The sequence below is a fragment of the Lathyrus oleraceus genome, chromosome 5, assembly GCF_024323335.1.
Source record: "Lathyrus oleraceus cultivar Zhongwan6 chromosome 5, CAAS_Psat_ZW6_1.0, whole genome shotgun sequence".
Classification (NCBI taxonomy): Eukaryota; Viridiplantae; Streptophyta; class Magnoliopsida; order Fabales; family Fabaceae; genus Lathyrus; species Lathyrus oleraceus.
Window position 1 is genome coordinate 378,433,306 of NC_066583.1, and position 72,089 is coordinate 378,505,394.

Sequence of the window (72,089 nt, forward strand, 5' to 3'; positions counted from 1 at the left end):
AGCTCCCTGGTAGTGTGTCTTTCCCTGGTTTCTGACTAGTAATTCAGTCCCTTTCAGGGGAACTACATCGCCCTGATCCTTGTTCCAGACGAGGTATGTAGGCAGGTGGTCGTGCGAGACCACTCCGGGCACCCTTTTCTTTTTTGCGTGTGTTTTGTTTGCCAGCTATCAGGCTCGAGTTCCCGACTCCCTGTTAGTCTGTGTGTTCAGTTTCTTCTGACGTCTCGGCGTCTCTTCTTGCTTGCTTGATGACTTGTAGGCTCGAGTTCCCGACTCCCTACTAGTTTGCGTGTTCTTTCTTTCCCTTTCAGGGGAACTACATCGCCCTGATCCTCGTTCCAGACGAGGTATGTAGGCAGGTGGTCGTGCGAGACCACTCCGGGCAACCTTTTTCTTTTTTGCGTGTGTTTACTTGTTATCTGACTGTGTGTTTGGTTCGGATGCCGACGTAAGTCCAATGATTGGCTGTCGGGCTCCACGTTTGCCGTTTTTGTGTTTTGGTTCGGATGCCGACGTAATTCCATCCAGTGGTTGTCGGGCTCCATGTTTGCCACCCTTGCTTGTTTGTATGTTTTGTGTTGTTTGGCGTGCGTAAGCCGAACTACAGTGGCTCTGATTCTCATGTCCAGATGAGATATGTAGGCATAGGACGCGATGTCCTATCGAGCTCCCTTCTCTTAACCCCACCTGCGTTCCCCGTGTGTGTGTGATGTTTAGCAACCTATTCTTTTCTTAGAACGTGGATCCCGTCGAGTACGACGGACGTGAGGGGTGCTAATACCTTCCCCTTGCGTAACCGACTCCCTTACCCTTTCTCTTTGGTCGCGAGACCATGTTCTTTCCAGGTTTTTCTGAGCGTTTCCTTTCCCTATCTTGGGATAAATAACGCGCAGTGGCGGCTCTGTGTTGTGTTTTTATTTGAGTCTCGCCGGTTGTTTTTTCGCGGATGCGACAGGTGTATAAGAATAAGTCTGATGAATAAGGGGTGGTTACTAAAAATAAAGCAAGATTAGTAGCACAAGGATACACTCAAGTTGAAGGAGTTGACTTTGATGAAACATTTGCCCTTGTAGCTCGCCTTGAGTCCATTAGACTATTGCTTGGAGTGGCATGTATTCTGAAGTTTAAACTGTTCCAAATGGATGTAAAAAGTGCCTTCTTGAATGGCTACTTAAATGAGGAAGTATATGTTGAACAACCTAAAGGGTTCAAAAATTCAAATCTTCCAAAGCATGTGTACAAGTTGAGGAAAGCCCTCTATGGTTTGAAACAAACTCCTAGGGCTTGGTATGATAGACTCACAGTGTTCCTCACTAACAATGGATACATGAAGGGAGGTATTGACAAGACCCTATTTGTTAAGAATGAAGGAGGAAAACTCATGGTGGCTCAAATATATGTGGATGATATTGTGTTTGGTGGGATGTCAGATCAGATGGTCGAACATTTTGTTAAACAAATGCAGTCTGAATTTGAAATGAGCCTTGTTGGAGAGCTGACCTATTTTCTTGGGCTACAAGTCAAGTAGATGGAAGATTATATCTTTCTATCTCAAAGCAAATATGCCAAAAACATTGTTAAGAAGTTTGGCATGGAGAATGTAAGTCATAAATGGACACCTGCTCCTACACATCTGAAAGTCTCTAAAGATGAAAATGGTGTTAGTGTAGATCAAAGTCTCTACATAAGCATGATAGGGAGTCTGTTATATCTAACAGCAAGCAGACCTAACATTGCTTTTGTTGTAGGTGTTTGTGCTAGATATCAAGCTGAACCAAAAGTCAGTCACATAAACCAAGTGAAAAGGATACTGAAATATGTCAATGGCACCAGTGACTATGGGATGTTGTATACTCATGGGTCTAGATCTATGCTGACTGGATATTGTGATGCTGACTGGGCTGGAAGTGTTGATGATAGGAAAAGCATATCAGGAGGATGTTTCTTCTTGGGGAACAACTTAATATCATGGTTTAGTAAGAAACAAAATTGTGTGTCCCTGTCCACTGCTGAAGTTGAATACATAGCAGCTGGAAGTAGTTGTTCTCAACTGGTTTGGATGAAACAGATGCTGACTGAATACAATGTTACACAAGATGTCATGACATTGTACTATGACAACCTGAGTGCTATAAATATTTCTAAGAATCCTATTCAGCACAGCAGGACAAAACACATTGATATTCATCATCATTTCATTAGAAAACTAGTGGAAGAGAAAATCATAGCCCTGGAGCATGTTACTACTGAAATGCAATTAGCTGACATATTTACAAAGGCTTTGGATGCTAATCAATTTGAATGTCTAAGAGGTAAATTAGGGATTTGTATCTATGAGAATTTATAGTAATTAATTTGGAGTGGAAAAGGTAATAAAAATATTGTCTGCCTACTTAAAAGAAAGTGCCCCATTTATGGTAAATCATTACCTAGTATTGGAACTTCCATCTATAGCATTTTCACACGCAACCTCAGCTCAACCATTTTCACCTTCCTCAAACTTCATTGACCTTCTCTACTAGGGCAACAAAAATCCTTTCACAAGCTCAACAAGATGTCACAACATCCTTCATCTTCTAGTTCTAAAAACACCAAACCTGCGCACAAAGCTAGAACACCCTCCATGGATTTTCTTAATGAAGACATTTTGGAAGTGATTCCCCTATCAGTCATCCCAGGTGACGCTCCTGGTCCATCCTCCACTACAGGACATACTTAAGGTAATAGTTCTGATAACCCTACCTCTAAAGATGACATGCATCAAACTGATCGTGTCATTAGAAATCTTGTCACGAGGATCCTAAATGAAGGACACTCTGTAAAGGGAGTTTCTACTCCTCTATCTAGAAGGGACCCTTCTCCTAAGGTTGGACCTCACAATGAGAAAGATGATGATTCATCTAGGTCTGAGAAAGATATTGCTGCAGAAGGACTGTGTTATTTAGGGCAAACCTTGCCTTGTAAGAAATCTGTAGATGCTTCTTAGTCTAAGAAGAAGGTGATCGACTTCGAATATGAGAACTCAGATGATGAAGATGATAGCTTGCTTCATCACTTGAAGCCAAGTGTTGCTAAGAGAATGAAGACCATGAAGGGTAGGTCTGTGGCTGAGATGATGACAGCCAAAACTGGTAAGAAGACTACTACTGTAGGCCCTTCAAAGTCTTGGAGTAAAGTGGAGGTAAAGAAGAGAAAGGTAAGAGAAAGTTCTGATTCAAAGGAAGATGTTGAAGACGATGTCCCTGACATCTCTCCTGTCAAAAGGTCAAATGTTAGAAAATCCCCTGCAAAGGTTGTTGTTGTACATTTGGATAACATTTCCTTCCATCTGGAAGATGGTGCAGCAAAGTGGAAATTTGTAATCCAAAGGAGAGTGGCTGTGGAAAGAGAATTGGGAAAGGATGTTGTGGAAGTTAAGGAGGTAATGGACCTGATTAAGTCTGTTGGATTAATGAAAACAGTTAGTGGGTTATCTCAGTGTTTTGAAGGTCTTGTTAAAGAATTTATGGTGAACATCCCTGAGGACATTGCTGGCAAGAACAGTAAAGAGTTTTGTAAGGTGTTTGTTAGAGGAAAGTGTGTGAAGTTTTCTCCAATCGTGATTAATAAGTTCCTAGGAAGAGGAACAAAAGGTGTTGGTGAACTAGAGGCCACAGACAATGAGGTCTGTAGGAAAATAACTGCTGGACAGGTCAAGGAGTGGCCAAGCAAGAAGCATCTCTCTGCTGGAAAATTAACTGTGAAATATGCTATCTTGCATAAGATAGGGTCAGCAAACTGGGTACCAACAAATCACATATCTGCAATCACAAATGCTCTTGGAAGGCTCATATTTGCTATTGGAGCCAAGCTTAATTTTGATTATGGAAGATTCATGTTTGAACAAATTGTCAAACATGCTTCTACAAATGCAGTGAAGTTGCCCATAGCTTTTCCCTCAATAATTTGTGGGATAATCCTAAGCCAGCAACCTGGTATTCTGAGCACAAGTGATATCCCTAGTAGAAGGAAACCTCCTTTATCAGTTCATTACAAATCATTTGAAGGCAGTCATGTCAATGACATTGTCATGACATCTGCTGTAAAGAAGCCAGCCTCTCAAGGTGGTCTGATTGCTTAACTGAAAGAGACTTGTAAGGAATTGGAGACTGGGATAAGGGTGGCTAAAGCTAGGAAATAAGCTTTGGAGGTTCTGATTAATAGCTTGGAGCAAGGAGATATGGATAATGTTGGTCAAGCCAAGGAAACAGAAGCCCACATCTCTAGTGAGAGGTCTGAATCTCAAGATAAATCAAGTGGCAGTTCTGGGTCTGAAGCTGATGAAGATGCTAGCTCCTCTGACTGAGTGTTGGTGAAGATTGTTCCCCTGTTATGGTGAGGTGCTGTTCTGGAAGCCTTGATGTTTGATGTTTTTTTTGGCAGTCTTGTTTTGATGCCTTGATGTAATTTTTGGGTTCTCTTTGTGATTTCTCTGGATTTCTTTTATCTCAGCTTATATAGCTGTGTATATTTATGGTTCTGTAACACCTGACAATATGTTTTAACATTTTATGTGACATTCTCTGTTGGACTAATAGACATTTGTTTTGTATCATTGGTCTCTTTGGTCTATTTTGACTAAAAAGGGGGAGAAGTAGCTAAAGGAGAGCTGCAGTTCATATGTGTTATGAAGTAGCTAGGCTATAAACAGATGACAAATGATGTTTTGTGTAGTACATGTGATGTTGAAGGTGATGTCAAATGGGTGATGGATGTTGTAGGTGTTGTTGAAGGAGATGTCTGTGTTGAACAGACTAAGGGGGAGAAGAAGCACATATGTGTTTAATGTGTGTTTACTAGTTGCTATGATAGCTAGTAAATGTGTGATTTATTACTTCTGGTGCTAAACTGCTTATATGTGTTTTTTATTGTACTCTTGTGAACAAATGGACTGATGTATGTTTTAGCCAAAATTTGCCAAAGGGGGAGTTTGTTGGTTCTATGTGTTGGCAGCAATTTTCGTAAAACCTAGAGTGTTCACAAGTTGTCACAAGGGTTGTCTTGATATAAGATAACTTGTATCTACAAGATGTTTAAAATGAGAATATGCAGGATTTTACTGAGATGTCAGACCCGATGTTATGAGATCTGTATACAGAACATTCAGTCTAAATGTTATGTATTGTGTGATTGCGTTTTTTATGCTAATCTATGTATGATTGATGAGATGATTGAACGCGCTCTCAATCAGTAATTACAACTAGATTGACTTATTTTCCAACGAGATATAATCAGCTGTCATGAGAAGATATGAATGGAAAATAGTTTTAGGGTTTTATGATGTCCAAGCCCAGCCAAATGCTTCTATATAAAGGACATGGAAAACCTAGTTTTAGACACAAGAAATAACGAACGAAATATTGAGAGAGAATAAGGGTTTGAGTCTTGTGTGGTCGTATGAATTGTAAGCCATTCATTCATCCATAGATGATTGAATTGGACTGATTTTTGAGTTGTAATTTGTCCACTCTAAGCTTTGAAGCCTGAGTGTGTGTTTACTTGATTGAAGCTTTTAAGCAAGATCAAGTATGTGTCTTTGAAGAGTGTCTTTTTTTCATTGTAATTCTTGTTTTATATCACTGATGTGATTGAGGGGGAATGAGTAGGATCTCATATCTAAGAGTTCTTAGGTAGAAGTCACACGGGTAGAGATTATGTGAAAAGACTGTAACTTGAAGTTGTTTACTGAGAGTCTTTGAACTGATTCTGTTTAGTGGATTTCCTTCCTGGCTTGGTAGCCCCCAGACGTAGGTGAGTTTGCACCGAACTGGGTTAACAATTGCTTATGTCTCTTGCATTATTGTTCTTTATCTTTTATCATGTTTGTATTGTTCAGATATTAGTGTCGTGACATTACCTTCGACATCTCATATCTGATACCAGAATTTCAGAACCCATTCTCCTTGAAATATGTGTCTATACCTGTATTCCATGCCCGCGGTGCTTACTTCAGCCCATAAAGCGCTTTCTTCAATTTCAACACCTTCTTCTCTTCTCCAACTTTCATATATCCGGGTGGTTGTTCAATGTAGACTTCTTCTTCGAGCACACCATTCAGAAATTCCGACTTGACATCCATTTCAAATATTGGCCGTTTGAATTGAGCATATTGTGAGATGAGTAATTGAATTGTCTTCATTCTTGCAATATGAGCAAATATCTCGTCATAGTCAATTCTTGCCTTTTGCTTGTATCCCTTCGCAACAAGTTGCGCCTTATACCGTTCTATTCCGCCTTAAGCATTCATCTTTTTCTTGAATACCCATTTCACACCAATGGGTTGACTTCCTTTCAGCAATTCGACTAACTCCCATGTGTTGTTTCAGCCACACCATTTTGTTGAGGAGAATATGGTGTTGTTAGAAATCTTCTTATGCCTTTCTTCTCACAATACTTCATGAAATTTGTCGAAGTATACTCATCGCCTCTGTCGGATCGAACGACTTTGATATGTCTATCAGTTGCCTTCTCCACCATTACTTTGAATTTTTTGAACACTTCAAATGCTTCAGATTTTTCTTTCAAAAAATAAACCCAAGTTTTTCGTGAGAAATCGTCAATAAAGGAAATGAAGTACCTTTTACCACTGAAAGATTCCAGAGTATTGACCCACATATGTCGGTATGAATCAGTTCGAGAATGTGTTTAGCTTGATACTCTGCCTTCTTTTGAAATGAGGTTCTCGTTTGTTTGCTAAGAACACATTCTTCACAAAATGTGCCCTCATATTACAAGTCTGGCAGCCCGTGCACCATGTTCCTCTTCGCTAACCTTCTCAAACCAGTATGATGTAGATGACCAAAACGTAGATGTCACATCGACGCTTTGTCTTTGACATTGACTTGCAAACGTTTTTCTCGAACGCTTCTTAAATTCAGTTTGTACATTCAATTTCTTTGCATTTCGACTCGAGCAATCATATACCCTAGCTTGTCCTTCAAGTGTAGTACCCGGTCTTTTTTAAGCATCGAATAACCTTTTTTCGTGAGTTGCCCCAAACTCAAAATGTTGGTCTTGAGATCTGGTACATAATAAACATCTTGGATTGACCCAACCAGACCATCCTTTTGTAAGTAACAAATTGTACCTTTGCCTTCGACCTTCACCTTCGATGCATCTCCAAATGACACATGACTAACCTCAATCTTTTGCATCTCTTTGAATAGATATTTGTGACCACACATATGGTTGCTTGCCCCTGAGTCGAGGTACCACAGAGTGTCATTATTTTTTGTTGACTTCATTTTGAGCCATCAAGAGAAAACCTTCATTCGCTTCGGCTTTCAAAACTAGATTGGTTGTTTCTTCTACCTTCTTTTCGACTCGACAATCTTTTGCAAGGTGTCCCATTTTATCACAGTTATAACATTTGTAGGAGTTGCAATCCTTCGCGTAATGACCATAATTCCAACACTTGTAGCATTCGATGTTGGAGTAGTTCGACCGACCACCTCTTCCTCGACCGCGTCCTCTTCCACGCCAATTTGGTTGATTCGACTGTCCCTTATCTTTATTATATCCTTCAAGATTGTTGCCTTAATCACTTCAACCATTTTCACGACCTCCGCGACCACGTCATTTACCTCAAAAAAAATTAGAATAGAGTACCTTTTCGTCTTTGATTGACTCCTTGGTTTGAAGTGCTTCCTCAAGTGTCTCCTCCTTCTTTTTCATCTTACGTTGTTCGTGTGCTTCGAGAGAACCAGCGAGCTCTTCGACTGCGGGCGTTGAAAGGTCCTTCGACTCTTCTATCGCACAAACAAAATTCTCAAAATGATCAGTTAATGATCTCAGAATCTTTTCGACAATTCGTGCATCAGTTACAGTTTTGTCATTTCGAGTGAGTTGGTTCACCACTGCTTGTACACGCGTGATGTAGTCAGATACAATTTCTGACTCTTTCATCTTCATCCCCTCCAATTCACCACGAAGAGTTTAGAGACGCACTTGCTTGACTCGGTATGCTCTTTTGAACACTTTTTCTAACGTGTCTCATGCTTCTTTCGACGTAGTCGAACCGACAATTTTTTCTAAGCCTGATTCGTCAAAGACTCAGAACAACATGTATAGTATCGTCTCATCCTTCGATCGCGTCTCTTTCAACGCCTTGTTTTGAGTCGTCGTATATGTCAGAGTGTATGTTGGTTCTTCGAAACCGTCTTTGATCACCTCCCACGCATCCAAAGATCCAGGAAGAACTTTCATTTGAATACTCCAATTTTCATAGTTCGACTTGGTTAGTCGTGATAGCGGCATTTGACTCATCACGTTTGCCATTAGCTCTGATACCAATTTGTTGACACAAATACTACTTTATATATTTCTCTCTTGATTGATAAAATGAGAATACAACCAAATCTTTATATAGACCCAAGATAATGTTATTCTAGGAATTAAAATGCAACTAAGTTCTATTAATAGACCACTAATCTCTTAGGCTTTTTCACTACAATAACTCTTCGCCTTTTCACTAACTTCTAAATTAAAACTCACTTAAAATAGCATTTAAAATTTATTCAACAATTTATTGACACAAATACTACTTTGTATATTTCTCTCTTGAATTATAAAATGAGAATACCAAGTCTTTATATAGACCCAAGATAGTGTTATTCTAGGAATTAAAATGCAACTAAGTTCTATTAATAGACCACTAATCTCTCGGCCTTTCCACTAGAATAACTCTCGATCTTTCCACTAACTTCTAAATTAAAACTCACTTAAAATAGCATTTAAAGTTTATTCAACAAAACTCTACTGAAAACTTAAATGTCATCTTGCACAACCGAAAAACAGCCTTGGTAACAAGCATGATGCAACTACAAATGTACAGCCACTAATAATAAGAAACAATAAAGCAAACCAAATCATTTTCCTTGAACCACAAGTAAATGAATTTGGGGTCAAAATCCCCAACCTAGATTCTATATCTCTTGATCAATCATCTTTCAACAACCTATTTGTAAAGAAAACTCTATCATCTCATATGCTGTCCATATTAACAACAACAATAATCAGAATCTCAGTATTCTCTCAACATTACAAACCTCTAAAAAACCAGATCAATCAATTGGTGTCAATGCTTCAGATCCAGCCACAATCTCCATAATCTCACCAGTAATCTTAGCTTGCCTTTCCCTATTATAAACCACAGAAAGATTCTTAGTCAACTCAACAGCATTATCAGTCGCATTAGACATAGCACCCATTCTAGCAGCAAGTTCACTAGCCAATGATTCTTGCAATGCCTTCAAAACTTGACTATTCAAATAAAGCGGCATCATCGCATCAAGAATCTGAGCAGGATCCTGTTCAAATTCCATAATAGGAACACAGTCATTCGATTTCTTCTTCACAACATCTCTCTTCAAAGCCAATTTTCCATCCTTGGAAGTTAACCTAAAAAACTCATCTCCGGTCGCATCGACGCAGTTCCCATTCACATCGAAGACTTCGCCTTTTTTCGATAATGGTAACAATGTTTGAATCACTGGATTAAACCTAACTAAAGAAACAAACTTTGTGTAAACAAGTTCAACTTTATCAACTTCCTCACTAACAAAAAGTGAGAAAACATCATCAGCAATAATCTGAGCATCTTTTGTCGTCGGAAAACCGCGGTTTTCAATGAATCTATCAACTTCAACAAAACTCCTACGTTTGAAATAAGAATTACCCTTTTTACCAACACTGATAACAACGCAACCTATACCAAGTTTCTTCAATTCGTCAACTCTGGCTTCTGCTTTTTTGGCAACGGAGTTATTGAAACCGCCGCATAAGCCACGGTCACCGGTGATGACAACGAGGGCGACGTTTTTGACGGGTCGAACGGCGGTTAAAGGAACTTCGACATCGTCGGATTGGAGCTGTTGGTTGATGGATTGGAGGACTTCGGCGAAGGCTTCGGAGAAGGGTCGGCCGTTGATAACGGCTTCTTGTGCGCGGCGGATTCTGGCGGCGGCGACTAGTTTCATTGCTTCGGTGATTTTTTGAGTGGTTTTGACGCTGTTGATTCTGTCTCGGATTTCGCGGATTCCGGAGCGGATTGGGAAATGGGGGAAACGGGTTTTGGGGAGGTGGGGATGAGAAAGGTGAGATTTTGAGGGAACCCCATTTGTGAGAAGGGTGGAAAACATTGAAGGTGTGGTGGGGTTTTGGTTTTGGGTTCGGAGTTGGTGATGGACGGTTTGATCCGTCGAGAGTTTGTGTTTGGTTGCAGAGAATTTCGGGAAGGGAAGGTGGTGATGGGCTTTTCATACTGGGCTTTTTATTTGTCAAACTGGTCAGGTTTTATCCTGACACCCCGCAATTACACATGCACTCCACAATTTTTCATAATGGCAAATATACACTTCGCATTATTTATTTTATAAAATTTCACATTCTGTAAAAGTATTTTTTTCTGTAAAATCCAGTTAAAAATTAAAAATTCGATAATTGTTTTCAAATATCTAATACGATAATTTTCGCAAGAGCGAATTTATTAAAAATTTAAAATTTTGGTATGAGTTTATATAAGATTTTTGAAACAATTCGGGATTCTTTTGAAATTTTATCGGATATATTGAAAAAATTCAAAAATCCGTAAAATTTTACAAGATATTTATAAAAAAAAAATGGAAATCCCTTGATGTTTTGTCGATTTTTTTTGGAAAACTTCATAAACATCTTGAAGTTTTATCGGATTTTTAGCAAAAAATATGAATTTTCAAGATTCTAGCGTTGTTATTACCAGATATTTCAAAAAATCTGAGAAACGTTGTCGTATATTGGATTTTTTTTGGGAAAATCTGATATATCAATTATTTTGAATAAATCTAAAAATTTGGTAGTTCAGTATGCCTCAATTGTGTGGTTCTGGTCGTGATGATTTTCGTGTGGATTTTATTCAGTTTTTCACCACTGACGTTGTATGTTTTACATACATGTTTAATTTTTAATTAGTTCAAATAATAATATGCATATGATATCTCTAACATTGATAATTTATTTTGTATATGTTCTAAATGTCAGATATTTCTCTCGCGAGCTGATGTTTTGGCATGGGCGCAGTTCGTTGGTAAACAACATGATATTATTATTGTGACTATTTGTTCTGATGCTGCAAATGAGATGAGGGGGAGGAAAGATAAATTGATTATGAGTTGTGAGAGAGGGGAAAATTACAAGAACAAAAATGTGATTGAAGGCAGTTATAATATGAAAGTGAAATGCCCAATTATGCTCAGATATGTACCAAAGTAGAAGCGGTTGGAAGGTTGTGCTTAGGGTGTGGGTTTCACAATCATATATTGGCTAAGGACTTAGATGGCCATGACATATTAGTTCGTTTAAAAGATCATGAAAGAAAGTTTGTGAATGATATGACCAAATACAATATGACTCTCAAATACATAGTTGCTGCTTTGAAAGATAGAGATCCAAAAAATCTAACGAGTGTTACCCATGTGTACAAGGTAAGGTATACATACAAGACGAGCAAGAGAGATCCATTGACTGAATTTCAACATCTGCTGAGTCTTATTCGTAAAGATAAATACATTTATTGGACCAAAAACAAGGACTCTTCTAATTTTTTTGCTGATATCTTTTGGTTGCACCCTGATTTAGTGAAGTTGTTGAACATGTTTCATCTTATGTTGATTTTTGATTGCACATACAAAACAAACATGTACTTCTTATTTCAATTGCTTCTATTTTCATTTATTTGATTCTAGCTTGGAAGTTGTTGATTATTTATTGTATATACAAAACAAGTAGGTACTGACTACCACTACTTGAGATTCTTGGTGTTACATACACGAAGTTGACATTTTGGTCGGATTTGCCTATATGGAATATGAAAGGGAGGAAAACTTTACATGGGCGCAAGAGAAGCTAAAAGAGTAGTTCGCTTCCAAGAATTTGCTACCGAAGGTTTTGGTTACGGACTGTGAACTGGCGTTGATGAATGTTGTGGAAGTTGTGTTTCTAAACTTAACTCATTTGTTGTGTATGTTCCATATTTCAAAAAATGTTAGTATGAAGTTTAAGGAGTATGTCAAATCACATAGGCATGAGCATGTTATGGATATATGGAACAACACCATATATTTGAATACGGAGTATGAGTTTTTGGTACACCTGAAGTATTTTGAGGTTGTATGTGTTGATATTCCAAAATTTGTTAAGTATATGCACGAAATTTGGTTGACACCCTATAAAAAATATTTGTTACTGTTTGGACTAATAGAGTCACTCATATAGGGAACATGACAATGAACATGTACACCCATGTGCATATGAATATAATTACATTACTAATTATCAAATAATGACATATTTTTCTATTTACGTTTTTTAGGGTTGAGTCTGCTCACTGAATACTAAAACTATGTTGACAACTAGCAAGGAGTTTATGTAGAAGTTAGGATGTTGTTAACACCATGTTGAAGTTGTAATTAGATTCAATTATAATATCATTTCATAAGAGTGTTGCCAAAAGTAATTATTATTGTTTTCAATTGATAAAAAAAATTGCAAAAAGTTTTGATGAGAAAACTTATACGGTAATAATAATAATAATAATAATAATAATAATAATAATAATAATAATAATAATAATAATAATCGTAGAAAAAAGACATAACGATCAAAGTAAGAGAGAAAAAAGTTTTAAAAAATAGAAAAATTAAACAAACAAAACACGAGGGTAGAGGCCCCTAGCATGTCACTACGAATCATGTGGAACAATTTCTTCAGACAATCTTCAAGAATTTGCGGCCATAATCATTGTCTAATTCTTTAAGCATTTTATAAGTTAATTTGGGTACGAGGGATTTAGAGTTCGAGAAATCATTTGGAGATAAATAAATCTTATGCTTAATTTATGAAAAAGATGTTGAGAAATAAGTGAATTTTAAGTCTCACATGGGTGAATATGTGGTGTCTCTCTCACCACCAGTGATATCAGAGTCGATGGTTCAAGTGAAATACCTAATTCTTGTGTCGAAAGTCTTTGTGACCTGGTCGTCAGACCATCTTAAGGATTTAGATGAATATATAATGTCGTTCTCACTTGTTTGGATGAGTTTTTGATCTTTAGGTGTGTGTTTGACCCAATACAAATGTTTCACATTCATGATGACCCATAAAAAAATGGAACAAATAGATTTTAAATTTGATTTTGGTTTTTTAAATAGTTTTCTTTTTTAATTTATAATTTATGTTTTTTAAAATGGAAAATGTTATATAAAATAAGGTGAGCTAGTTGACATTATTCATGTCGTCCAAAGTTGGACAAATATGATCATTTTTGTACATGTTTTTTAATAACACTAATATTTTTTGTTTTAAAATACGCACAAACATCACTTTTACCGATACTAGCATAAGTTTTTTTGATAAAAAAAGTTTTTAATTACAGAAAGGTTTTTGATAAAAAAAAGTTTTTAATCACTTTTGTCATATATAAATTTATGGTTTTTGATTGGTAGAGGGGTGGCGATGCCATCTTTATAAATATCAAAGAATGATCGTACATATTTTAAAACTAAAATAAGTGTCATTGTTATTTCAGTAAACCTAATGCAGTTTTACAACCTAAATCATTGATGAATCCAATCAAAATATTGAATCATTAGATAATTGGTCCAACAGGTGGATCATGGTCAAAAGCATGATTGGTCATCTAATATATATAAAAATTAATTGACATAAATTTACAATTATAAATTTAAAATAAAAACATCTATTAAATTTAAATGATTTTTCAATACCCACTACATAATCAAACTAAAAAAAAATCAGATAATCAAATTCATATAAAGAAGAAAAGATAAATTCTATTCTAATAGACATTAAGATAAAAATTATTATTATAAAGTCATCATTTTATATCTAAAATAATCTTAAATACATTCTTAACATCAAACAAAAACAAAATAATGAGTCTTAGATCTTTAACAAAATTATCCAAATCAAATGAAAATGATAAATACAAAGAAAAAAATATAATCTTAAAATTGAATAATAATGTAAATGAAAAAGTAAATTCAACAATAATAACTAAATTAAATAATATTAACTCGTTTTATAATAAATAAGAAGACTGATTTAAAGAGTTACTATTTTGAGATAGAAAAATGAATGAGTTATAGATTGTTATGAAAGTTTATATTTTATGTTGAGACTCGAGGAAGAATATGTTATTTCAATTTTTAATTTTTTCACTCATTTCAAAACATGTTACTAAAAATAAGTGCAACCTACCAAGTCAAACAAACTCATTGGATTATTGATTTGACTTATGAATTGGCCGAATCACAATCATTTTTATTGAATCAATTGCATATTCAATCTTTTGATATCTCTCTGATTTAATGTTTAATCCGTCTAAAGGGTCGGATTTTAAAACACCAATAATTTCCCCTTGAAAATAAAATGAAGGAGGCCAAGAAGATTAAATTGTAATTTAGTCAAAAATTTATAAAGAAATTAACCCCTAAATTTTTATTTTTATTTGGTGGAACCCTTTTTAATCTTAAACAAAATCCAAAGAAAATTGAAGCCGGAAGATTCGAAGTTTGGCGCAGAAACCCACATCATTACTATTCCGATTTGATCCGAACCCATCATTACTACCAAAATCAAAACTCAAATTTTCCGTTTTCCACCTTTCTCATAAACAAAAACTTCCAAATTCAACATTCTAATATTCCTAGCACAAAACATTATTCCAAAGTTTTTGCCTTTCTTACTCTCCAACATTGTATTGTTACAACCATAATGCTCTCACCGAACCACAATTGATTTTCACTACCAAAAAATGCGGAGGGTATTTGGAAAAATTGCTGGGTTGTTCAGCAATCGAACTGCGGCTGGAGTAGACAAAACTGGGAACAAATACTTCACCAGAAATGAAGAAATTGATGGTATCAGTAAGTGTTTTTCCATTTTCTTTCACCTTTTTGTTTTTATTAATATGGAGTATTGTGTTATGTGTTTGTGTTTATTGGATTAATTGGTTTTATTGGGGTTTAAGATTGAGTTCTATGGTTTTTGGTGTTGCCTTCTTTGTGTTTGCGAAAATGTTGCAATGATCAGTGTTGTTAAATAGCATCTATGGCAGTGTTATAGCGTAGCGAAATTTGAACAAACTGCTTTCGTTGAGCAATATGGATGTAGTGTTGTCAAATAGAGACTATAGTGGTAGCTGATATAGGATAGTGAAATCGGAACAAAAGTACTATTTGGCTATGCTCAGCTCATTGTAAATACTTTACTCATATGATATGGTTGGTGTTCTTAATTTGTTTTATTGATGGTGAATTCCAATCCAAGATTGGTGGGAAAGGTAGAATTTTTTTTAGCAAGAGATGAGGATGTTGTGTTGGATATGTGGTAGGACTAAACATGATAAAATTAGAAATGACAATATTAGAGGGTTGGGGTAACACTTACAATATAAACGATGGTGGAAAATAGACCTAAGTAGTTTGGACATGTAGCGAGCAGAGTTATCAATCCAAGATAGCGTCCGACCCCAAAAATGAGATAGCGGATAGCGGGATAAGCGTTAGTTGACTATTTTGTAGACTAATTATATGAATAATCTATAAAACATATATTAAATGTAAAACTAAACAAATAAAAGAGGAAGGAAGAGGAAGAGTTATTAAATGACTATTACTTAACAAAATATAGGTAATGAAAAATAGATGTAAAATCAAACCATATTTATTTATTTTAAGGGTAAATTTGGATTTTTGCGTTCAAAACCGCTCGGGCCGGGAAGCGCCCCGCTCCTGCTACCCGCTAAACATTAAATAGTGAGAAGACTGTAGATTCTGTGGTAAGGAAAGTAGATCAAATGGAGAAGAGTCAAATAGGTAGAGGTAGAGGAAGACCTAGAAAAACATATTAAGAGAAGTTATTAAGAAAGATCTCGAGATTAACGATTTGTATAGAAGTATGGTCCTTGATAGAACATAACGGCGGAAGTTGATCCATGTAGCTGACCCCATTTAGTGGGATAAGGCTTGGTGGTTGTTGTTGTAAGAGTTATTACGGTTTGATTAATATTTATATTCTACTGTCACTCTTAAGGCTTAGAATTTGGTAATACTTTGAAAAAGGGTTTGGCAGCTAAGCTTTTAGGGTAAGGTCGTAGTAACGGCTGTGGTTGTGTCACGATCCTTAATATTGAGGAGAGTCGCAGTTAAATGTGGTCTATATTGTGGCTGTGTTTTGGTTTTACAACTTAAAAAAAAACGTTATGTTGTGGCTAGATTGCGGTTGGCAACCTTTATTTAAAACCTGGTTGTCCCAGTCCAATCTTAGTGATCAAAGAGAATTCACATAGAAGTTATATTCACCTCACTCCAAGGAAATAATAGAGATTTGAACTTGTGATTTGTAAGATGCAGGTGTCATGCTCAACTTGGCCAATACAGTTGAATTTAAACTTTTCAAAAGGGTGAGAAGTGAGATATAACCTGAATACTGAAAAATAAAAAAATAAATGAACTTTTTGTGAGTTATTTTCTGCTGCTGTATTGATTCACTCATGATATCATTTGGTGCATTAGTATGAATTTAAAATTTCAAAACCACGGTTCTTCTCACCTTTTCCACATGTTCTTTTTGCATGGTACCCCACTTTACAAATAATCTGTCTGATTATGCTTTTTTGGTTTGGTTTACTAGTGAAAGAGAAGAGATGGGTGGTGTTTAAGGGAGAGCAAGATCCTACCTCCATTCCAGGTATATATTTTATGGTAGCTGTTATTCAACTGCTAAATTATTGGGTTTTTGTTCACATCTATTAATACATGTGATTCCGGGATGATCCAATTATGATATATGTTGAATTTATTCAGAAAGCAGTCTATGATTATTTATCCCATTTCCTGGTATTGATGGATTGTTGATGCTTAATTATTTTAGTTGAATGGATATGTTGGCTGAATGGACAGCGAAAAAGGGCTCCAACTCCAGAGGTAAATTGAAATGCCTTTATATATATATATATATATATATATATATATATATATATATATATATATATATATATATATATATATATATATATATATATATATAATATATATATATATATATATATATATATATATATATATATATATATATATATATATATATATATATATATATTATATATATAATATATATATATATATATATATATATATATATATATATATATATATATATATATATATATATATATATATATATATATATATATATATATATATATATATCCCTTTGCTAGTCCGACGAAGTTTTTGTATTGATGGAATTGGGTGGAGCGGAGCGGTATTGGATGGAATGGAGTGATATTCCATTGTTTGGATCGGTTAAATTCGGATGGAATGGAGTGGTATAAATCCCATTCCATTCCATCAATTACCGTCATATTTCTTCTCCTCTTATTTGGACGGAATCAAGAACTTGTCTTTGTCCGTCCTAAAATATCCAAACGATGGAATGGAATCTTCATTTTGCTCCGCTCCATTCCGCTTCATTCCACCCTGCTTCTTTCCATTCCGCTCCGTTCATTTTATGATATTCAAACATAGCCAAAGTTATCAAATAACTATAGCATAGGGGGAGCGTAATTTGAGCAAACCGCTATTTTCTACAATCTGCAATTGACAACCTGTTCATATGCACACTAGATGGCATCATATAAAAAGATTTTTTATTAAAGTTTTGTGTGTGCATTACTTCATGTCTCCCTTAATATTACTTAAGAGGTATACGGGGGAAATGGCCGACTCATAAGGCTGTCTCGCAGACTAAGGAAACAAGGAAGGCAGTAGGTTATTGTAATTCTTTTGCAAATAAGACGGTGCGATACTATTGAAACATTATGTCCTTGTAATATCTTCATATTTGTGCATTCTTTTCGAAAAAAATATAGGGAACTTGATTGCAGTTATAGTCATCACTTATCAAATTGCTTCTGAGACAATATATTTGGATAACAGCAAATAGTTATCACCCTAAATTCTTAAATCAATTTTCCACCTTAATTATCTTTAACAAATTATTCGTTTTGCCGTGAATTGAAGAGTTCTAAAGAATTCTACAGAAGTAGATGAAGACAATGAGAAAGAATCTTTAAAATAAAATGCTTTGGGAATGTTCAGAATTTCAAGCAATATTCTTTCAGCAATACTAAACTAGCATTAGAATGTTTTCTGCTAAGTGAAAACTATTATAGCATAACGTGATTTTCTTTTTTTTATTCTTTTTCAGGAACAGATAGAATTGGATGCAAGACGTGAACAAGTTAAACAGAATGTTGCTCGTATGTGTCACTTATACTTCCACCTTATCTAATCAATTTCATTTGAATACTTCACTTTGATTTAGTTAGACTCCTTGCGTATGTTTTTTGTTGGTATAACACGAGATAGTTCTCATTATCATAAAAAATAAAAATAAAACAGAAAAACATTCACCAAGTTTAATTCTATGCAGAAAAGATCTTAACACAAACTATATTTCTTTCTTTTTTTTCACCAAGTTCTCAAGAAAGAAGAAGAGGAAAGGAATGCCAAAGAAGGAAGTAGAGTCAGACGTGTTGTCAACACTGGTCAGATGCTTAAATCTGATTGTTATTGCAATATTCTTCTTTAGGAATTATAGCTAATTTATATTTCCGCGCAGAAAATGTTGGTGGTCCGGACTTGAAAAGTTTTATTCGGCAGTTACAGGTTCCTTCTGAAGGTAGGTCATCTTATTGTTCATTACTTGCTTTCTGAGGATTTTTAAAATACACAAGCACTACTTATCCTTTGAATAAAGCTTTTGACAAGTTTTCTCCAATATAGGTAACGAGGTTGAGGAATCACCTGGCACAAAGAATGACAAGAATAACTTGAGGTTGGTCTTTGGAAATTTATATTTGATGCATTAACATCTTGTTTGAATTTGAAATGTATGTTCTTATGCACACCCCCACCCCAAACACACGCAAGTGCACACAAGCTCTTTCGGAGACTTTATTGCAGTATGTGGCTAGTGTAGCAACTTTTATTCCTTTCTTATGTCTTTTTTTGCCTCAATTTAATGAGTTTCAGTTTTCATTGTTTTCTTTTCATCCTTTTGTTTAAGTATTTTCAGGAAGTTGTTAAGCAAGCAATCTTCTCTGTATTCTTGTTACAGTATTTTGGTTTCATTGCCGTGGAATCGTGGTTTTTCTTTCCTTTATAAACTTGGTTCTTTCTGCAGGAACTCTCAAGATAAGACAACTAAGAATCCAAAAGATGAGCTTGAGTAAGTCAAAGTGTTTATATAGACTCGTTTGTTACATATTATAAAAATTGAGATTATGGTATTCAATAATTTAGAGATTATATTTAGGGATTTTTAAGAAAAGCAAGAGTTAATTTTGTTTGTTTACTATATAGAAAATCACTTCTAAAAAAACTCCTATCGAAAATGATTTTGATAAAAAACTACCCATAACAGCTTCCAATTTTAAACTTTTTCAAATCCTCTTTTAAACAAAATCAGTATCAAACAGATGAAAATTCTTAGAAGTGGACTTTCTCAAAGATATTTCCCAAGTTTTATCCCTCATATTTCATATCATTACGTAATTAATCGTTATCTGTTGGTAAAATTTTGTTTTCAGATCTTCAGAGCCAACTGGGTCAGGTGCAAGTTATAGACCTGGAACATGGCAACCTCCATTTTGAACTTTCATCAATCATCACAATTATGGGAGGACTTTGCTGACACAATATTTGTTAATCTTGCCTCATTCTGTGTTCCAAGTTTCTGAAACTTGTTATTCATTGATTTACATTTTATTCGTCAAAAATGACCACTAAGATAACCCGGGGCTTTATGCATTGGCAGTATCTTGTCCTGCTGAGTAATTTAGTTCTTTCTAAATAATTTCATACTTAGTTGTGATGCATTGTGTTGTTTCAAATCTAAAGGCGTGATGTGAAATTCTGATTGTAAATGTACTTCTGGGTGACCTTGTAAGCAAGGACCATTGCCTGAGTCTGAGCTGTAAATGAAGAATTGGAATCAAAAGTACTGGCTTAGCTTATTGGAATTTTACCATAATCTTATCCTATCATTTATATCAAGATATTTTGGATTTGTTTTTTTTAATGGAAGGAAGGGGAGAGGAGGAATTTTAATGGAAGGGAAGAGAGAAGAGATATTTTAATAAAATGTTTGTATTGTTTTTAAGAGGGGAAGGGATTAATAATCGGGAGGGGAATGGAGAGAAGAGGATGATATGTATTTTACTTAAATATATATTTTGTTTAAAGAGAGAAGGGGGATGGGGAATTTTTTAGTTAGATATATGTTTACTTTATAAGGGAAATAGAGATTTTAAAATTAATTTATCTTCTTTAAAAATCTTACAAAGCCCTTATTTTGTAAAAGTAATTTAAAATAAAAATAGTTTTTTGTAAACTTTAAAGAAGGAAAATTTGTTCAATCATAACAACACAAATAATCTAACAAAATATTAAGTATTCTAAGTATTCATAAACATATTAAAATACAAATAATATTCATAAACATAATAAAATTGTTATAGGATGATCAATAGCCAAATATAAAAATGCTTGATTGCTTTACATTCACATTTCTTTATGTTTCTTTGGAGACAATTCATACTTTTGATGTTCTTATTCCTTCTTATATTGTCCCAATTCCTTCTTGTGCATCTACAACCACACTCATTGATTCTTGGAGTTCAATGATTTTGTTGTATGTCTATTTTTAACCACTCTCAATTTTGTCCTTTTACCGCCATTTGTTATAGGTGAAAGATCTGATAATTGTGTTTCAGGTGCAGAAAAGTCGTAAGTAACATGAAAGCTCTCCAAAGTCATCTCATTCCGCGCAACCCGTGCATCAATTTCTTGAATATTTTCACCAAAGTCTTCATTCGTGATTGATGAAATTTGTTTTCTTGCCTCTTTTAAAATTTCAGATTCATGTTCGTAAAGTATCAGCATCTTTTCATAATTTGGAAATGGTACATTTTTCCAATTTGATGCTTTTGGTTTTGACTGAAAAAACATGATTAATAAAAGATACAATTATTCATTAATAAAATGTTTTTAAATGCAAAATTTTCATCAAAAGTTACCTCAATAAAAGCATCCCAAACTTCTGATTCAGCATCCCATATCTGTGTAGTTGAATTCCAAGAAAATCCGCTCATACCACCTTTGAAAATATCATAATATTCAGTGAAGTTTCTTTTCAAAGTTTTCCAACGATTTTTTATCTCCATCTTGTCAACTTTGTTTCCAAACAATGCAGTAAGTTCAACTGCAATATTTTCATATGTTGTTGCACCGAAGATATCACTGACTTTATTACCTTTTTCATATTCATGCATAAAAGCATCAACAAGAGCATCATCTTTGACTCTAGTCCAACTTAAAGTTTTACAATTACCATTGTTATTTGGTAAATTGCTTTTCGGGGCCATAACCTATGAAAATGAGCAATAACATTAATAAATACATTTAAAATGAAGCCCCCAAAATTATTTTAGGGCAAACACAAATGTTAAAAAAAGACCCGATAAACATCATAATAAACTTGCTACTACTTCATTAAAGAACAACAAACATAAAAATTATATATAAAATAGAAGGAGATAATTTAGGCTAAATTATTATTTTTATAATTTAACCACATATGATTTGATGTGCTACAATATTTTTTTATAACTCTGTCTAGGTCTTCATCTGGGTGGGTTTGCGATCGTTAGATAATTATGAAAAATACAAAATTTTGAGCTTTAAATTTACAATTAGGTTCTATTGAGTTAGACAAAATCTCAATTCTTTTTTCGATATAACCAAGACTCTTTCAATTGCATTGCATAAACATAAAAGTCATATATTAAACATCTCGATTATTCATTCCAGCTCAACGATAAATAGTCGCACAATAATACAATCAACAAAATTTTGACGCAAGTGAAAAACATGGAATGTGATAAAAAAAATACCAATGCAAAACAAGAGAGAATAAAACTCACCTGAGAGCACGCACACGCACAGACAACAACCTCGGATCAGAAGAAGAAAAAAAACACGACTTTTTGAATGAAAAAAAAAACCTAATGTTTAAAAATTTAATTAGGACATTTTTGGAATTTAAAATAAAAATTGAGGATAAATTAGAAAATATAATAAAAATTTAAACAATGAATCTTTCATCCCCTCGAAACTAATTCAAGTATAATAACTAGTAAAAGACTCGTGACTCGTGCGGACAATAATTTTATTTTACCACGATATAAGTATTTGATGTCAATAAAAGCTTAACGTAATAATTTGAGTAATGTTTTGAAACCTATTTAATTTTAAAAAAAAATTCTAATTAAAAATTAAAAATATATGTTCTTTATGGTAAATAAGTTTGGCAAATATTAATTTATTGTTACATATGTGATGAAAAATATACATCAAATATTAAAAAAAAAAAAGAATTACTTTTTTTGTTAAAATCATAAATGGGTGAACACATACTTCTTGAAATCTTAGTGTTTGGGCTTATATATTTGAATTCCAAAATTTTATCCTGCTACACCCCACGTTTTGACCTGACACCTCCACATATTTTCATAATAATAAAAATATCTTTCTTATAATTTATCTTTCAAAAAATTATATTTTTTCAAAATGTTCATTCTGGAAAGTTGGTAAAAAACAAAAAATCAGATACAAACATTTTCGATAAAGGAGAAATGTATGCAATTTTATTGAATTTTTAAAAATTATATGAGTTTTTACCATTTTTTTTATAATCGGGTATTTTGTTGCATTTTTACTTGATTTTTAAAAGAAAAATCCAATATTTTTTGGGAAATAGTTGTGTATTTACCGCAGTTTTTAAAATACTCAGTACATTTCTACGGGATATTTCAAAATAACTACAAGAAATAAAGAAGATATATAATGCAAGATATACATACAAGACGATCAAGAGAGGTCTGTTGACTGAAATACAATATCCGTCGAGTCTTATTCATGAAGAGAAATAGATGCACTGGACCAGAAACACGGACGATTCAAATTTTGTTGTTGATATCTTTTGGACGTATCTTGATTCAGTAAAGTTAGTGAACATGTTTCATTTGGTGTTGATTTTTTATTATACATACAAAACGAACATGTACTGCATGCTCCAATTGCTTTTATTTTCATTTATTTGATTCTGGGTTGGAAGTTGATGATTATTTGTTGTACATACAAAACAAACAAGTATCGACTACCACTACTTTAGATTGTTGGTGTTACATCCATAAAGTTGACGTTTTCGGTTGGATTTGCCTATATTGAACATGAAAGGGAGGAAAGCTTCACATGGGCACTAGAGAAGGTGGAAGAGTTGTTCGCTTTTGAGAATTTGCCACTGAAGGTTTTTGTGACAAACCGTGAAATGGTGTTGATTAATGTTGTGGAAGTTGTGTTTCCAAACTCAACTCATATGTTGTGTCAGTTATGTATTTCAAAAAATGTTAGTATGAAGTGTAAGGAGTATGTTGCCGCATCTCGAAAAATACGATTCTTCGCGGGGCGTTCGCGCGCCCGTGGAAAATGATTGAACAGAGTTATCACCGAACTTTATTTATTCCAAAAAAGGAAAAGGGAAATATATATAAAACTCTTAAAAGAAAATGGAAGATGGTTGTCGCAACCAAATTCGGGTTCGGGAGTCGATTACGTAAGGGGGATGTATTAGCACCCCTCACGTCCGTTGTACTCAACAAGAACCTTTTAGTTGAACTTGCGATTGAATGTTAGCTTATGTTAATTATTTTCTTCGAGTGATAAAAAGTGAAAAAGAAAAAAGAAAGGGGTCGCAAAAATGTTTTTATTAGGTTGCTTGATAATATTGTGTGTCTTGCTCCTACGTATTCTCAGGTGTGATGAGGAATTTAAAGTGACGTAGTTCTGCGCAAAATAGAAAATATTTTTGGTATTTTTTGTTATAGTGCTTGATGAGATGTTCAATCTCGCTCCTACGTATCCCCGGGTGCACTAAGGAACTCAAAGCTACGTAGTTCTTGGCAAGACAAAATATATTTTGGGTATTTTGTTATAGTGCTTGACGAGACGTTGAATCTCGCTCCTACGTATCCCCAGGTGCGATGGAGAACTCAAAGCTATATAGTTCTTAGTTGAAAGAACTTTGCTTGTTGGTTTATTGATTTTAGAGAACGAATGTTTATGTTACATTCTAGCGGTTAAACGTTGCTTGTGCTCTTAATGGGAGACTTAAATGTTTGTTTGTATCGCGGTAGAATGATACAAAAAAATTATTTTATGAAAAGGTTCTCGATCACGCGGGGTAGAAAAAAATAAGTTTGATTGGTTGAATTCGTTTTTAGGCGGATGATGATAGCTCGAGCAATGTGGCGTGCACCACTCACTCACTTATTCGAGGAGCGGAAGGATATGCACCCCCCCCCCGGTTCCTTTTTCGTCCAAGTTTGAAATTTTGAAAATTATTGGCGGAAGACGAGTATTCGCAGCAGTGAGGCATGCGCCTCCCACTTGCTTACTGGAGGAGCAACGAGGTGTGCGCCTCCCGTTTGTTTTTCAACCAAGTTTGATTAGAGTGATTTATTCGGGAGACAAAAATTAGAGCAATATGACGCGTGCCAATCACTCACTTATTCGAGGAGCAGCGAGGCATGTGCCTCCCATTCCATTTTTCAACTGACTTTAATTGTGAAAAGATTTAACCCCTTCGAGTAAGCGGAAAAGAAACTCGATGTTGATCGAGTGTTTTAGTCGCATTTGTTTGAAAATGATTTGATGATGAAAATGATTTAATCGAGTCGTGACAATAAGTTCGAAGAAGATTCATGTAAAATAATCGAAAAGATGCAAAATGAAATGGTATGCAAGAATTATAACAAAAGGTCGTGAGACGGACCTGGTCACGGACCTATGGGGTATTATAACGCAAGGCCACAAATTCTTTCGTAAGGTCACAAGTTCTTTCGTATGGCCATAAATTATTTTGTGTGGCCACAAATTCTTTCGTAAGGTCTCAAGTTCTTTCGTGAGGCCACAAATTCTTTCGTAAGGCCACAAATTCTTTTGTAAGGTCGTGAGCTCTCTCGCGAGGAAGCGAGTTCTATCACGAGGAAGCGAGTGCTATCGTATGGCCACAAAAGTTAATGTAACGATAAGTAAGGCAAGGCAACAAAAACTTAATGTAATGCAGAGTAACGCAAGGCAACGAAAGTTAAAGCCCGCGAATGGAAAAGTAACGCAACTAATCGTGCGAAACATAACATAAAGAGACAAAACTGTAATGAAAAGAAACTTAGCGTAACGAAAGCATGTCGTAACACAGTGAATCGTGTGAGACGCAATGAAAAGATAAAATGCAACATAACAACAATAAATTACAAAATGTCGTACGCAAACACAACGAAATGAAACGTCAATATATCGAAACGAAAATCCAGCGGGCTGACGAAGGTCAACAAAATGATAAACAACCAAATTCAACCAATGGGCCAATGAAGGCTAACATGACAATAAAAGCTTGACTTCAACCAAAGGGTTGATGAAGGTTGACATGAAGTGCGAGACTGCAAATTACTTTGTTGGAGATTGTTATGGACTTTCATGAAATGTCACCAAATCCCTACTTATGACATGTATGCATGATTTATGCTAGTGTAATTGATGATATGCAATATGTCTTTAATTTTTGAATGTAGTACACCACCTTTGTGGATGTGATACGTATGTACTTATATATGAAATAGAATTACTAATCAATATATGTAATGTTTTCTTGGATGTGTGCTAATGGATATTGGACTTTATGGTAAATATGTCAGGCAAGGCTTGGTTTTCTTTGGAAAATGGTCGAGCGATGTTGGGATTTTTTGTGTAGATGTTATGGTAATACACCCCATGAATGAGATGATATGCGTGGTTTGATACTAAGGCAATGCAAACATGGTTGATGTAAATGATGAGTAATACATAATATATGAAAATGTGATTAGGTATAATGATTTGGATGTTTCAACCACTGCCCATGTGGTATGCAATGGATAGTTAAAACCAATAAGGGTTCTTTCACAACAAAGTTTTTTTGGTCAAGAGAAAAGGTCCATTGGCAGGACATTATTCAAGCATGATTTCCCGACACTCGTTCCGAACTCAGTAGTTGCAGATGTACAACAAGGTTTGTATGAGAATCTCGAAGGTATGGAAAGGACTCAACCTTCTTCATGTCGCTTATCTTGCCCTAGTTTGTTGGGTCTTGGAAGAATTTTTCCTTGACAGGAGTTTGGAAGCAAACTAATGATTTTGAGATGGTATGCCTCAGTGTTTGGAACTTCGAAACTGATTTCGCATGATTAAATGATCTTTGGAACGGTCTATCGGGTCCTGAAGAGATTTTCCCCAGATCGATCGATTCTTGAGATGGCTTACCCCTTGCTCAACAGAGTCTTTAGGCAATTTTCTCCTGAGTGTGATTACTTATTTGGAATTGTTCTTCCCTGATGGGATCACTTACAAAAGATTAAGCTTCTCCACTAATTTCACATTGTTGGAACTTCTTAGGTGCTAAGTATTAACTTGTAGATAAAATTGTTCTTTTAAAATGGTAGTTTTAATGTGATGCTCATGCAAAATTTGAAATCATAGTTATTACTGAGATGATGTTGTGATATACAGTGAATGGATCACAAATTTATTCAAAGTGTGAAAGATAATAAGAGAATATGATACCAACACAAATGATTAGAAAATCTCTAGGAGTCAAGTTAACCCAGCCTTGTTGTAGTATGCTTTAAAAATAAACATTGCTTCAATTAGGTATTTTGAATGTTGTAACATGATCTGGTTCATAATTTTTTGAAAGAAAGGGATATAAGGATCAAAATTTGATTTAAACCCAACTCACTTTCCTTGATGATCTTCAGTCCTATGTTAAGTTAATTTGACACATGCTTTCAACTTCCAAGAGAATTTTGAAGGTGGAAATGTGATGATTTGAGGACCAATGAGTTTTTATTTTCTTCGCTCGGGTGGAAATTTTTATATTGGTGACCCTTTGATTTTTGATAGGGTGGTCACCTGATTTTGTTTTTTTGCTGAGGATTTACACGACCTCTTTTATTCTTTTTTATTTGATCCATATTTTTTTCCTGGACCGTTTCTTTGAATCTTTCAGTCCACCGGGATGCCCTAATTTTTGACTAAGTCAGCTTTTATGGTGTTCGACTTAGCAGGTTTCTTTTTTTTTATTTATTTTTTTGGAATAACTCTTGGGGAGCTTGTTCTTTTGGTTTGGAAGGCTAGTGATTGCCATGTCATTGGTCATTGAGGAACAACCGTCATAACCTTTATTTTTCTCATGATTTCTTTGACACTTATAAATGTATGCAAAGAAGAGTATGCGATTGAACCTCGTATTGGAAGGTGTACAGATGGACCGATTCTCTTCATATTTGGATGCACCTTTAAATTAACTAAAGACTATCTTGCCCCAGGTTAATAGTAAGGGTTTTAGATCCGAAAGAAACACCAACTTCTAGGCTCAAATTGGTTGACTAAGGATTAACTTCTTATCTCTTCAGTGTTTGGGGATTTAAAAAAATACCTTACATCATCAACAAGATTTTATTCGAAAGCATACCAACAATTATGGGTATTTTGTTTTCATCACCCTCCTTCCAATATTTGCTTAGACAAAAAATTGATAAAGGAAAGTACGATGCATAAATATTGATATTGTTTTTTGCTTTTATGAAAAAGGGAAATAAAAAGTGAGTGAACATGATATAAATGATTTAAAAGATGTAATTCTCATTTCATTAATATTACTATTCAATAATAATAAGTTCAAATTCAAAATAACACTTTTACAAAGAAATAAATTTCAAAATGAAATGATAAAAGGGCCTAGTGACTATTAGCAACAAGGATGAGCTTTCCTGTCTGATCCACTGGCTTTAGGAGTGTTTCGTGGAGTATTGGAACTTATCAGGGCATGAGATTATTGATCACATTGGGACGAACACCCTTGCATGTCAGCAACTTGTTATCAATCATATGTTGAACCTTTTCTTTAAGAACTCCACAATCCTCGATGGAGTGTCTCGCAACTCCATTATAAAAGTTACAATTGACATCTGGGTTGTACCCAGGAGCGAATGGAAATTTCGAAGGTTGGGTTAGCATGGGAGCTAGCAGCGAGTTTTGAACCAGAAGAGGCCATAATTGAGTGTAAGTCATTGGAATCGAGTCAATATGATGAGTCCCCTTTTACTGGTTTCTCGAAGGTTTATACTAATTATGTTGCTAATTTTGATTTTGATAAGGCATTGTTGTTGTTGCATAATAGGGTCTCCACCTTCTTCCATAACATCATTGGTTTCTGCTTCTTTCTTATTCTAGAAGTTTCTAGAGAACTTTCTCACACTACTTGATGCCCCAACAACATCGGAAATCTTTCCGCTTTTCAGCTCGTGCTTAAATCTTTCTCCAATGGATACCAGGTATGAAAATTCGGATGACCCACTACTAATCATCTTTTCAAAGAAGGGAAGATGCAAAGTATCCATGAATAGATCCACTAGCTCTCACTTAGCCAGGGGTGGCTCAACTTGAGCAGTTAGCTCTCTTCAGCGTTGAGCGTACTCCTTGAAAGATTCTCTATCTTTATTGGTCATGTTTTGTAGTTCTCTCCTATATAGATCCATGTCAGCATTGTACTTATACTGCTTCATGAAGGCCTCTGCTAGGTCCTTCCGTGATTTGATATGAGTTCTCTATAGATTCATATACCACTTGAGAGATGCCATACTCAAGCTATCTTGAAAATAATGGATCATTATATTATCATTGCAAGAGTGTGACGCCACCTTCCTGCAATACATTATCAGGTGACCTTTTTGGGAAGATAAGTCCTTTAGACTTTTCAAAGTATAGGACTTTGAATTTTGAAGGAAGGGGCACGTTAAGGACCAAACACATATCTATAGCATCAAGACCGAATATGTTATATCCTTCAACAACTTTCAACCTCTTTTACAAGATCTGATATTTCCCTTCAGCTTCATCATTATCGACTATCACTTCAGGATATGTAACTTGAGGACTAACAACGTGGAATACAAAAGGAGGATCCTCGAAGGGACTTTGGTGTGTTGAAACCCCAACGGATGCACTTCTTTGGCTACAGGGACTAGTATAGGTTTCTCAATAGATGGTCATTTGTTAGTGGAATTTTCAAAGGAATGAGTACAACACTGAGGTAAACCATAAAATGGAAACTGATTGTTCTCTCCTTGCACTTATTGAGGTCCTATAGAGAAACTTGATGGAGTGCCATCATCAGATGCACTTTCTGTTGTGGCTGATCTTCTTTGCTCATTAATACATGCAGAGTATCTAAGATCTTACCCTTTGTGCCTTTTGAGAAAACCAATACCCTCTTTCATGAGTTCCTTACCTTTTTCAAGTTCTCTACCCTTCCTTTCGAGTTAGCACGAGTTCCATAGGAATGTCGTGGAAACAACTATCCTTGTTAGATTTTTTAGGACGAAGGGAATGAAATGAGTTTCTTGATTTGGGAGAATGGTTACGTATGTTGATGCATTTTTTTATGAAATGCAATGTCATGCTATATATGGATGCAGAAAGGTATAATATGGTTTCAAACAAACTACATGTAGTTTCTCGGGATTTCTTTCCATGCATTAATCAAGAAGGTTCTAGGGTTTAAAGGTTCCTTGAGCCATAAACATTATTTGAAATTTCAACGCAATAATGGGTTGGCCATATCATGATGAAAATCCAAATAGATTTACTTTCAATGGGATCTTCATAATGTTCCAACGAGGTGTAGACCCCTCGGTCCAACACTACACAATCACCGACCCTAATAATAGTTTTCTTGGTTCAATAGGTTTCTAGAATCACAAATCTTAATCAAAACTTCCAACACAATAATGGGCTAGCCACAATGTGAAGAAAATTCTGAATATATCTACTATAGGTGGAGTCTCCGTATTGTTCCAACAAAGTGTAGACTCCTCGGTTAAGTACTACATAACTTTCTAAGGTCTTATTGAAAACTTGGGTACATAGCTTATCTCACAGAAGATATCCAGCATATATAGCACCTATCACAGTATCAGAGGAACCAATGACATATAACATAGATAACACAATATGATAAAGAGAAAAAGATGGAATAAAGCAAACAAGCAATATTAACATTCATCACAAATTGAACTAAATTAGACTAGACTCTCTATTTTAGGAGAAATAGTTCCCATCAAAGTCTCCAGCTATCGCATCTCGAAAAATATGATTCTTCGTGGGGTGTTCACGCGCCCGCAAAAAGTGATTGAACATAGTCACCACCGAACTTTATTTATTCCAAAGAAGGAAAGGGAAAATATCAATAAAACCCTTAAAATAAAATGGAAGATGTCCGTCACAACCAAATTCAGGTTCGGTAGTCGATTACAAAAAGGGAAGGTATTAACACCCAACATGTCTATTGTACTCAATTTGAACCTTTTAGTTGAACTTGCAATTGAATGTTAACTTATATTAATTGTTTCTTCGAGTGATAAGAAGTGCAAAAGGAAAAATAAAGGGGTAGCAAAAATGTTTTTATTAGGGTGCTTGATAAGATTGCGAGCCTTGCTCCTACGTATCCTCAGGTGTGATAAGGAATTCAAAGCGACGTAGTTCTACGCAAGACAAACGATAATTTTGGTGTTTTTGTTATAGTGATTAACGAGATGCTGAATTTTGCTCCTACATATCCCCGGGTGCAATGGAGAACTCAAAGCTATGTAGTTCTTGGAAATACAAAAGATATTTTGTTTTTTTTGTTATAGTGCTTAACGAGACGTTGAATCTCGCTCCTATGTATCCCCAGGTACGATGGGGAACTCAAAGCTGCGTAGTTCTTGGTTAAAAGAACTTTGTTTGTTGGTTGATTGATTTTAGAGAACGAGTGTTTAGGTCACATTCTAGCGATTAAATGTTGCTTGTGCTCGTAATGAGAGGCTTAAGCGTTTGTTTAAATCATGGTAGAATAGGTAAAACAATGTTCTTTTATGAAAAGGATTTAGATCGTGCGAGGGTGAGAAAAGATAAGTTTGATTGGTTGAATTTGTTTTTAGGATGATTATGAAAGCTCGAGCAATGTGGTGTGTGCCACCCACTCACTTATTCGAGGAGCAGAAGGATATGCATCCCCCATTCCTTTTTTGTCCAAGTTTAAGATTTTGAAAATTATTGGTGGAAGACGAGTATTTGCAGCAGCAAGGCGTGCACCTCCTACTAGCTTACTTGAGGAGCAATGAGGCATGCACCACTCATTATGTTTTCATCCAAGTTTGATTATAGTGTTTTATTAGGGAGACTAAAATTCGAGCAATATGGTGGGCGCCAATCACTCACTTATTCGAGGAGCAGTGACGCATGCGCCTCCCATTCCGTTTTTCAACTGACTTTAATTGTGAAAAGATTTAATCGCTTTGAGTAAGTAGAAAAGAAACTCGATGTTGATAGAGTGTTTTAGTTATGTTAGTTTGAAAATAATTTGATGATGAAAATGATTTAATCGAGTCATGATAATAAGTTCGAAGAACATTCGTGCAAAATAATTGAAAAGATACGAAATGAAATGGTGTGCACAAATTATAATGTGAGGCCACGAGATGGACCTGGTCATAGACCTAGTCTGGACCTAGTCACGAACCTATCACTTACTGTAAAACGAGGCCATAAATTCTTTCGTAAGGTCGCGAGTTCTTTCATATGTCGATGAATTCTTTTGGTGGCCGTGAATTCTTTCGTAAGGTCGCGAGTTATTTTGTGAGGCCACAAATTATTTCGTAGAGCCACAAATTATTCCGTAAGATCATGAGTTCTCTCATGAGGATGCGATTTATCTCGCATGGCCATGAAAGTTAATGTAATGACTAAAGCCAACAAAAATATACCTGAACACATCGCATGCTCGTACATACAACAGAGTCGCCATGGAACTCTATTTATTCCTGAAGGAAAGGGAAAATATAGATAAAACCCGGGGGAAAGAGATATGTTGGGTAAGGAAGTCGATTATGCAAGGGGAAGGTATTATCACCCCTTACATCCATGGTACTCCATGGAAACCGTTTTGATTGTTCTAGCTTGAATGTGTGTGATATCTAAAGTTACTCGCAAATGAATAAAGGAAAAGAAAGAAATAGATAGAGTGCTCGGTGAGGATTGGGGCCCTCATGCCTACGTATCCTTATAGTGCAATAAGGAATTCAGAGCTCCTTAGTTCATAGAACTAGTGTATGGTTTGAACCAAATGTGTAGTTTGATTTGAAATCCAAAAAGGGTGAAATCTGAACCCAAGAGTAAAACTGGTATGAACCAACAAGTGAGGGGCCTGCGGCATGGTATCACTGTATTGGAATAACCAAAAACAAAGAGAATTAAGTGTTTGGTTTTACAACACAAACAACTCTTGGTCCACAAGGTGATACAAAATGGAGCTCAAAAAGATAGTGTAATTGGCTTAAAGAATGAGGGTATATCACATGAAGTGAATGAAGGTATATCATGAATGTATCATGGAAATGAATGGAATGAATGACCAAAGTCATAGAATTGAAGATCTGGTAACAAGTGACTGAAGAAGTATAGTTTGAAACCAAAGGTAATGGTATATTGGAATCCATAGGAGAAATGGAATTTGTACCATAGAGGGAAACTGTCTTATTGGCCGAAAAAGAAGGAATAAAATGTCTGGGTACGAGCCAAACAACTCTAGGTACAAATGTGGACTGCCGCTATGTCGTCTTAAAATGGTGTATATGGAACTCCAAAGAAAAATGTATTTTGGTTTCAAAGAAACAATATGTCACTGGGGTGAGCGATTCAATGATTGAAGGTGGATAATGGATCATGAAAGATATGAGTGGTGCTCTAAGGCGGAAGGAGAAATAAATAAATATGCTAGAGGAGGATTTGAACCCTCGTGCCTACATATTCTCATAGTGCAATGAGAAAATCAGAGTAATCATAGTTCAACCTACTATGACTGAAGCAAAGGAAGAATCGATTGGATGGCCCAGAGGCAAGGTAGATTGCTTAAGAAGCAGGAATGTGGAACTAACCAATCATGGTATTCAACCATAGAGACAAATGATATGATTGACATGTACACGAGAGGATTTATAAGGCAAGAGATTCGTCTAAGCATAATAGGTCTTATAAGATGAATAATGATTATGAAATGATTGGCCTACACACGAGAGGATTTACAAGGCAAGAGATCTGTCTAAGCACGAGAGGTATTATAATACAAACAATGATTATGAAATGATTGGCCTACACACGATAGGATTTATAAGGAAAATGAGCTTCGTCTAAGCACGAGAGGTCTTATAAGACGAGCAATGAATAAGAGATAAGTTGCCAATACACAAGAGGGTTTACAAGGCAAGAGAGCTCCGTTTAAGCACGAGAGGTCTTATAAGACGAGCAATGAAAATGGGGTTTGCCAAGGCACAAGAGGACTGATAAGGCAAACAATGATTGACTGGAGTGGGCCTAAGCACAAGAGGTATGATAAATCTCACTATGAATAAGGGTTTGCCAAAGCACAAGAGGACTAACAAGGCAAACAATGATTGAATAGAGTGGGCCTAAGCACAAGAGGTCTGATAAGGCTCACAATGAATACGGGTTTTCCAAAGCACAAGAGGACTAACACGGCAAACAATGGTTGAATTGATTGATTAGGATTCAAAGACTTGATAACAAGGGAGATGATCCAAAGAATATCTGAATACCAAAGAGAGTATGATTGATGATCCACTGAGGAAGAAATGATTGAAGTGCAATGGTGCTTCACTGGTTGAAGTGTTGAATGACTGGTGCTTGCTTGAAGACTCGTCAATTGCATGATTCAAGTCACACTAAAGTCTATGAGTGAAGAGGAATGCTTTGAATAATTAGGGCCTATGCCCCGTACGCAAAGACACTCTAGACAAGGGGAGGAGAAACTAAGTCTCATCATTCCTTATTACTTAAGGCTCATAGCGTGTAACCCTTATCATGATTGATAAGTGTTGTTAAAGGCTTCTGATTATTGATCTTGATGATTCCATATTGTTTGTTGTGGCGAGAAAACTTGACATTTGTTTGATTTGAATTATGCTAAAGTCTATGAATGAGGGAGAATGCTTTGAATAGCTAGGGCCTACGCCCCGCACGCAAAGTAATTCTAGACAGGGGTAGGAGAAACTCTGTCTCATCATTCCTCATTACTTAAGGCTTATGGCTTACAATTTTAATCACACTTGTCAAGTATTGATACCTTTGTTGTGCTTGAGAAGTGGTCCATTTTGCTAGTTATGCTTTCCTGAAGTTGACTTTGAAGTCTTGATCTTGCATTTGAACCTTGAGGTCTTGAAATCCTGAGATTCAGCATATCCACAATAGCTTGAGCATAACGAACTTTCCTTATCAAGTGATCAAGGGTCTTTTGATCACTTGAATAGGCTTGGGGCTTACAGCACAATACAAAGGATTTGGTTGACCAAAGCGACCTTTGGCCAACACTAATCAGTGGGATTGAAAATAATAGTTGAACTGTGTATAATTATAGGCTATTGAATTAATCAGCTAAGATAAAAAAATCAGACAAATCTAATTAAGGCCCTAAGCTAAGGGAGCATGTATTAAAATCAAGATTTCTAATCACTAAGGGCAAAATGGTCAATATGCCAAAAATTGATTAATTAGGAAAATAGTTTCTAAAAAAAACATTTAATTAGAAACTAATTAATCCCTATTATATCTAATTATGTAAAAATCTAATTAGTCTAAATATTCTAATTATCATAACCTAATTAAGATTTACAACTTAATTAAATTCTAAAATATTCTAAGTAATTCTAGAATTCTAATTTCTAACCTAATTAAATCTCAATTTTTAACATCATTAACCTTATTAGATTCACCCCTAATTAATCCTAATTATCTAAATCCACATGAATTTTTAATCTAATCCAAACTCTAAACAAAATCTAAAACCTTAATTAATATATTAAATACCAATTAAGAATTATGAAAAACAATTATGAAATGGACAATGGGGTGCAGGTGTGTGTGTGGAATGGTGTGATCAAGAAGAGTCGTTGGGGCCTTAGGCCCAATCAAAACAGTGGCCAGGTTCAATACTCAGCAACCAGGTTAGATCCACCGGTTCATATCCATCATTTGCATGTTTCATTCACACATGCCCCTCAATAAGACGAATTTTCTTCTCTTCAAAATGGCATTCGCGACTGTCGTATCCCAAAATTTTCCCTCCCCCTTTTCAGTTTTCATCTAACTTATACCTTTAGATTCATCCGCACTTATTTATATGCATCATGTATTCATATTAACACATCCTCACAAACATCATAAATTCAAAGTTTCTAAATAACAAGCTTTGGTTCACTTGGCCTTGTGGGATTGCATCTTGATCTTTCATTCATGCCTAACCCTTAGTTTGATTGGCTCATGTCCTTGATGGACCTTTTGATCCACAAAACCCTAATTGTGGGTGCTCATCGTGGGTGATTCATTTGTTGACTTTGCTTTGGGCTCAAAACCCTAATCAAGGGGGTATGATCCTAAGGTGCCTTATTTCTTGATTTGTCACCCTGCCATTAGTAGAAACCTTAATCCATTGGGAGAATGCCTTTAATCCCTTATTGTTATCCCATAATCTATTGTGACTTGATCCTAAACCCTAACTTAGGAGGTTCACCATGATTTGGCCCTTATGGACTTTGCTTGACCATCCACTCACTTGAGGATTGCCTCATACCATAATTCTTGCCTCAAGGCCTTGCTTCATTCATGATTGCAATGGTTGTGCTTGACTAAGCTTTGAATAGATATTGTTTTGCTTGGTTAGTTACTTGTTCGTGCATTCATAGTTCATATCATCTTGTTGCTACACCCATAAATTACTCTAAGGGTTTGTTTCCATCCACAAACATGACATAGTCAAGATGCATTCAAGTAACTTGGTTGCTTGGTTTACAAGTTTTATTCATTATTTTGGTATATTGATTGTGTTGCATTAGTTCTTGTTCATTGTTTTATCTGCATACCATTGTTTGTTAGTCCATTTATCGCACTTCTAATCCATGATGATTACATACACATTCACGAGCCCTTGATTTTAATAGTAAACTCATCCATTCAATCATAGTAACTTGGTTGCTTGGTTTACTAGTTTTATTCATTATTTTGGTCTATTGTTTGTGTTGCATTAGTTCTTGTTCATTGTTTTATCTGCATACCATTGTTTATTAGTCCATTTATCGCACTTCTAATCCATGATGATTACAAACCCAGTCATGAGCCCTTGATTTTAATAGTAAACTCATCCATTCATTCATAGTACATATTTTATACAAGAAATTCAAACATTGGATTTTTGGTGGGAAAGTCATAATTTGAAATGAAAGCATGTTACAAGAAAATTCACTCATAGATGTGTCATTTACATCATTTTTTTACAAAAGAAAATAGAAAAATAGAAAATTTGACCAATGTTGACATTGGTTAACATTTGACTTTTTGGTCAACTTTGACCAAAGTCAACTCACTTTTTCTTAAGTCTTGAATTCCATAATCTTCATAACAGTCATTCATTACTAGCATTCATCCATGAGATTTGCATTGTGAATTGGTAAGGAATTTGGATTACCAAAGTGTGAGCTCATTACATGTTTCAAGATTCCATACACCATGCTACAACAATCATACAAGTCCTAAGTTTAAACCATATCAATAAGTTGCCAGTATTTTTCCATGAGAATTGGCATTGATCCTAAAATGTGACATTGCATGTTATTCATAAAGAAAGACCCTATTTCTATGCTAGTATTCATGCTACACAAGATGGTCTTAATACTACACTTCATGACCACCATGGATGATACTTTGGCATGACAACATCAACAACAACCATATGCGCCAATTCTGTAATCTTGCATCATGAACAATGGCCTACAGCAAGACCAATAATATTGCATTCCACATCCTACAAACACCAAACCATCATCATTAACAATTTACACATACATACCTGATAGTTGGGCAACTAACAGCATAATCCAAGGCCTAGCAGCATATATCTAATCATTGCCCATACAATAAAAACATGATAGCAAATTTGGTAGTTCATAAATCTAAAATGATTATCCTTATGCAAGTGTCTAACCATCCCGTTCCGATAAATCCCCACCACCTAATTCATCATGATTCAACACATAACACACAAAATGAGAAAATCTGGTTCCACCTGCATCTTGCTTTAACATAACCAATCGACGGATTCACATTCACTTCACTGTACATTTCAAACTAACATTCCAGTAAAAACAAAATTCATGTAAATCCAACTAACACTTTAGCATAAACCTATTGGCATGTGAATGAGTCTCCCTTTAATAACCATTACAGTTTTCAAGCCAAACCAATTTTAACAATTCAAGCATAGCCATTTTTACCACATGTAATTATAACTAATAATTAATCTATCAGTAGTTTTAAAAATTTGTTTCAACAGGTCAGTAGAAGCAATTGAATCAACCAGAATTTTAGGACCTGAGCATTGCTAACTAACACACAAATTTATTTAACATACTTTTTCTCATCATATTAACCGAGCTCAACATTAACAGATAACATACATAACTAACATTAACTTAACAAAATGTCACACTTACCGATATTTCTCCTAACAGAAACTCAACTAGTAACTAACCCTAAGTTAATTAACAACTAATTTGACTAATTGATTTGATAACCCTAACTGATTCAATCTGGATTTCTAACTACTGTTTAAATTTAATTGAAATTTCATGTGAATCTCATTTGGAGTTTATAACAGAATTGAGAATCCTATAAAAACACGACTAACCCAATCATTCATCATCTTCATCAAATGATCCAAACTCAGTTACAGAAATTGCATTCAACTCTTCTCCATTCTCTCTAACAGAAACCTTACACAGAGCTCTATTAGGAAGCCGTTGGAGCTTCACATTGAAGCTCCAAATGTGTTCGAGCTAGACCTCCTCCTCAAACCAATCTTACTCGCGTCACAGAACAATTCACGACAGCATACAACAAGAAATTCCTATGATCTACATAAGATGTAGAAGAAGAGGAATTGAATGCAGAGCAAGAATTTGGATTACACTACCTGAATATTCCTCATTCTCTGGTTTTCTTGAAATTCGTCTTCTTCTTCGATTACAGCAAATACCAGAGCATTTCTCCGCTTCGCAGGTTGGTATATCTTGTTCTTGCCTTCTCTTTTTCACCAATTGATAGCTATTACATAGAAGAACCATAACCCTAAGGAACCGGATCGGAATCGGACTTGGACGACATTCAATTTCAAATATGAGGGGCTAGGGTTTAGGTTTTGTGAGTTTTGATTTGTCCTTTTGCTAATGATTTGGAAGAAACGAGTTTGAGATTGTAACAGAGGGAGGTATGGCGGTCGTATTGATCTAGATTTGGGGCTCATTGGTCCTCCTCCGCCGCGGAAAGCGAGCGCCGACGGGACAGAGTTAATTTCTCGGGTGACGAGTTGAGGAGCATATTGATTTGAATGTTAGGGAGTAAGCTTGGGAGAAGATATCTAATTCCCTCCTTCACTTTCTCATTTGGGCTTTCCATTTGCCTTAGGCCCAAACCTTTTACCATTAACATCTCCTTTCATGCACCATACCCCCATGTGAATGTATGGTCTTGTGGCTTTGGATTTATTCCAGGCCCAAATCCTTTGTAATCGTGTTGTAAGTCCCAAGCCTATTCAAGTGATCAAAAGGCCCTTGATCACTTGATATGGCGAGTTCATTACGCTCAAGCTATTATGGGTACGCTAATCTCAAGAGCTCAAGACCTCAAGGTTCAAATATAAGATAAAGACTTCAAAGTCAACATTAATCAAGCATAACTAGAAAAGTGGGCTACTTCTCAAGCACTGCAAATGTATCAATGCTTGACGATCATATTTCAAAGTGTGTGGCACGAGTCTTAAGCAATAAAGAATGGATGAGAGTGGAGAATTCCATTAACTTATTTTGAATATCTTTGGGTACGGGACGCTTGACCCAGTTGCTCATCGTATTCACCTTTATTCATAGACTTTAGCACAATTTGATTTACGTGATTGTCAAGTCTTCTTCTACAACAAGTGACATTGCATCAATATGATCAACACCCAGGATCTCCTGTCAGTAACTTGTTAATTTTGATTCGAGTTGCACGCTATGAGCCTTTAGAAACAAAGAATGATGAGAGTGGAAAATTCCTATCCTTGTCTAGAATATCCTTGGGTAATGGACGCATGACCTAGTTGCTTAAGGTATTCGCCTTTGTTCATAGACTTTAGTGCAACTTGAGTCATATAATTGACAAGTTTTCTTCTCCAAGCAAGCATATCAATCATTCAACATATCAATAATGGAGCATCTTCTGTTGTTAGCAACTTGTGGTTGTACACCCTCTTTCAATCAATTTATAGCCTTGTAAGGTGGTAGACCTTGGCTATTCAATTCAGTCCTTGGTAGAGATAGGGTTGTTGAAGGTTTTGATTTTGTGAGGTTTGAGCTTCTTGGCTATGGTAGGAGGAGGGACGGTTGGTGTTAAATGATCGTTGAGTATTCTGGCTAAGGTGGCTTTGGTAGGGTGCTATGTTGGGTGAGAAGCGATGTTGGGTCTCTGGTTGATTATCTATTTGTTGGTGGTGGTACAGGGTATGCTCTTGGTATTGTGGTTGGGTGTATGGCATGTTAGGGTTGTATATTTGTGTGTTTGTGGAACGAAAAGTGTGACGGATATGGGGTTATGTGTAGTCGGCCTGACAATGTTGTTAGGGGGTAGATGTTGAGGCGTCTGGTGTGTAAGTTTGTTGGTGTGGGTCATATAGGTACATATCCTCGGCGATGAACTCAAAACCAACCGATCTGTACTAAGCCATATAAGTACGACTTGGTTTTTCTTCATTTGGCATCACTGCGTCAGTTAAGACATGGTCATGGCGGTGCTTCCATTTGCGACACTCGGATCTAGTGAAGCTTTGCCATGGGTTGAAGTTCTGTTGGTCGTTAACTTTGCGCAGATGTCATTCTCCTAGGTTTGTTCGGGGATCTGGGATGTGTTGAAGCATACCGAACTGCAAAATGATGAAATGAGATGTAGAAAAATGATTCACACAGCATCTTTATTTATAACACACAAAAATTACACTTTGCATTGAGAAGTTATTCTCTTGTAATGATTCTAAGTAATAAATTATCATCCAATCTCAATTTTCCATAATTTTATTATGTTAGAATTTATGAATATCACTATTAGAGACATAACTTAACCAATCATTCAATATATTAGAGTATAAAGTATTATACCTTATAAATTTTTAAAAACTTCTTTCAGGATAACATTAGTTGTAGTTGACCATATTTTCACATTGTCATCCTTTATTAATATCTTCAATCTTTCTTTCCTTGTAACTATTGACATTGCTACATATAGTTAACATGAGAAAAGACAGGTTGAGGTAAATGTAATCCAACTTTGTCTAGAAACTGACCTTGAGACTTATTAATAGTCGTGGCATATGAAATAATGATATGAAACTGTCTTATACTTAGTTTAAATGGCCAAGGAGATTCAGATGATGACGCAGTCATTATTGGAGTATAAGTGATATTTCCAATGTTTTTACCAAACATGATTTTTCCTCAAGAACATGATTTGTTATCTTTGTCAAATTAAGTATTGTACCATTACATAAGCCTTCAACTTGATCCAAATTTCTCATAAGTAATATATGTGTACATATCTTTAACTTTAACTTGTGCTTAAGTAAACTTGAACAATCAAGGGTACCTAAAAATTATGGTGTGATAGCTTCGTAAATCTAAATGTCACCAACTTTTACCATGTATACGCTATTAGAATATTCCTTTTCAGAACCTAAAGAATGATGAAGCATACATTTTTAAATGATGATAACTAATTGTAACATATTTTTGTGAAAATAATTTAAGTGTATATTACCTGGAATCATCTTCAATATGTAATCATTAATCTCATCAACAATATCAATGATGAAAGCCAAAATTGCTTTTGTTTGCAAGAAATCAGGATTTTTGATAGTTGGACATCAAATTTGGGTATGTACTTTCAAAATTTGTTTTAATGGCTTCCCCTACAATATCTAACTAATGCTCCTTTGGGATATATATATATATATATATATATATATATATATATATATATATATATATATATATATATATATATATCATTTGGTTCACATAACTTCCATTCACCAACTCTCAAAAGTCAATTTAAGAACTAGCAATTTCTTCCGAATTTGCACCATTATGCAATTTCATGTTTTTTAGTTAGAGTTAGAACTTGTCATTCATCCCAAATGTACGATGAATTTAATGATGCATGGAATATGAATGAATGACTTGCTCTTGGTACGACAAGGAGAATCTGTCTGAAATCACCCCCCAAAACAACAACCTTTCCTCCTAATTTTTTTGTCGGAGTTACCATTTGAAGCCATGACATCTTTAAGTGTTTTATCTAATTACTCAAAGCAAAATTTGTGTGCCATTGGTGATTTATCCCATATTATCAACTTTGTATGTCTAAGTAATTCAACATGTTCATCTTCCTGATCAATTTTGCAGGTTGAATTATCTAAAGTTTGAACATGAATTTTGAACTTTGCATGGGTCGTCATTCCTGTTAGAACAAGTTTGGTTCTACAACTATCCTTAAGTTTTGATGATAAAAAAGTGTATAGAGTAATTTTGTACTCTAACTATATTGTTAAGTGTGTAGGAAATTGGAAATAGACTCTGACTCTGAACCAAAGGATAAAAGTGTGTTTACAAACAAGTTAATTATGATGTTCCAAGTCAACTCTGATCTGTCAAAGTCAATATTTCTGAATAGAAACCAGCCAGATAGATTCTCGTGTAGTTTATACTACTAGCTTCTGAAAGTCAGAAAACCTGGTTCTCTGAAGACTCTGAAGTCTCATCAAGTTCTGAAGACAGACTCTCATCTCTACTCAAGTTTCATCCACTTGCATAAGAAGTCTCTGACAAAAAGATTTGAATCAAAAGGTCAGTGACTTATTGATGTTACTGAAGTACAAAAGTAAATAAATTTTCTATGTAAAGTATTGTACTTTGTAGCAAAGAAGTTTCTCACATTCGATCATCCTCACCAACTCTCTGATGTAAGTCTCATTCTATTGTTGCAAATGAAGTGACCTTCATACAATGAATACATTAAGGATAACTCTAATTTCACCCACCAAAGGATCTATTTGTCCTTTATACAAAGAGGTATTTGAAGATTAGAAGAAGAAGAATCACTGAACAAATATCAACACTTACACAGAAAATATGCAATATAAAAGAAGTGTTTTCTCACACTTATAAACTTAGAACATAAACCCTTTGAATATTTTTGTTAAGTGTAATATTTGGCTTAAACTTGTGTATTTTCTTGTTGAAGCGTCTTGTAAACACAAAACCTGTTATATTAACTTTTGTTAATTTCCTTGAGAGACTAAGTTGTAGTCAGAATTCTCAAAAAGTCATTGACGGTAGGTCTTTGAGTTGTTTTCCATGAGAGATGAAGGTACAATATGATTTTCTTAAAAAGTCTTAGACAGTTGGTCTTTGAGTTGTATAATTAGTTTGACTATTGGATTAAATCTTTTTGAAGGCGAAACCACTCAGGTGGGTGGATTGGACGTAGCTTCGTTAACATCGAACCAGGATAAAAAATACTTATGTTTTTCATCTTTATCATTATCCTTGTTGTTTGATATATTAGATGGAAAAAAAAATTAATCTAGAAACCCAGATCAAACTCCCGTTTCTTGTATTTCTTGCACCTTCAATTGGCATCAGAGCTCCCGTTCTAGTTTTTGACTATTTGTTTCAAACACTTAACAGTGTCAGATAAAGATCCATTATCTAGAAACACAGTATGGTAAATATGAACAATGATAAAGATCATTATTATGCAAAACCTTCAATCTTTGATGGAGAAAAATTAGACTATTGGAAAGATAGAATCAAAAATTTCTTTATAGGTTATGATGATGACATATGGGATATGATAATATATGGTTACACACATCCTACATATATATATGACATTAATATTGATAGAAGCAAAATGAATTATCAACAAAAGAAGGATCAAAAGAATTATAATAGATCCATAACTATATTGCTTAATGTTATTTCCTACTCTGAGTATGAAAATATAACAAATTGAGACTCTACTAAGTCTATATTTGATTCTCTAAAAATGACTAATAAAGTAAATGAGCAAGTTAAAGAGACTAAAGCCTTAACTTTAATCCAGAAATATGAATATTTCAAAATGGAAGAGTATGAAATGATTAAGGAAATGTTCTAAAGATTTCAAACTCTTCTAGCTATACTGAAAGTCATGAATAAAGACTATACCACTTCAAATCATGTAAAGAAAATCATCAGAAGTTTGCATAAGAAATGGAGACCAATGGTGATAGCATTAAAGGTGTTAAAAGATATTAACAACACAACTCTATAGGAACTTATAAGTTCTTTAAAGTGTCATGATATAGAACTTGAGGAAGATAGGCCTCAGAAAAAGATCAAGTATGTGGCTCTAAAATCTAAAGGTAATTCTGAGATGGCCAAAGCTCTTCAAGCTAAAGAAGAAGTGTCTGAAAAAAGTTTAGAAGAAGAAAATGAGTTGTCTCTCCTCTCCATAAGGGTCAACCAACTATAGAAGAAAATACAGATGAATTTCAGAGGCCATAGAAGAACATGTGGACATGCTAAGTCAACCTCTAGGCATAACAAGTATGTAGTTGACAAAGAAGTCACTTGTTTTGAGTGCAAGCAACATGTGCATTACATAAATGAGTGTCCCAAACTCATGCCAAAAAGAAAATATCCAGATAAGAGAATAAGGTTCTTATGGCAACTTGGGATGACTCAAAAGCTTTAGAGGATTACTCTGAAGAAGAGCAGACACACATGGAACTAATGGCTAGCTCGGAAGCATATGACTCTGGATTAGAATCAGATTCAGACTCAAATGAGGTATTCTGTAATCTTACTCATTCTGAAGTTGAGTCATGTCTCACTTAAATTCTCGAAAATATTCAGAGTCTTCAGAACAGACACAAGGATCTGAAAAGAATCCGTGTAGCTGACTCTGAAGCCCTTAGTGAGTTGAAGAAAGAAAATTCTAGTCTGAAAGAAAGAATTTATTTTCTTGAAAAATATAACCCTGCTCTAAAAAGAAACAGTAAAGAAACTGAAAAGGAAATTCTTTCAGAAGCTCCTATGGAATCTGATGATGTCATAAAGAAATATGACATGGATTTTTAGAATTTCTTGTACGAAACATAGACATAAGCAAAATGGCTTCCGTGATCTATGGAGTAAGCTGAAAAGGGTAAAAAGGTCTTGGTTATGTGCCACCTAAACACTTTAGGGTCAAACCTAAATCTAAACAAAAGGATACAAAACCAAAATCTCTATACTCTCATTTCAGTTATGGGCACACACATGACTATGATGCACAAAAACCTCAAGTTAAGAAAAATTATGGGAAAATAAACAAAAAAGGATCCAAAAAGATATGGGTACCTAAAGATAAATAATTTATGTTATAGACATCCTTAACATCAGAGTTGAAACACCAGTCATGGTACCTGGACTCTGGATGCTCACGACACATGACAGGAAGAAGGCATATGTTCCAAAGTCTAGAACTTAATTCTAGAGGCATTGTAGGTTTCATTGGCAATCAAAAGGGTAAGACTATTGGCCCTGAAATTATTGGTAATGGCTCTCTCCCTTTTATAAATAATGTTTTACTTGTTAAAGGTTTAATGCATAACTTATTGTCCATAAGTCAATTAAGTGATAATGGTTATGACATTATCTTTAATCAAAAATCCTACAAAGCTACTAATCAGAAGGATGTCTTTGTACTCTTCAATGGCAAGAGGAAAAACAACATTTATAAGATTAAACTTTCTGATTTGGAAAATCAAAATGTTAAGTGTCTCATGTTTATAAATGAAGAGCCATGGACCTAGCATAGAAGGTTAGACCATGTTAACATGAGAAAGATCTCAATGCTTAACAAGCTAAACTTAGTCAAAGGCCTTCCAAGTCTAAAGTTTTCTTTAGATGCTTTATGTGAGGCATGTCAGAAAGACAAGTTTTCAAAAACATCTTTCAAAACCAAAAATGTTGTTTCAACCTCTAGGCCTTTGGAGCTTTTACATATTGACTTGTTTGTGTCATACCCCAAATTTACCCTGCCTTTATATCATCTTCATAACCCTAATGCATTAGCATACATGCATCATCTCATCATCTCATTTTCATCTCATAACAAGGAAACATAAACTCAAAGCATGGTGCTCATATCTGAGAAGCACCAAAGATATCTTGATCATGTTGGGGTGTGCCCAATCCACCCTAAACCCTAATTGCTATCTTCAAGAATTCTTTGACCTTGGAGGGACTACAAAAGTCACTCCACTCACCTCTAAGACTCTAATTGGATGGTGAGCCTTCATTGAAAGCCTTGCTTGTTCATCTGGTCATCCATGGACCTCAACCATAATCATTTGGTCCTTTGTGGCTTGTACAAGTCATCATTTGACTTTGTGCCTTGACCTTACCCTTGGGAACCCTAATATCCAAACATTGATTGTGCATTAACCTTGTAAAACATACTCCAAGACACCTCATACACCCAAACCCTAGTTTTGTTTTACCTTGGCTTTTGAGGAACCTTTTGGTTCAAGAAACCCTAATTTGTTCCCCCTTTACTTTGATTCATTGCCTTTATTGATCACCTTATCATCCCTTAGTCCATTGATATCCAATTAAAGCTAATTTCAACCATCATCCACCAAACATACATCCATTTCATCCATGATACAAGAGAAGGTTTTGTTTTGAACTTTAAACTTTAAAATCATTGGTTTCATCCATAAGCATGTCCTATAATAATACCACAAATCATCAAGGATTGGTTTTTATCAAGGTTTTATCATTTGGTCTTCAAAAAATAATCATGGTGCCTTGGAATTCAAGAAAACTTCAAAATTGCATTTTAGGGCATGTTGGTTGGTCAAGTTTTGGCAAGTTTGGCCTACCATTTGGTCCAAATCCCATAACGTTTTCATATTTTAACCTTTTAAGGATCTACTTGGAGCCAAATGTCCTAAATTAATCCTTATCTAACTTTGTTTCAAGTCTCAAGACCTAATTCGATGCTTAAGGATATCAAAATATGGATTGGCCAAGCCGGTTAAGTTGCCTAGTCAGGCCTAAAATCATGTTCAAGGCCACCACTTTGAACCATTGCCATTTTCACTTCACAACACCTTTTAAATCAATTAATTTTGCAACATGTTAAGGATATGACAAGGTTCATTTGGCCTAACTTTTGTCAAAAATGCACGAGCGAATTTTAATTGGCCCAAGTGCAAAGTTCATGTCACACCATGTTGCACATATGCCAGACCAGACCAGCCAAAATGCGCCAAACCATGCACCAAGCCTCTAATCCATATTGTTTCACTCCTATCTGAACATTGAACATGTTGCAAACACTTCAAGACACCAACGCAAGCTAAATAAGAATGGAAATATAGCACATGTCAAGCCAAAACCAAAATGTCCAAAAAGAAAATTTGCCCAAAATGGAAACAAGACAAATGGACCTTAACATTGTTCGGGACCACCATTGTCTCACCAAAAGAGTGACATATGCAAAACAAAGTGGAGGGGAGAGAATTTCATACCAAAGGGAGACCACACTTAGCAAACAAGTTTTCACTTTTTTCATTTTTCGGGCTCTAGTGAAATCAAACTTCTCAGCCCTAAAACTCAAAACAAACCATTCTATCACCTTCCTTATAAATAGGGGATGCTTATCCCTTCATTTACCAATCTTCCTAGCCATTAAAAATCTGTAGAAAACTCACCCCCCTCCCTTAAAAAATAGAGCTATCGAGTTTGAACTTTGAGCTATTTCCAGCACCACAAAAGCACTTAAACACCTTCACCAAACATCCTTGAAGCTAACTGAAACTTGAAAAGTGTTTGAAACAACCTCACCTAAGCTGCTCGAATCCATCGGAACAACCAACTGAAGTTGATTCCGACAAGGTAGTTAACACTTTCATTTCCATCCAAATAAGTTACCACTCCACTCCTCGTGTTTATATGAAATACTTCATACCCATAGCCAATCAATGACTCATGAGTATGGAGAAGGAAACAATGACCTAAGATTGAGTGGAATATATGGTTGATTCCACTAAAAACCTTGAGTTGCAAAGATTCGATTTTCAGAAATCCCAAGGTCGAAGACATGTTTTGTCGTTGCTTCACACGTGTTCTTTCAGTTTTAAATTTAAAAATTTATGTTGGCACGTTCCCATTGGTTGGTTTGCGTGACTTGTCCCCTGAATGTATGTGTGTTTCTCCAGTCAACGCGTGTTGGTATTCCCTATGATCAGAACCATTCATCATGCTTACTTTCATTAATGAATCAGATAAAAGGGCTGGAATTGACACATTTGTTATTTTCAATTGAAGTTATATTATTTATTTTTATGCACGCATTAGTTAACAACCAAGAGCGCTTGGCTCAATGGTAAGGGGGTTGACCCATGATCCCAAGGTCAGAGGTTCAACCCGTAGCGCCCCATATTGTTCTTTTTTTCTTTATTTTCCCTTTTATTTATCATTTTCATTTATTTTCTTCATTTCATTTATTTTCTTTACATTTTTTTCTTTTTTCACTTATTTCTTTTAAACCCAATATTTTTGTAAATATTTTTTTCATCAAACATTTTTTTTATTTTATTACCATTAATGATTTTGTTTTCCCATTTTCATTGGACATTTATACCCTTGTATTTATTGGTGGTTGATGAGATTCTATTTATCGTGGTAATTGGTCTTATGGTTGACTTAATCTTCAACATTTCAAACATGTTAATGAATGATCAATGGATCATTCATGGCACTTTTAGGTGTTGATAGATTGCCCCTATTTAACCATGTTTGAACCATTTGATGCATGGATGAGACCCTTAGTTGCTAATCCTTACTTATTGATTCTATTTGTGCCATGTTATATCCATTGACCACTAAACATTAATACTTGGATTTGAATGTCTAACTTGTACATTGACCTTTAACTTGTAATTATTTGGGTGATACAATCTTCCACTCTTCAAAGCATTGATAGATGGACTTGAGGTTGTATAACCTTCTTTGATCCATATCTATTGTTATATGATTATAGATCATCTTCAATACTTTGTGTCAATGATAGGTTATCCCTCGATGCGTCATATTTTAAGTCCCTTGACTTGTAGGTAGATAATCCATGGGTAGTTACCTTGTGTAATTTGATTACTAACCGCTAATTATTCATTACTAACCCTTGATCTTGTTGACCTAATTTATCATCTTGTGATTTATTTTCCTGTCAACATTATTGTATTATCATTTACTTTCAAGTACCTATCATCATTGTACATATATCTTATGCATCATTTATCATATGTCATTTACTTATTGTCATCATATAATAAAAAATAACAAAAATATAATAAAATCAAAAGACCAAACACCACAGCAATCTTTCCAACCTTTCCTTGACACATCATTCACACCAATGTCTCCCTTCAACTGTCCCGGTCGCCCACCAACAAGTCAAACACAACCCAACTACGCTGGCATGGGTCATGAACTCAACTATGACGGTACACCTTCGATGCATACTCAAGACTACGCTGATTAGTCTGACTATCTCAACAGGTCATCTTCTGTAGTTGATAGTGATGTTCCTAGGCCCTCAGATGGTCAAACACCAGTGGTGAATCATCAACGTGGGTTAGAGCCACGGGTTCGGGTAGCTAGGGGATGTAGGACCGGAGGTTGGTTAGGTGATCCCGATCATCAATATTAGTCTTTTTTGTGTAAACGGAAATTTTTATTAATATGAATTGGTCTGATTTCGAAATTATGTATCACGTAGAATGTTTTTGAAAAAAAATTACAACATACACTAAGGTGCCAATCCAATTGACGTCTCCCTTTAACCCATACACATGGGCACTAATTAAATTGGTTACACATGTGCCATAGCCAATCCAATTGGTGCATTCTCTCTAATTTTAAGAGGAGGCGCTAATTGGATTGGCGCCTCCTCTTAAAAGTGAGGTAGTTTGGGATTTTTTTTGAAATCAAGGTTATTTTGGGATTTTTTTTTTTGAAAAACTGGGTTATTTTAGTAAAAAAATCCACATTTTAGTCAAGTTTAAGTCGAGTGTAATTTTTTAAAATTGTTTTATAATATATTTTCTCACAACAATTTTACCAACAAAGATTTGTATTTACTCGTGAATAAGTCGCCAATAAACTTTAAGAAACTTTTTTTGAAAACTTTTTTGATATACATAATTTACTACCAAAAGATAAAATTATAGTTTTTCATGTTTTGTAGATGTGAAAATATACTATTAGAAAATTATTTTTCCTACCTTAAGCATTGCTCCCCTATTCTAGTTAAAAAATAAAATTATCTATAGAACTCGAAAATACATCACCGAACACACCATATTCTCATTTGTTTTTGAGCCAGACCCTAAAGTTATGTTAGAAAAAAACAGAAATGCATCTTCGTATAACTTACAAAGATGCATCTACGTACGTTATTTTAATAAAAAATGTGCCAAAGTTTATTCTCCTTCCTCACGTATCAAAATACTCTTTTAACTCAAAATTCTCAAACTCTCAAAACCTATCAACTCTCAAACTCTCTTACTCATAAACTCTCAAACTCATTCAAACCACTTCCAAGTTTTTACCATCAACATCCGATCAATCTAATAGTTCAACATCGAACTCACATTTGGTAAGTTTTTTATTTCTCTATACTTTTTTGATTTTTATATACATTTATAGGAATTGAGCATTGAGTTATGTAATAGGTAGTTTAGATATGTTACTTAAATGAGGAATATGTATGATAAATGGTTTAAATGATCAATGCATTTTTTATAGTGGAATGAACTGCATTTCTGCCATTTTCGTTCTTTTCTGAGTTGCAGAATATTACGAAAATGCATCTCCAAATTTTTTCATTTTGATTTATAGAATCCGGAGATGCATTTATGGATTTTTTGTCTGCATTTTATTGGCTTCCTTTCATTGTGTTTCATATGTATAACGTTTGTGTGATTTAGTTATATGCATTTTATGGCTGATAAATAAGTTAGATTGAGACACATCAGAGTTGCGTAACATGAATTACTTCGGAGGGAAACGCTTGATCATCACAGGTACCAATCAATTCTAGATCGGTTGATGCAAAAGCGTTAACTTATGGGATTTATGCATCTTCACCTTTGTCTTCCTATAGGAGGCAAGTGTCATGTCCTGATACCCAAGAAGCCCACTAGTACATGTTGGGGGAACTCGAGGCACCCAAGGCACAAGATGCACTACAGGAACCTGATGCACCTCAGGAACTCAGAGGTTTGGAAGAGGCTCGCCCGACTTATTATTGTTACCTATATATTCGAACCATGCTTCCAATCACGTGTGAGATAGAAAGGTAAAATTCAATTGTATTCATTCTTTGAAACACATTTGTTATAATATTCCAAGATTTTAACGATGATTTTTTTCCTGCAGGACCGTGATGCTTTAAAATGCCTCAATGATCAGTGCATTTTGATGCATATTCTTATATATTTATACCTATGCATTTCCATGTTTTAGTTTGATTATTTTTCCATTTTAATATGTTTTTATAATTTATCTTATTTTTAACTTATTTGTTTTTCGCAGTTTATTTTCAGCATTAGCAGTCTGCACGAATAAATTCATAACTGGATCTAGGAGTATCGGATTGAGGCGTGCTACCAGTCGTTGGAAAGCTATGAGAAAGAGCTACGACTTTCATGAAGAAGTCAGAAGCTAATTCAGACTGTAGCATGGTTGAAAAATCCGTTGAAGCCTTCAGCACTAGATTTATATTTTGTGTTGGGTTATTTAGTTTGGGCCTGGATTATGTTTTGACCAAATTAGGTTTATTCTACTTTTCCTATAACCTAAGCAGCCGAAAACAGTACACGGCATCACTATTCACGAAAATTTGAAAGCTTGTACGAATTCCATGGAGAACTAATCCCTCTAATTCGATCTGTCGTAATTCAGATTCCAAAACTTGAGATTATTATAATGTTAATTTTAGTTTAATTCCTTTCAATGATATTTTGTGTTCTTGTATGGTTAATTCGATTACATGAAATATATTGATTCAATTTGGTTGATTGTATGATCCTAACATAGGCACGTCACGTTTGCTTAATTCGTTTTTGTGTCTGGTCAATCATGTTTGCTTAATCCATGAAAACTTATCCCGTTTGCTTAATTTGGACAATAGGATCATACATCTCACAAACTTCACCGCGTTTGTCATTGAGTTTGTATCGAAATAGGAATAGGAAATCCGCTTAGGATATTAAAATTATATTAATCGATGATAGTAGGACCTGAATCGGTAGATTGAATTATTTCATAATCACTTATTTCATAACAGCTTATTTCAAGAATTGCTTTTAATAATCATTTTTTCTTAATCGAACACCAAACCAAACAACCCCCCCTTAATTCGATTTACCTTTGGATAATAATAATCAAGAATCCTTGTGAGAACGATATCCGAGTTAAAATTGTCGCCGTACTACGTTTTTGAAAAATACTCGTTTTGACCCGCGCGCGACAGCGGATAAAATTGGCATTGTTGGCGGGGAATCTTGATTGTATTAATCATTTTTAGAGTCATAGGTTTAGTGTCTACACGTCTAGGTCCTAGTTTCCTCACGGTTCTGTCCAACTCGCATTTTAATGTCCAAAAAGTGAAAAAAAATTGGTATTTGGGAAATTGCGTCCGATTGAAAATTTGTTCCGACAGTCTTGTGTAAAAAAATTCTCTGATCATTTATCCCTTACTACAAAGTAGTTACGGGATTTTGCTTTCAATTTCCCAAATTCCTTTTTTTTTCTATTTTTTATGAATTTTTTACTGTTTTCATAGAGTCGAAAAAAATCGAAAAAAATCTCAAAATTATATTTTTAAGTCATTAGATTAAATTCGGTGTCACTTTATTTTTCTGAATTTATTTTGATCAGTTCCCTTCTTTGTGTTTGTTTTTGACTTTTAGGGATATTGTCGGCATTTTGAATATTGTTGTTGCATTGTTGTGCGTTAGTCTTGGCTACTAAGTCTCGTTGTTCTGAACTTATTGCTTTTGATCCTGAAGTAGAGAGAACTTTGCACACATAACATAGAGCAGTCCAGGCTAGTTCATCACCCACAATTGAGTCTGATTCTGAGTCCGACTATTTGCATAACTTGTTTGCTTCTGATTCTGAACTTGTTTTTGAAATGGCTGACAATATAACCTTAAGGCAATTGGCTGCACCTGATGTGAATTATAATGGCTTGTGTATTGAATATGATGTTGTTGTTGTTCCTTTTGAATTAAAATCGGGTTTAATACACTTGTTGCCCAAGTTTAATGATCTTGCAGGTGAGGATCCGCACAAACATTTGAAAGAATTCTAGGTGGTGTGTTCTACACCATTGAAGCCTGAAGGGATCACTGAAGATCACATCAAACTTCGAGTTTTTCCTTTTTCATTGCAGGGTGCAACAAAGGATTGGATATATTATCTCGAGCCAAATTCAATTGCAAGCTGGAATGCCCTAAAAAAAGTGTTCTTAGAGAGATATTTTCCTGCCTCCAGAGCTGCCTTGATAAGAAAGGAGATTTATGGTATTAGACAGAGTAATGAGTCATTGACCGAGTACTGGGAGAGATTCAAACACTTGGTATCCAGCTGCCCTTAGCACCAGATCATCGAGCAACTACTCATCAAGTACTTTTATGAGGGTTTGATACCGATGGATAGGAACATTCTTGATGCTGCTAGTGGTGGAGCACTTCTTGATAAGACTCCAACTGCTGCCAAAACCCTTATCGAAAATATGTCCCTTAATTCCCAACAGTTCACTACTAGAGACAATTCTGTGCAAAGCAAAGGCGTGAATCAAATTCAGGTTTCTTCCAACAAAGCTTTAGAGACCAGAATTGACGAGCTTGCTGCCTTAGTCAAACAACTGGCAGTAGCAAAACCTCAAACAACAACAGTGTGTGGTATTTGTACTTATCATAAGCACCCGACCGATACTTGTCCTATTCTGAGAGACGAGTCCATTACTGAGCTGCCTCAAGCTTATGCAGCCAACCTTTACAATCAAAACAGGTACAATAATACTCCTGACTTGTCCACTAACAAATACCATCCCAATTGGAGGAACCATCCCAACCTTCGATATGGAAACCCACAACAGAACTCACCTCAAGTGGTTGCCCCTGCACCTTCCGGACCATCCTTAGAAGATCTTGTCAAACAAATGGCCGCCAACAATCTCCAATTCCAACAAAGGACCGATTCTAGCATTCAGACCTTGAACACGCAAATGGGATAACTTGCTACTCAAATAAATAACATGCAAGCCCAAGGGTCGAACCAGCTTCCAGCCCAAACAATTGTTAATCCAAAAGATTCTAATGCTAATGTGAGTGCGATTTTGTTGAGATCTGGAAAGGTTACAGAAACAGCCCCTGAAAAAAATAAAAAAATTATTGAGGTAACATCTGAACCTGAACCTACTCCATCTGAACCTGTTTCATCTGAAAAAATTAAAGAAAAGGAGTATGTGCCACTAGCCCCTTCCCACATAGAGTTCTGAAAAATAAAAGACTTTAGGAGGGAGACAAGGAAAGAGAGATATTTGATGTTTTTAGAAAAGTTGCGGTAAATATTCCGCTTCTTGATGTAATTAAACAAGTTCCTAAGTATGCAAAGTTTCTGAAGGATTTGTGTAAAAATAAGAGGAGGATTAAAGGAAGTGAGAGAGTTAACTTGGGAAGAAATATTTCTGCTTTTATTCAGCCCAAGCCTTCATCTGAAAAAGTTATAGGCGAGAAAAATGTTTCAGCTATCACTCAGCTCTTGCCAGAAAAGCAGAAGGATCCGGGAACTTTTACTGTCCCTTGTACCATCAGGGATAGTAAATTCGAGAATTGCATGCTTGATTTGGGAGTGAGAATTAATGTTATGCCTACTTTTATTTATAATAACCTTAATCTTGGTCCTTTGCAGCATACAAGTTTGATCGTCCAACTGGCGAACATGAGCAATTCATGCCCAACTGGCGTAGTGGAAGATATCCTTGTCCAAGTTAACGATTTAATTTTTCCTGCAGATTTTTACATTCTGGACATGGAAGGAGAGACTAAGACAATCAGAGCTCCCATCATTTTAGGCAGACCGTTCATGAAAACGGCGAAGACAAAAATTGATGTTGACGATGGAACCATGTCCATGGAATTTGGTGACATTGTCGCAAAATTTAACATTTTCGATGCCATGAAACACCCCTTGGAAGATCATTCCGTTTTTCACATGGAATTGATATCTAAGCTGGTTGAGGACACTTGTTCTAATTTATTTTCACTTGATTTTCCATCTTTATATGGTTTCGATTATATTTACTCATGTGTTGATTATACTGACACTAACCTTTGTGTTGTGTGTGCTGAGATTGATGCTGCCTTGCAGCCTGATACATTTCCAACAGGTGAAGTTGTTGCCGATGAAGCTGTTTTTGCAGTTAATGCTCTTGACATCCCAGCTGCCCCAAGCATTCCATCCATCAAGCAACCCCCGTCTTTAGAGCTGAAACAACTCCCTGAAAACCTGAAATACGCCTATTTGGAGACTAATGAAAAACTCCCTGTTATTATTTCTTCTAACCTTGATTTTGATCAGGAAGACAAGCTTTTGCAGGTTTTAAAGAAGCACAAGAAGGCAATCAGGTGGACATTAGCCGACCTCCCAGATATTAGTCTGTCGATGTGCATGCACAGGATATTACTTGTGGACGGAGTGAAAACAGTAAGGCAGCCCCAAATGAGGCTTAATCATTTGATTCTTGATGTTGTGAAGAAGGAGGTAACCAAACTCTTGCAAGCAAGTGTCATTTATCGTATCTCTGACAGTAAATGGGTAAGCCCAGTGCAGGTTGTACCTAAGAAATCAGGACTCACAGTGGTAAAAAATGAAAAGAATGAACTTGTTCTCACTATAGTTCAGAACAGCTGGATAGTTTGTATTAATTACATGAGATTGAACCAGGCTACGAGAAAGGATCACTTTCCTTTACCATTCATTGACCAAATGCTTGAACGACTTGCTGGTAAATCACATTACTGTTTTCTTGATGGTTTTTCAGGTTACTTTCAGATTCATATTACACCAGAAGATCAAGAGAAGACCACTTTTACTTGTCCCTTTGGTACTTTTGCTTACAGGAGGATGCCTTTTGGTCTTTGCAATGCTCTTGGCACTTTACAGCGATGCATGGTTAGCATTTTTTCTAATTTCATTGAAAATTGCATGGAAGTCTTTATGGATGATTTCACTGTCTATGATTCCTCTTTTGATGCATGCTTGAGCAGTTTAAGCTTGATTTTAGAAAGATGCATCGAAACTGATCTCGTTTTAAATTATGAAAAATGTCACTTTATGGTTGATCAGGGAATTGTATTGGGTCACATAATTTCAGAAAAAGGAATTTTTGTTGACCCTGCTAAAATATATGTGATTTCTATACTGCCTTACCCTTCTTGCGTTCGCGAGATTCGTTCTTTTCTTGGTCATGCAGGTTTTTACAGGCGTTTCATCAAGGATTTCAGCAAGATAGCTCTTCCGCTATCAAACTTGTTGAAGAATGATGTCACTTTCAACTTTGATGACAAATGCAAACAAGCGTTTGACTTCTTGAAGAAAGCATTGACCTCTGCTCCCATAATCCAGCCACCAGACTGGACCCTCCCTTTTGAGATTATGTGTGATGCGTCTAATTATGCTGTTGGGGCTGTCCTTGCACAAAGGGTTGGCAGGGTTGCCTATGTTGTTTACTATGCTTCTAGAACTTTAGATTCTGCACAGTCAAATTACACTACCACTGAAAAAGAACTGCTAGCTATTGTTTTTGCTCTTGATAAATTCAGATCATATTTGCTAGGTTCCAAGGTTGTTGTTTTTACTGACCATGTAACATTAAAGTACTTGTTGAAGAAGCCGTATGCAAAACCGAGATTGATTCGATGGATGTTGTTGCTCCAAGAATTTAATGTAGAGATTAAAGACAAAAGTGGAGCTGAGAACTTAGTGGCTGACCACTTGAGCATGATAGAGAGAGATGCAAATCTTTTTCCTATTCAGGATGACTTTCCTGATGAGCAGCTTTTTCTTTTGCATGGGATTACACCTTGGTTTGCTGACATTGTTAATTTTCTTGTTACTGGTGTTTTTCCTACAGGTGCATCTAGATCACAGATTCACAAACTCAAGAGTGATGTCAAATATTATGTTTGGGATGATCCATATCTTTGGAAGTTTGGTAGTGATCAGGTAATTAGGAGATGTGTCCCCGACTATGAGATTGAATCTATTTTGAAATTTTCTCATGCATCTCAAGTCGGCGGACACTTTGGTCCGCAAAGGACTGCAAGAAAAGTCCTTGATTCAGGTTTCTATTGACCAACTGTTTTTAAGGATGCTTATGAGACTTACCGCACTTGTAAAGAGTGCCAAATAGCAGGTACAAACATGACTCGCAAGAGTGAAATGCCTCAACAACCTATGCTTTTCTGTGAGGTATTTAATGTACGGGGAATCGACTTCATGGGTCCCTTTCCTGTATCATTTGGTTTCCTTTACATTTTGCTTGCTGTTGATTATGTTTCAAAGTGGGTGAAAGTTATCCCCACTAGGACTAATGATTCTAGAGTTGTTGCAGATTTTGTCAGGTCTAATATCTTTTGCAAGTTTGGAATACCACGAGCTATCATAAGTGACCAAGGCACTCATTTCTGTAACCGCACCATGGAAGCTTTGCTCTGTAAGTATGGAGTTGTGCACATAGTCTCTATTGCATATCACCCACAAACTAATGGGCAAGCTGAGATCTCAAACAGGGAGATCAAACAGGTTTTAGAGAAAATGGTGCAGCCAAACAGGAAGGACTGGAGTCGTCGTCTAGAAGACGCACTTTGGGCCCAAAGAACAACTTTCAAGACACCCATTGGGATGTCTCCTTATCGACTTGTTTTTGGTAAGACATGTCATCTTCTTGTTGAGATAGAACACCATGCTTATTGGGCGGTGAAAAGTTGTAATTTGGAGATGCAACAAGCAGGTATTGAAAGAAAACTCCAATTACAACAACTGGAAGAGCTTAGAATAAAGGCTTATGAAAGCTCTAAGAGTTATAAAGAGAAAACTAAGCACTTCCATGATAAAATGATTTCTAGGAAGGATTTTTCTATGGGCCAACAGGTTTTACTATTTAACTCCCGCCTTAAGCTTATGGCTGGGAAACTTCGATCCAAATGGATTGACCCTTTTGTTATTACTAATGTTTTCCCTTATGGTGCAGTAGAAATAAAAAGTGCAGGTACTAACAAGACTTTCAAAGTCAATGGACAACGCTTGAAGCTATTCCATGAAAGTTCAATGACTGAAGATGTCAGCATAAAAGAGCTTTCTTTGGAAGCACCTAACTACCCTACAACTTGATAAGGGAGTCTTTCTTTCCTTCTCTCTACTTTATTAGTAATGTCTTTTCATTGAGGGCAATGCTTATTTTAAGTGTGGGGGAGGAAAATCGTTTGTTTTCCTTGTTTTTGTTAGTGTTTTGTTTGTTTTCAGTCATAAAAATAAAATAAAATAATGCATCTTCTTGAAAGTTTTAGGCTATAGACTAACTAATTTGAGATTAGTTTACAGAGACTTGGGAAAAATTCACAAGATCGGTATCGTCTTAACACCGTGAGTCTCCTGCATATGAAAATTGATAGGAATTCTAATTATGTTTTAGCCTTAAATTCTCATTCTTTGACAGCTCTTGAATAGTTTATTTCAGCAGTCAGCACCATCTCACACACACTCTACGCAGGGAAGCCGATGAATATAAATGAGTGTTCCGAAAAAGAAAAAAAAAGAGAAAGAAAAGGGAATTCACCTTCTAAGTTTGGTGAACCTCACCCGGTCACTTAACCCAACGGATGTAGAACCTTCAAAAAAATTTGAAAATAAGACTAGTTGTCAGTTGGTTCAGCGATTTCTGGTGCTGAACTTGGTAGAGCGGATTACGGTTTAATCCCCCGCAACTACAACTGAGTAAGCAAAGGGATATGCCACGTAAGTATTAGAATCCCATGCAAAAAGGATCAGAGTCGCTAACTGGTCGCCTTGCTATGGGTGTGTGGAGATAACGGGCTTAATGTGATTGCGCCTGAATGAAAAAGAGCAAAAAGAAGGATGAGTAAGTTAGGCTTTAACATAATAACACGATTCGAGTTAATTTGTGTATTCAGGAGATTTATGACTGCACAATTGTGGATTAGTGTTCCTAAGATATCCTTAGTATGCAAGATTAGTACCTATCGATGCAAACTTAACCGAAGAAGACTTGTAGCCTAGGATGAGTAACTAATGATGTGTTTGTGTTTTCTTTGTTTTATTTTAAATTTTGCTCGGAGTGCAAAAGTTCAAGTGTGGGGGAATTTGATCAGTGAATTTTGATGCACATTATTTTATATTTATACTTATGCATTTCCATGTTTTAGTTTGGTTATTTTTCCCTTTTAATGTGTTTTTATAATTTATCTTATTTTTACACTTATTTGTTTTTCGCAGTTTATTTTCAGCATTAGCAGTCTGCATGAATAAATTCATAACTGGAGCTAGGAGTATCGGATCGAGGCGTGCTACCAGTCGTTGGAAAGCTCAGAGAAAGAGCTACGACTTTAATGAAGAAGTCAGAAGCTAATCAGGACTGTAGCATGGTTGGAAAATCCATTGAAGTCTTCAACACTAGATTTATATTTTGTGTTGGGTTATTTAGTTTGGATCTGGGTTATGTTTTGACCAAATTAGGTTTATTCTACTTTTCCTATAACCTAAGCAGCCAAAAACAGTACACGACATCACTATTCATGAAAATTTGAAAGCTTATACGAATTCCATGGATAACTAATCCCTCTGATTCGATCTGCCGTAATTCAGGTTCCAAAACTTGAGATTATTATAATGTTAATTTTAGTTTAATTCATTTCAATGATGTTTTGTGTTCTTGTATCCTTAATTCAATTGCATGAAATATATTGATTCAATTTGGTTGATTGTATGATCCTAACATAGGCACGTCACATTTGCTTAATTCGTTTTTGTGCCTCAATCATGTTTGCTTAATCCATGAAAACTTATCTCGTTTTCTTAATTCGGACAATAGGATCATACATCTCACAAACTTCACCGCGCTTGTCATTGAGTTTGTATCCAAATAGGAATAGATAATCCGCTTAGGGTATTAAAATTATATTAATCGATGATAGTAAGAACTGAATCGGTAGATTGAATTATTTAATAATCACTTATTTCATAATAGCTTATTTCAAGAATTACTTTTAATAATCACTTTTTCTTAATCGAACACCAAACCAAACACCCCCTTTAATTCGATTTACCTTTGGATAATAATAATCAAGAATCCTTGTGAGAATGATATTCGAGTTAAAATTGTCTCCGTACTACATTTTTGAAAAACACTCGTTTTGACCCACGCGTGACAGCGAATCACTCAACCATGGTCCGAAGATTCCGAGTCTGCTGCAGCCTACTGAGTAGTGGTTTCAGGATGCGATCCAACTATCGGGGTTGCGATACTTGGGCAAGACATGTTATGTTACATTAACCATGTCACGTTGTCCGTGTTTGTAGAGAGAGGGCACTTAAATATGTCACTTTTTCATCTTCCACACGGTGAGATGTCCATCACACTGGACGGTGTCTCATGTTTGCTGCATCTTTCAATCAGGGGGAAACTATTAGATCACACCATGATTTTTAGAGATGAGGCAATGTAGATGATGATAACTTATCTAGGAGATGACCTAAGGGATGTCCATACGGAAGTTAGAAGCTACAAAGGATGTCATGCTATCTTTCAAATGCTAGAGAGGTCATATACACATTGAGAGCATACATGTTGTACTTGGTTGACACGTCCATTTTTGTGGACAAAAGTCCCACATATGTGGATGTGGTTTACTTGAGATACTTCACTGATTTGGAGCGGATTCATGAGTATAACTAGGGGTCGCTTGTTTGGTCATCCTATACTCTAAGTTAGCTGCAAGTTGAATGTGGAAGACCAAACAGGTGACAACAATTACACAATGTTAACGATAATATATTTTCATCTTTTAGCATTTGTGTATCATTTTCTTAACACTCGTAGTACGCCATTACTAGTAATTCATATGTACCATTTTTAGGATTAAATCTTCCAGCACTTCCCACACATATTCAGTTGATCATATGTTCTGACCTACACTAATGATTTACCACGTGCTTCTGCATTCACATCGCTTAAAGGGAATTAGACGACAAAGCCGTTTAGAGTGTATCTTGACCACTTGGTAGCTGAAGATATACACTTCTAGTAATACATTGATCACTATTAGATGCGTCCCTTAGACAACATATTCTTTTACTCTAGATGGTTGTCTTGTGGGTCACATATGGTGTATCTGTATCTACCTAAGCGCGTCATGCAATAGATTGGATACATGCAATTTATTCCAAGAGACCTCACCGATTCTGCTCCTCTCGCTATGGCATGTAGAAATGTAGATGCCATATATGATAATTTCCTGAATAATCTACTATCAAATGAGGCACAAAGTACTCTAGCTCCTAACGACTAAAGTGATGCATACAACTACGTTCAATGATATTTTAAGGTGTCACATCCTTATATGAAACCAGATGCTTAAGGAGATCCACTTAGGCCAACTCATTCTGAGATACTAGAGGAGGAGCAAGCTAAGACATATCAAGGAGCTTGGGTAGATGAGTATAACAAATGAGTCTTTTTGGAAGGCTATGAGGTAAGAGACATTCTAGATGCCATCCTAGAGGAGGCATGATCGACACTATAGTACAAGAGGCAACGTAGGAATAAGGTTCCTCAGATCTGACATACGCAGTAGTATATAGTATTTGTATTATGAGCAATATTATCGTTTGTAATTTATTTTGACTTCATTATGTATTCCAAATTTATTCATTTATATAATTAATTTTCATACTATTTGATAAGTGTATGATTTAATTTATATAATTTAATATGATAGTATAACTATAACACATATTCTATTACATCAATGTATCTATAAAATAAAGTCAAAATTTATTGTTTAGTGTGAATACAAAAATGCATCTCTGTATTCTGTCTAGGGTCTCCGAATCAATTTATCTCAAAATGAATGTGGCTCACTTAGGAATACATGGGATGCGTATAAGGTGAATTTAAAAGTGCATCTCTGGACTAAATTTTGAGAAAAATGGGTCAAGACTCACTTTAGGACATGTTTTGATATGAAAAGGATGCGTCTGAAAATGCACTTCCGAAATTTGATGGTCATTTTGAGATTTCCTTAGGGTGATTTTCTATCATTTAGGATGGGATAAGCAATTCCCTTCTATTGAGGTCATGAAAGATATTTCTGGTGTAATATTAACCCTAAGCAATTATCGATAATAATATTTTAAAAATAGGACCAGTCATCAAATCGACGAGGGTAATGAGTCTAACCGCATGACTAAAGCATATTAAACCAGATAATTCGGTCGAATAAACTAATCTCTATAACAATACTATGTAGTTATTAAATCGGTCGAACCAGATGACCATATCTTTAAAAAAAATCACAACACCTACAAAATTAAAAAATTAAAAAATATCATAACTTCACAAGTTCATTCTTTAAATTCAAATTCTAAACATATATCACATACAACAAAATAGAAATCCAAATAATTTCTGAACAAAATCTAATTACAACATAAACTAAATAACAAAATAACTGTAATGTTTAATAAATTTAATTTCAAGGACAAAAAATTGTTTCAAATAAGTTTTGAACAAACTCCACATATACTTTAATTTTATTTTTTAAAATTATCAAAACGACATCGTTTTGTTTTAGAAAATAAATAAATATTTAACCTGTCAATTCATCGATTTTTATCAGTTTTGACCGATTTTGACTGGTTTCCACTAGTTCAATTAGCTTATCTGATTCAACAATCAAACCAAACCAATAACCCTCCTGATTCTCGATTTGATTGACAAATTCGGTTCAATTTTAAAAATAATGATCGATAAGGTCCATTCAATTTAATTAAATCTATTTTCATACTTAACTATACAAATTTGATTTTGACACAAACCAAAACGAGTTGCAAGAAAATCTCGTAGGAACCGTAAAAATAATAAAAATTAAGCAATGACTAAATTTAAGAGCCCAATTTTGTATGAAAGAAAAATAGCCATTCTATAAATAGTAGGTAGGTGTGTTAGTTGTGAATGGGGGTACACCCATAAGTTCTCATTCCAGCCCGGCCCATTCCAGCCCGGCCCGAACCTTTCAACGCTTCCCCGTTTTTCAATCTGTACTCTCTTTTCCCGTTTTTCAGTTCTCTCTTCTTCCTCCGAAATCGTTTGAACCAACCGAATTCGATTATCACTGCTTAAACCCTACACCGATTCATCTTCTCCATTGCAATGTCTACGCTAGAAATCGAAGCTCGAGAGTGAGTTTCCTTTACTAAACCCTAACCTATTGTTAATTATCCCTATTTAATTTAATTGAATTGTAGCACTAACGTGAAATCACACCTCATTGTTTTGTGATTTTTCAGTGTGATTAAAACTGTGCTTCAGTTTTGCAAAGAAAATTCATTGCATCAAACATTTCAAACACTGCAGAATGAGTGTCAAGTTTCTCTGAATACTGTTGACAGCATTGAAACGTTTGTTGCGGATATTAATAGTGGAAGATGGGATGCAGTTTTGCCGCAAGTTTCTCAACTTAAACTTCCGAGGAATAAGTTGGAGGATTTGTATGAGCAGGTATTTTGCATTTGAGTTGTTGGGCTGGTTGGAAGAACTTATTAAAAATAGCTTATTACATGTTCTTTCAGCTTATTTTCTTAAGCTCTTCAAGATTGCTTACAAAAATAGCTTAGTTCCTGTTTGGTTGAGCGTCTGCTAAAGCAAATGTGCGGTGGCACCACATTTCGAGGCAACAAAAACGTGAAAAATTGCATTTCAAGGAAAAAAACGTGAAAAATAGAGAAGCTCCTAATTGGAGCATTAGAAATACCAGCGTTGGTGGACTGCCTACCGTGGTTCCAAACTGACACTTAGTGTATGTTTAGATTAGCTTTTGGAAGAGACAAACAATTCTAGAGGTGTATAATTGATTTTGGAATGATTTTGAGGTGTTGGTTCTTCTAAAGTAAAATTGATTCTGCCTCTAGAATTGATTCTACTTAAAGCTATAATTTGTAGCTTTTGAGTTTAATTTTACAAAATCAATCAACTCAAAATCAATTTTTTTCACCGCAAAACCAAACATACGCTTATAATATAAATTTAACTTTATTTTATCTTTTGGTTGTTATAGAAATAACTTATACGTGAGAAACTTATGATATATGCTGCAAACTAAGGGGTTTATCCAAACAGGGCTATTGTATGTTACTAGTACTACACCCAAATTGAGATTATCTATTGATAAGGATGTGACTATGGTTGCAGATTGTATTAGAAATGATTGAACTTAGGGAACTGGATACTGCACGTTCTATTTTAAGGCAAACACAGGTTATGGGTGTCATGAAGCAAGAGCAAGCTGAAAGATATTTGCGTCTTGAGCATCTTCTAGTTAGAACGTATTTTGACCCAAATGAGGTTAGCATACCTTTTTCTAATTCTCTATATGTTTGCAATTTTATGTTTTACTTGCTATTTTGTTTCCACACTGCTAAAATTGTGTCTTCATTTAGCCTTAATTCCTCATATTAAAACAATTGCTATGTATTTGTATGCATTTGTGTAAGTACCAATTAAATTTTCAGCTAATTGGATGATTTTCGTTTTAGCAAATAATTATTTTCGATGTCAATTAGAGCTAATGTAGTTTAGATAAGGATAAGTGTAGAAAAAACTCCAACAATTATTGCAAAGGGGTGCTAAGTTAGATAGAAATACCGGATGGGCTGTCCTTTTAAACCTCATAATTTGATTTGATATTCTTATGCTCTCTTTGAAAAATGAGTATTACAGATTATGGAATGACTTATAAAGCTTTTTACTAGTCATGGGTTAGGGTTTTTTATTTGTTAAACTTGCGTTGTTTCAATGGACATGGGTTTGTGACTTGTGTTCTATGTGATAGGCTTATCAAGAGTCAACAAAAGAGAAGCGACGTGCGCTAATAGCCCAAGGTTTTTGTCTTTTCCTTTCTTGTTCTTACTGCATCTTATTGTGATATGATACCAATTTAATGATTATAATAAGAGGTATGTTATTTTTTTGACATACAAATTTGACAACAATTTAGATGTTTAACAGAGTTCAAAGATGTGATTAATCACATTTAATTGATGGTTAATGAATATAAAAAGGTGTCGCAACTCAGTATATATTAGATATTCAATTTCAATGAACACAATTAGCCACAATTTACGCATGTCATTGACCAAAATTCTCGGTCATTTTTATGATGGAAATAAGATGCTTATATTGTTGGACTTATAAGATAGGTTCTCCAATTCACGTATTTGAACAATAGAACATCTGTGTTTGCGTTTTCAGCTATTGCAGCCGAAGTGACTGTGGTGCCACCTTCCCGATTAATGGCTTTAATTGGTCAGGCTTTGAAATGGCAGCAGCATCAAGGTAATTCTTTTGGTTCAAGTACCTGAGCAATGTAGACCATTGTTTATATTTGCAACTTTTTGATGCCTAAGAATGAATTTAGTTTTTAAATTTTCAATTATAAGGATGCATCTTTCATTTCTCATTTAATTAAGCAGAGAAGAGATTTCTTTTTTCTATTTTTGGCATGACTAAATTTGCCATGCCTGGAAATGATAAAATGCTTGGTTGCCACCTATAAAGAAGTGATACATGGCTTTCCACCCTGTATCTGTATCAGATATGCATCTAATATTAATACAATTTGATATGGTCACATATCAGAGTACGCCATTCTAAGGCTGTAAAATGCTTTGTCGATACACATGCTATGAAAATTGGAACTTCCAATTAATTGCACTTTAATTCACTGATTCAGTCTTCACTTCATTTACCTTCTCTGTCTGCACATACCCACTGGCTGATTAGCATAGTTTTATAAACTCACCCAAAATTTTATCTTTTACTTACCACCCACCCACCATCATTTCTTTATCAAGTCAGCCTTCACGTGAAGGGCGTGTCATTTAACCATTTACATATATAAAATATTTGATTCTTAACAATAGTGTTAATAGGTTTTTAAAGAATTTTTTAAAATTATATTCATTCAATTAATCGAATGTCTAGTAAACCAAAATGGTGTGTGCCACAGCCACAAAATGAAGTAGTGGTTTCTTTGATGTGCACCGAGGAAATATGTTGTGATATTTATTGGGTGAGTGAAAATTTTATTTAGATTGTATACATAATATGTAGAGTTTGGATTGATGGATGACAAAAATTTGCAATTTATTATTGTTTTGTAATTCTTCTTTTACTTTTTTGTGCACTCTTTTAATTAAAGAAATGCTGTATCGCTGTCTTCATATGTTGCCACCATGCTACTTAGAGGATAATTTATATCTTGATGGTGATGCTTTGCAGGTTTACTTCCTCCTGGAACACAGTTTGATTTGTTTCGTGGAACAGCTGCTATGAAGCAAGATGTTGATGACATGTATCCAACCACTCTTTCTCACACTATAAAGGTATGTTTTTTATATCCCCCTAGGCATTGTTTTTGTTACATTTTAATGGATAGTGACATGTGATCAATACTTAATGAGACAACAACAAATATGCAGAGCCAAATATGCAGAGCCAAATATAGTTCTGCATGGTCATTTTCATTTGAAGAATGAACTTTCTGCCATCGAATTAACTATCGCTTTCATTATAGTTATGTTTTTCCTTGTGATGTAGAATCTTCCAGTAAAGTTTATTCACTTTTGTTTTATGGTATTTCTCTTTGTGATTCTTTTGCTTCAGTGAAACATGTTTTCTTCATTTGTCTATTCCCCCTCTCCTTTTTGGACTCAATTTCCCTCTTCTTACTTTATTGGTTATTGGCTAAGGCAGAATGGCATATGGGAGTTTTGAAAGGGGTGTGATTAGAGTTTTATTAGATGTTATGAATCTGCAAGGTTGTTGTGGTATCTCATTTGCATATCACATGACTAGGAAATAGGATGTTTATTTGAATACATTTTGTTAGCTACAAGTCTTTGAAATTGTTTTTGGCAGCATGTTGGCTAGCATAAATGTGTGTACAGTAGAACTAGGTTGTTTGTAGCTTTACTGTTATGGTTGGCCATTGGGTCGTTTGTTATAGTTCTCAATTTTACTTGCTTGTTCTCTCTTATTGTTAAAGTAGATTATTAGAAAGAAGATGTCTGGCTTTATCTCTTAAGGTGGCTGTGCATCTTTTCTTTAGGAAGTTTTAATGTGTTTTTGTCGGGATGGTCAAAGAGTCTGAGAAAATTATGAGAATGAGATATTACCTTTAGTCTGATGACGAGGAAGCAGGATGATTATTTGGTTCAATGGATTTTATAATTTAAGCTCTGGAGGCTGTTGTTTTTATTCCTGTTTATGGGGGTTATAAGAATATTATGCAAATTTGAACAAGGCTTTGATGTGATTGTATGGACATTGAAAATCAATGGCTTGAACCGATCATAGTTAGTAGATTATCTCTTTCACCATCCTCGGAGTTGCAATCTGGTTCTTTGTTGTTGACCTGGTATTTTTTGTGATCTGGATTGCATTGGTATGTGATAATGATTGCAGAAAGTGATATTCTGTGGTCATATCATACCGTGTCACTAGTTATTGGTTGAACAATAGAGTTAATCTGACCTCTATTTATGTTACCTTCTAGATGTTATCTTATTCTATCCTTTTCTATTTCACCACTATTATTTTCTATAAAATTTATTAGTCATCATTGATCACCCTTTAAAGTTAAAGAATACATAGTCTGACCCTTTTCTCTTGTCTGCATATGTGCTTCTAGTTTGGGGCGAAAAGTCATGCAGAATGTGCTCGCTTTTCCCCAGATGGGCAATTTCTCGTATCATGTTCGGTTGATGGGTTTATTGAGGTATGCATAGTTGAATTTGAAACTTTCATTATTGGCTGCTTTTTTTTCCTGATTGTGGTCATTTTCTAGGTCTGGGATTACATAAGTGGAAAATTGAAGAAAGATCTCCAGTACCAAGCAGATGTAAGTTAGTTTTTATTTGAACTGTTTTATGTATCAAAAATCAATGTCTTGTATGTGATGAACTTCCCGGTAAAATTTTCTTGACCTGTTGGTCTTCAAAACACTTGATTTTTTCCAGCATCTTTACTTTTAAAGGTACATTCAAAACCATAGAAAATAAACTTCATGTTAACAGATCTCTGTTGCCAATTTGAGACTAATTTAAACTTGATCACAAAAAGTAGATTTTTGCTGTAACATTAAGTATGATTTGTGGTTCACATGTTATATATATAACTCTTGTCATTTTTCTATAGACATTTTTTTGATTGTGAGAACTTGCAGGAAGTATTCATGATGCATGATGATCCCGTGCTCTGTGTAGACTTTAGCAGAGATTCAGAGATGATTGCGTCTGGGTCACAAGATGGAAAGATTAAAGTGAGTACTGTTAATATGCATTGCAGGTGTTAGGAGCCAGCCTTTTACGAATCTTATATTCTTGCACATCATTTTATCTTTTTCTAAGCTTGCACATATGATTGTTCAACATTTCTGCGAAATTGAACCTTGCTATAGAATAGCACTTGGTTAGTGAATTTGATCCTGGACACTAGTAAAGCATGGTGGAGTTGTCAGAGTGGCAAACTGTGTCACTCTAGTAGTGGTTGTTAGTTAGTTAAATGGCTCCAAAGGTTCTAGAAAAAGGGGGGTTGAATGAATCTACCGCTTTTTGAAAATCAACACTTTTTCTTAACTTGTGAAGGAGATTTCTAAATAAAGTAATGAAAGGGATTTCTCTTTTGTAATAAAATTGATTGAACTTCTATGGTGATTTTACTTGGACTAGTTCAATATACAAAGATTAATAATACACCAGCTAAAGAAGATTTTACTTACACTAGTTCACTATCTCCCTCTCAATACCCCATCAAGATAATGTATTCATCGAATGTTAGTAGTTTGAAGATTCTCTCAATGTGTATTGCTATGGATGTTATAAGAAATCACTAAGTTTAGAATTTATATGAAATGGGTTACAATAAAAACAAGGCTCAAATACTTAGAAATCTGATCTTTATTTGCATGAATGGTCTTGTGCAGTTCTAGAAATTTTGGAAAATTGGTTATACACGATTACATGTATGAATTGATTCATTGACTCCATGAATCTATTCAATGACACATTTATTCAGTATGAATCAATTCATGATCTGATGCTTTGATCCACAGGAACTGTGATTATGCATGGATCGATTACATAACTTCCCAGTTCCAGTTTCTACATATAGCAGGACTATGAGTTGATTCACAGATATTATAAATCTATTATCTATTCACAGAATTCAAATATTCACCAAATGTATTTTTAATGCATGGTTTAGGATGTAGACGCAGTTCTAAATGATTCTATCCTAATGCACAATTTTAAACCAATTGTATCAACTAAGTTCTTAGTTCAAATTGCTTGTGGTTATTAAAAGGAATTACACCAAGACTAAAAGAATGAAGACATAAGTAGGACAATCAAAACAAATCATCTAAGGAAACTATGCAACCACATTGGTGTCGGGCAGAGTGGCCTATGGCTGCTCTAAGTTCTCTGTCGCATTGGTTTTGCTTGTTGTAGATTGCTCCATATATTGTGGTCTTTTGTGAATGAAATTTTGAAGCAGCAACAACACTGAACAGGGCCAAAATCGCAGTTTTGTCAACTTCCTTGTGTGGTCATTCTGTACTCATCTTTAGGGAGAGTTATGCTATTTACACCCATTGTGTTGGAAGGTTTTTGAGTTAGAATCCCTTCACCGTGAAAATAAAATACTAAGCAACCTTGTCTTCTATTTGCACTGCAGTGTTTCCGATCATTTCCCTGCCGTGAAAATAGAAGAAAAGTGTTTTTCTGGCTATATCCTTTTTTTATTGCACCATCTCGGTTCTCTGGTTTTTGCTATTTGTCCTTTGCTTCATGCTGCATAGTCATTTCCAAATGTCACATAGCCAGTGTTGTCGATGGTGGATGGCGGTTCATGGCAGAGAGCCAAAATCCCACCGTACCGGTCTCTTTGTGGTGCCGTTATAACCCGCAATAACGGCCAATATTTACCATTGCGGTGAACCCAAAGCAGCCATGTATATCCGCCATAGCAGCCATGGCGCCACTATTTGATAACACTACATATACAGGATGACATTTGTACACAACAATTCTATCAGTATGGGTACATATATGATACTGATGCATAGGAACCTACTCACTCATTCGATTTCAAAACATATATTCGTCATTCAGCTTACGTAAAACATAGGTTCTATTCTTATGAGGAAAAGTTTCTTTATTTTCGTACTGAACTCTAAATTGTCAATAGAACAAATATTTCTTTGCTAATACTATTATGGTATGGCATATTTAACTCTCATGGATGGAAATCTTTTGCTCGAGTGAAAATGGTTTCTGCATGGTTGCTTCTTGATTTGTTATTTTAGTGATGCTATGGTACTTGTATTTTTTGGCTTTTGCTTGAATTTTTATCTAACTGGATGCTTTTATTGAAAGCTGGCTATTAAATGCCGAATGCATCAATGTACAGTAATGGAATCTTTGTGATTGTTTTATCTTTAAATGATATTTCTAAATTTATCTTTTGATTGCAGTTCTTGTCAATGTTACAATTGTTAAGTGTTTTTGTTTTCACCGAAACTATTAACGTGTAAACTTTAAACGGTATAATTCACATTTCATTATAGGTGTGGCGTATTAGGACCGGTCAATGCTTGCGGCGTCTTGAGCGCGCACATTCCCAAGGTGTTACAAGTCTTTCCTTTTCTCGTGATGGAAGCCAGTTATTAAGTACTTCATTTGACAGCACTGCAAGGTTTTGTTAAGTTAATTTTATGTATTCTATATCTTTGCTCTATATAACCATTTGATGGGCCTTGCTCCTTCACCTGAAGCTTCAAGTTGCTACTGAAAAATGTTATGTAACATTTTGACATGCAGTAATAACGAAGTGAGTAGAAGCTAGTGTCATTGATTATAGTTGATGGTAAGACAAAAATCGAACATGCTAGCTAACACTAGATCAGTGAATAAAACTTAATCTAAAATTCTAAAGACCACATCACACCTTAGACCTTGTAAAAAGTTACTCGCAGAGTAACTCTGAGTTTGTGTGCGTATATATATTATATATGAAAGGGAAAATAACTGCAAAATTCAATCATCCTGAACTTACTATCCTGAGAAGTTAGCAGTTGAATGAAAAAAAGATTTTATCTTTAACGCGACTTTTCTCAGAAATGTAATATTTATTTAGAAATGTTATATTTATTTAGAAAAGTTATATTTATTTAGAAAAAAGGGACTAACACGTATTGAACTGTACCAAATAAATATTAATGTCTTATTATGAGTTGGGTATTAAAAGCACTAGACAGATTGCAAATCAAATTATTGATTTTCTGTGCAATGGTTCTTTTTGTAATATAGAATCCATGGACTTAAATCTGGAAAGATGTTGAAAGAGTTCCGTGGCCATACATCTTATGTGAACGATGCAACTTTCACTCATGATGGGAGTCGTGTTATTACTGCATCCAGTGATTGTACAGTCAAGGTCAGTTACTTGTTACTTGACAATATACACATGGCAAGTGTCTTATTTTCACTTTTGTTCTTGAGACATGTATTTTTTCCTCCTTGCTGCAGGTTTGGGATTTGAAGACTACAGACTGCATACAAACGTTTAAGCCACCTCCTCCTTTAAGAGTGTGTCTTTAAAAAATTTCCATTTTGGGTTTTCTTTCTTTATTCAGTTTTGTGATATCATTTTCCCTAATTTTTTCCCCGTAATTTCTGGTTCCGTTGGACCGATAGGGAGGAGATGCTTCAGTTAACTCTGTTTACATTTTCCCCAAAAGTACCGAGCACATTGTTGTTTGTAACAAAACCTCGTCAATATACATTATGACACTTCAAGGACAGGTAAACTTCAAAGAGTTGATGACTAGAAGTCATTTCATTTATGCATAGTTCTAATGTGTCAACTGTCTTAATTGTAGATATAGTTTTTTTACTTTCGTCTGAACTTTCATATTTTGTTTAGTTTTATCACTGTTTGAACTTGCTTTTCTTTTTTTATTGTAGGTTGTAAAGAGTTTCTCATCTGGTAAAAGAGAAGGTGGAGACTTTGTTGCAGCCTGTATTTCACCTAAGGGGGAATGGATTTACTGTGTTGGTGAAGACAGGTTGGTAGCCTCTCTTTTTATTCTAACAAGTTATAATCTTTCTTTTCCTTCAGATTATAATTTGAAATTGTCATATTCTTTGTTCATAATGGCATCATTGAAATAAA

General features: G+C 35.2%; 4 protein-coding genes and 1 long non-coding RNA gene across 6 annotated transcripts in view; 2 read left to right on the forward strand and 3 right to left on the reverse strand.

Moving 5' to 3' along the window:
- Positions 1-8,797: 8,797 nt before the first annotated feature.
- Positions 8,798-10,292, reverse strand: LOC127084906 (ATP synthase gamma chain, chloroplastic). Its single transcript, XM_051025427.1, has one exon. The coding sequence runs from the start codon at positions 10,176-10,178 to the stop codon at positions 9,102-9,104; it is 1,077 nt and encodes a 358-aa protein (XP_050881384.1). The 5' UTR covers positions 10,179-10,292; the 3' UTR covers positions 8,798-9,101.
- A 4,253-nt stretch (positions 10,293-14,545) lies between these two features.
- Positions 14,546-20,127, forward strand: LOC127084907 (uncharacterized). Its single transcript, XM_051025428.1, has 9 exons — positions 14,546-14,960; positions 16,729-16,785; positions 16,969-17,021; positions 18,307-18,358; positions 18,578-18,646; positions 18,721-18,780; positions 18,885-18,936; positions 19,285-19,329; positions 19,691-20,127. The coding sequence occupies exons 1-9, from the start codon at positions 14,849-14,851 to the stop codon at positions 19,752-19,754; spliced, it is 564 nt and encodes a 187-aa protein (XP_050881385.1). The 5' UTR covers positions 14,546-14,848; the 3' UTR covers positions 19,755-20,127.
- A 531-nt stretch (positions 20,128-20,658) lies between these two features.
- On the reverse strand, positions 20,659-22,166 carry LOC127079698 (L10-interacting MYB domain-containing protein). 2 transcript variants are annotated; one of them, XM_051020078.1, is made up of 3 exons: positions 22,085-22,166; positions 21,179-21,529; positions 20,659-21,098 (listed from the first exon to the last, which is right to left on the reverse strand). In XM_051020078.1, the coding sequence occupies exons 2-3, from the start codon at positions 21,524-21,526 to the stop codon at positions 20,763-20,765; spliced, it is 684 nt and encodes a 227-aa protein (XP_050876035.1). In that variant the 5' UTR covers positions 21,527-21,529; positions 22,085-22,166; the 3' UTR covers positions 20,659-20,762. The 2 variants fall into 2 exon arrangements, with proteins under 2 accessions (XP_050876035.1, XP_050876036.1); XM_051020079.1 differs by lacking the exon at positions 22,085-22,166 and having other exon boundaries at positions 21,179-21,612.
- Positions 22,167-36,784: 14,618 nt separating this feature from the next.
- On the reverse strand, positions 36,785-38,777 carry LOC127084908 (uncharacterized). The gene is made up of 2 exons (XR_007788821.1): positions 38,335-38,777; positions 36,785-37,167 (listed from the first exon to the last, which is right to left on the reverse strand). It is a non-coding gene; the product is annotated as an uncharacterized LOC127084908 (long non-coding RNA).
- Positions 38,778-62,818: 24,041 nt separating this feature from the next.
- The window catches only part of LOC127084909 (suppressor of mec-8 and unc-52 protein homolog 1), a 9,817-nt gene continuing 546 nt past the window's right edge, over positions 62,819-72,089 (forward strand). The window contains exons 1-14 of the mRNA XM_051025429.1: positions 62,819-63,037; positions 63,146-63,356; positions 64,047-64,199; positions 64,687-64,735; positions 65,106-65,189; positions 66,135-66,238; positions 67,546-67,632; positions 67,702-67,755; positions 68,080-68,175; positions 70,483-70,610; positions 71,225-71,351; positions 71,444-71,503; positions 71,612-71,719; positions 71,882-71,982. Of these exons, the coding sequence (XP_050881386.1) occupies positions 63,009-63,037; positions 63,146-63,356; positions 64,047-64,199; positions 64,687-64,735; positions 65,106-65,189; positions 66,135-66,238; positions 67,546-67,632; positions 67,702-67,755; positions 68,080-68,175; positions 70,483-70,610; positions 71,225-71,351; positions 71,444-71,503; positions 71,612-71,719; positions 71,882-71,982 (1,391 nt within the window). The 5' untranslated portion in view covers positions 62,819-63,008. The remainder of the gene's footprint in view (positions 63,038-63,145; positions 63,357-64,046; positions 64,200-64,686; positions 64,736-65,105; positions 65,190-66,134; positions 66,239-67,545; positions 67,633-67,701; positions 67,756-68,079; positions 68,176-70,482; positions 70,611-71,224; positions 71,352-71,443; positions 71,504-71,611; positions 71,720-71,881; positions 71,983-72,089) is intronic.

Excerpts from the sequence above, each read along its gene's own strand:
- LOC127084907 (XM_051025428.1), top strand. The coding sequence starts at position 14,849 with ATGCGGAGGGTATTTGGAAAAATTGCTGGGTTGTTCAGCAATCGAACT. Across the intron at positions 16,786-16,968 it reads AGATCCTACCTCCATTCCAG|TTGAATGGATATGTTGGCTG; the intron begins GTATATATTTTA and ends TAATTATTTTAG. Across the intron at positions 19,330-19,690 it reads AATCCAAAAGATGAGCTTGA|ATCTTCAGAGCCAACTGGGT; the intron begins GTAAGTCAAAGT and ends TTTTGTTTTCAG.
- LOC127084906 (XM_051025427.1), bottom strand. The coding sequence starts at position 10,178 with ATGTTTTCCACCCTTCTCACAAATGGGGTTCCCTCAAAATCTCACCTT.
- LOC127079698 (XM_051020078.1), bottom strand. The coding sequence starts at position 21,526 with ATGGCCCCGAAAAGCAATTTACCAAATAACAATGGTAATTGTAAAACT. Across the intron at positions 21,099-21,178 it reads TTTGGGATGCTTTTATTGAG|TCAAAACCAAAAGCATCAAA; the intron begins GTAACTTTTGAT and ends ATGTTTTTTCAG.